The sequence below is a fragment of the Homo sapiens genome, chromosome Y (genome assembly GCF_000001405.40).
Source record: "Homo sapiens chromosome Y, GRCh38.p14 Primary Assembly".
In the NCBI taxonomy this organism is placed as follows: Eukaryota; Metazoa; Chordata; class Mammalia; order Primates; family Hominidae; genus Homo; species Homo sapiens.
In genome coordinates, this window is record NC_000024.10 from 25,854,741 (window position 1) to 25,926,829 (window position 72,089).

The following is a 72,089-nucleotide window of genomic DNA, read 5'->3' on the forward strand; positions in this document are numbered from 1 at the left end:
GCTAAGAGCACTCTGTGGAAAGAGAGCTCAGATTGCTGAGAGAATGCTGAGGAAGAAATTTTGTCTTTTTAGTGAGGTGAAATTCCTTCACATAATATAAAATTAACTGTTTCTTAATGAATTCTTTAGTAATCCTTAGTACATGCACATTTGTGTGCAACTATCACCTTTTAGTTCCAAATTATTTTCATTATCCTAAAAAGAATTACCCTACCTATTAAGGAGCTAATATCCAATCTCTCCTCTTTCTGATACCTAGCAACCAGTAATCTGCTTTTTAGCTCTATAGATTTATTTATTCTAAATATTTATATAAATAAAATCATGCAGTATGTGAGTTTTGTGTTCAGCTTCTTAAACCAAAATGATTTTGAATTTTCTTCACATTGTAGCATTAATATTGTAATCCTTTTTACAGCTGAGTATTATGCCATTGTATGGACATACGATATTTCACCGCTAATTTTTTGTTGGTGGACATTTATTTGGTTTGTTTCCAGATTTTAGTTACTGTGCATGCTGCTATGAACATATGTATGCACGTTTTTGTTTGAATATCTGTTTTACATTTTGTGTGTATAGCTTGGAGTGGATTTTGTTGGTTCTATGGTAATTACATATTTAGCCTTTGATGAACTACCAAACTATTTTCCACAGCAGCTGTAGCATTTTACTTTCATATTTTCCCTTCCATTTCAACCATTTCAATTGTTACCTTTTTGTTTGTTTGTTTTTTGCAATTATAATGGATGTGAAGTGGTATCTTCCTGTGGTTTTGACTTGCATTTCACCGAAGTTAAAATGGGCAGGAGGCATAAGAGTTGGAGGAGTAAGAAAAAGGGTCAGGACAGCCATGTGGAGAGGATAGGTCAGTGCCAGGGGACATACTGGCTGTTGCAGCCTTTGCCCGGTCTCAGCTCCAGTGGTGAAAGGAAAAGTGAGCCCATTTATGTAGTGTAAATTTTCTCACAGTCTATGTGTTTCAGGAAGGAGAGCTGATTAGTGATTTGGGGGACTGAGCCCTCTCTTGTCATAGGTCCTCTATCATTCAGTCCTCACTGGGCACCTCCCTGGAGACAACCTGGTCTCAGCTCCCAGACACAGGAGAACCTCATGGCCTGGGAGCCTGCCCCCTAATGGACAGAGGCCTGGAGGGAGGAGCACAGCTGATATGTGTTACAACAAAGAATGTAAAGTACAGAAGTGGACACAACATTTAGTGCAGTCATCCCAGGCCACAGGAACCAGGATCACCACTCATGGGACTCAGTCTCCCTCTTTGAGAAAGGAACTGCCACAACCATCAATCTCAACAGCCCTTCCAAGATTTAATAGACCAAACAAGTTGGAATTCAGCTGATTTTAAATTCTGCTGTCATTCCAGATCTCACACAACCCCTGCACCAGAGACTGGAGTCAGAGTCTGCAAGTTGCTTTCTTCTGCTGGTGCAGGAGAATGTGCCAAGTTAGTCTCCACTTGTGGCTGGTACACAGAGTGCTTGGCCACCAGCATTTAATTATTTCCACTATTACCTCTAAGGTTTACCAAAATGTTTGTGTGGTGTAAGCTGTCACTAAGTTCCCTTCCTTTGGGCCTTCCAGAGACTACTTTGAAACATTTGTCACTCTCAAAAACAAGCTACTGTGGATTTGGTCGGCTCTTGATTGACATTTAGAAAAGCTGTGGCCTCAGAAGGCAGCTTCCTTCCTGCTCCAAGTCCACTAGGCTGTACAATGAGCAATTAAGATGTCCCTGATCTCAGATCCAATAAGTTCTGGGTGCAATGTTCAGTCCTCCCTTCTGCAAACCACAGTGATGACATAATACAGTACCCAGCTGCCCAGTGCCTTTTCTAACCCTGTAATTAATCATCACATTAACTTTGACCCACCCCTCTCCCTAATCATAACCCAGAATCCCTAACACTAACAGCAGCCCTAAGCCACAAACTTGATGCCAACATCAACCCTATGCCTAACTACTCACTAAAACCAAAACCCCAAGTGAAATCCCAACTCAAAATCCCACTCTAACTGCTAAACCTGAATTTGACCCTGACCTTGATAATAACCCTAACACAAAGGTACCCCAACCATTACATAAACCTGAACTTAAACACTGTCTAAAACCCTAATCCCAAAACCCTAACCCTAAGACAAAAACACTTACCATAAACAAAAAACCATATCTCCAAACTTTAAAAGCCCCTAACAACTAACCACAACCCCTATCACATAATCCTGACTTCTACCTCTGAAACCTGCCTTCTGAACATGAACATAACACTCACATTAAGTCTGATACTAATTTCTAACCTAAAACCTAAAATTCTTATTACAACCCTAAGCCTACATCTACCCCAAACCTAAACCTAGCTGTTACATAAAACCCAAACCCTAATCCTAACATTAATCTTTAGCCCAAACCTAACCCTACACCTAACCCTAACCCTTAACCCTAAGCCTAAGTACTAACATAAACTGTAGCCCTATTGTTTAACCCCAATCTGTACCCTAATGCCAACCCTAACACTAATTCTAACCAATAATTGTGATGCTGACTGTAATCATAATACTAAACATAACCTTAACTGCTTAATATAAATTTAAACACTAACCATAACTATAACCTAAAGCATAAACTATACCTACCCTAACCATAACAATAACATTAAACAATAATTCTAAACTTAATCCTAATTCAAACACTGTGCCCTATCTATAACACCAACAGACCCACAACCAAATGCCCAGTGAAAACACAAACACTAACACTAAACTCGAACTCTAACACTAACACTGACACTAACCCTTAATGCTAATTCTATATCCTGAAGCTAACCCTAACCCTGAATTTTAACCCATACCCTCTAATCCTAAACCTAAAACTTACTCTGATAATCTAAATTTAATCCTTAACCTAAATACTAACTCTAACACTTAACCCTAAAACTAACCTTGAAACCTTAACCCAAAGCCAATCTCTTATTTTTATAAGTAATCCTAGTGCTAACAATGAAACACTGAAGAAGTGAACCTAACCATAAGCTCAATACATAACCCTACTAATAACACCAATCCTAACTGTAAAGCATAAAACTCAAACTTTAACACTAAAACTAACCTAACACTAAACCTATCACTAAAAATAAGTCTAAATGATAACTGTAAACCTAAAGCCTAAAACCTAAACATAATCCTAATCCTAAACTATAAACTCTAATCATAACCCATAAACCTAACCATAAACCAAGAGCCTAATCCTAAATGCTAAACTAAACCTTAGACCCTAACTGTAACACTAACACTGATGCTAATCCCTAACATTAATCCTAAATCCTAACACTAACTGAAACCCTATTCCTAATCCTTACCCCAAATTCTAACCCTAACTTCAACCCTAACACCAAAACCAAATGTATGCCCTACCAGTAAGCCTAACCCTAACCCTAACACTAAACATAACCCTTACCACTAATCCTAACCATTTTACCCTTAACTTAACTCTGCCCCTACATGAACACCAACACCAAACGTAAACATAAACCTTACCTTACACTAAGGAGATAATTCTAAGCCCAAATCCTAACCCTAATTATAACACTAACCCTAAACAATATCCCAAACATTAGCCAAACCGTAAACCCTAACTCTAACACTAACACCTAATCCCAAGCCCTACTCTAACCCTAACACTAACCCTAATCCTAATCTTTAAATGAACAATTTAACCATCATCTTAACCCTAACTGAACCACAAGCAGGTACCCAGTGTTAAACCATAAATGAACACTAAACCCTAACCCTAAATTTTAACTCTAAACCAAACCTTTTAATCATAACCCTAACACTGAACATAACACTTACCCTAGTTTTCATCCTCATCCTGAATCCTAAACCTTACCTTAAACCAAACCCTAATGCAAACCCTTACACTACCACCTACAACTAAACCTAATTCTAACTATAAAACCCTAAATCCCAAAAACACTGAAGGTAATTTTAACTACATTCCATAACTCTAACACTCACACTAAACACTACACCTAATGCCCTTATCCTAACAGTAAAGCTAACATAATTCTAATATAATCTTAACCTTGGCACTAAACCTAAAAATAACTCTTACACTAAACACTGAACCTAATCATAACCTTAACCCTAAGTCATAAACCCTAAATCTTAACAGTAGCCCCAGCCCTAAACAAAGCCTTGTAACTCTAATTAAACCTAAACCCTAAACCTAAACCTAATCTTTGCCCCTAACTCTTGAAAAATCTTAATACTAATACTAACAACCTTAATCGTGACCACCAACCTCAACCTCAATACAAACCCAGCCCTAACAGTCATGCTAAACCTAAATACAAAGCCCTAACTGTATGCCCAACACTAACACTAACATCTAACCATAAATGTTGAACACTAACCTTAACAGTAACCCTAAACCCTAACCCTGAATCCTGAATCCTAACCCTAAACATAACCCTAGCCCTATCCTAATGCTAAACACTAACCCAAACACGGAAACCCAACACTAATGCTCTAAACTTTACCCTCAAGCTAACCCTTAAAACTAACCCTAACCCTGGTCAAGACCATAATTCCTAACTTTTAAATGTAAGCCTATTTTTTTTACCCTAAACCTAAGCATAACACAACCCCAAACCTAAACTCTAACCCTGATTATGAACCCTAACCCTAAACTCAACCGTAAACCTAACCCATAAACCTAATGGTAACTGTAACTCCAACCCTAATCCTCCGGTAGCACTAAATCTTATCTCAGGTCCAGCCCTAACTCTTAATCTAATCCTGAACTTTTCTGCAATTGTAAACCGTATCATAATCCTCCATTTCTATCCTATCCTTAAGGTTACCCCATTATGCTTAAAAAACTGTAAATACGTCCTCTATGACACTAATCTCTAACCCTTAATACCCATAAGAGTACAAGAAGTTATCATACCCCTTTCTAACCCTAAATCAGTATTGAATTAAACTTACGATATCACTAGGAGAAAAAACTAAATGTTACTAAATCTGATAATTATAGACATCATAATGTTTAATCAAATAACAGTACATGGAATTTGTTACATTGAGAAGACATTATACACCACAATGTTTAAGATCTTTTCTCAGAAAAGCAATTGTTTTTTTACCATTCTAATGCCATCCCTTTTCAATATATTATGTAAATCAAATGATGGAATACACCACGTTTGTCTCAACTTTTACCAAAAGTACTTAAAGACAGTCAACATATTTAACATATTTAACAATTAAAACATATTTAACAATTAAAAATCCAATAAAATGTGGTTCACATTTTTTTCACATGATAAAATGTCTTTATGAAAAACTCATAACAATCATCATCTAAATTTTTGGGAACCAAAGCTTTCAGATGAGGAACACATCACTGATGCTCAACCGTATTAAACCCTGTACTAGAAGTTTCAGTGGAACAAGTATATATATGTACACACACACACACACACACACACACACACACAGCTATTCATATGTAAAAGAGAAAAGTAAAACTACTGACAGATCTCATACACAGAAAACCGTGAGGAACCAACCAGAAATTATGAAATCTAGCAAACAAATTAAGCAAAATAACAGCACAAAATATCAACACAAAAAATATTTTCTTTTTGATGGCGTTTTGCTCTCATTACCTACGCTGGAGTCCAAGAGCACTATCTCGCTCACCACGAATTCCATCTCCTGGGTTCTAGCGGTTCTCTCACATCAGCCTCCTGAGTATCTGGGATTCAGACAGGCCCTACCAAGCCCGGCTAATTTTGTATTTCTACTAGAGACTGGATTTCTCCATGCTGTCAGGCTGGTCTCCAACTCCTGACCTCAGGTGATGTGCCCACCTTGGCTTCCTTAAGTGCTGAGATTACAGGCATAAGCCATTGCACCTGGCCACAAAATCTATTTCTATTCACTAGCATTAAACCACATAAAAGTGAAATTAAGACAACAATTTCATTTCTCAAAAAAACAGAAAGGTGAAACCTTTCCCACTGCCCTGGAAGCCACAGATGCAGGCAGCTGGGGGAGGGACAGCCTTGGAGTTGAGGCTGTGCTGCTACATTGGGACCTGGCTGCAGTGGCTGTGGGTCTAACAAGAAACTGTTCAAGTTTCTGAGAAATCAAAGTAGAATTACTTTAAAACGTAACAGATGAAGAAGAGAAAACTTCCAGTGCTTTTCAAAGCCCTAACCCCATGATGTCATATAAATATCTTTTGAGTCATAATTTTTTTATAAAAGAACATGCACAAATATCAGCAATAATGAAACCCTTGTTGAGTGGCCCAAGTAATTTTGCTGAGAAGAAAATCATTGAGGTCAATGTGAGAGACATCCCTTCAAAAGTACTGCAAGGAGAGTGCACATATTTTACCTACACATATTAGTACATCCACAGCTCCACAGGGATTTTTAAATTCCCATTTCACCTGAAACTACACTAGAACTTCTGATGGCTTTGAACTTTCTTGATTGTATGTAAATACAATTGATTGTTTATAAATACAATAGACTGATATAATAAAATAAATTATAATCAACTGGTAACTCTTTTAAGTGTTTAAGACCTGTAGTTGAGTTTGTATTTTTTAGCAGATAGCACATTCCCTGTATGCAATGTAACTATAAAATTAATTGCTAACAAGGTTGTCTTCTGTACTTTTCATAACAGAGTTGAAATTTGTTTGCAATGTCAACAAATTAAGGACATTTTCACAAACTGAGAAATAAACATGGTAGTTCATAGGTGGTTTTCTTTACCTATGGATAAGACTTTTAAAATTAACAATGATCTAGAAAATGCTGAAAACTAGAAAAAATAAACATGTCCTACAGTTAAACAATTGGGCTAAGTGTTTTTATGTATTTAGTTGTTTGTTAATGAAACTATTTTGATGTTGTAGCTGTCAATAGCATTACTGGAGTTATGCAAATAATTGCATTATATGTATGTTCAAAACTTTGCCAAAACATTGGCTTACTCTTACTGACCCTAACATAATAAATGTTTTATTAATGCCTATAAGTCAAGGCAGGCACATGACTTGAGCCCAGAGGTTTGAGGTGAACCCAGGCAACATGGCAAAACATTGTCTCCAAAAAAAAAAAAAAAAATTAGCCAGGTATTCTGGTTGAGGCTAAGGCAGAAAGATCAAAGGAGCCCAGGATTGAGAGGCTGCAGACTGCAGTGAGCCATGATGGAACAATTGCAGTCCATCTTTGACAAAAAAATGAGACACTGTCAAGAAAGAAAGAAAGGAAGAAAGAGAGAAAGAGAGAAAGAGAAAGAGTGAAAGAGAGAAAGAAAGAAAGAAAGAAAGAAAGAAAGAAAGAAAGAAAGAAAGAAAGAAAGAAAAAATATGCGTTGAAATTTCTTAAGCCCTTTGATAAACTTCAGTATTGTTTAAATGTGTCCTGCCATTATTTTATTGTTACAATTTAAGAAGTTTATTTAAAGACGATTTTGGAAGATTACCAGGTACACTTTCTTAAGAAGTAATTAAACTTTACCAAGATGGTCAATAAGTCAACTATGCAACTTAGAGTTCTTGTGCATTAGGCCTTCTGGGAAACTCAAAGTACTATATTTTCACTGATTATAAAGCAAATCATCTTTTTCAACTTTCAAAACATAAAGAAAAACAACAACAACAAAAAAAAAAACAACAGGCTGAGAGTGGTGGCTTACAACTGTAATTCCAGTACTTTGGGAGGCCAAGGTGGGGTGATTGCTCAAGCCAAACTGTTTGAAGCTGCAGTGAGCTATGACTGCACAACCACCTTGCCACCTGGGCAACAGGAAAGCAACAACAAAAAATCAATGATCATATTGTTTTCAAGACTAAATTTAACCAAGGTGGAAAAATTAGATATGAAAAATTACAAAATACTGCTGAAATAAATTCCAGAAACCCTAAATAAATGTAAAGATGCTCAATGTTTCTGGATTAGAAGATGATTTTTTATGTGACAATACTGCACAAAGCAATCTATAAATTTACTGGGATTCCTGTGAAAACACCAAAATCCTTTTGGTAGAAATGGGCAAGACAATTGTAACATTCATATAAATTTCAAGGGATCCTGAATAGCCAAATTGTTCTTGAAAACAAAAACCAACTTGGAGGCTCACATTTCTCAATTTCAAATACTACCAATAAGCAGCAGTAATCAAAACAGCATAATAGTGGCATAAGTACACACACAGAGATCAATGGAACGGAATTTTAAATCCAACAATACCTCTATGGTCAATTGATTTTTGACATGTAGCCAAAATCAGTAAATAGAACAAATTGTGTGATACAACTGACTACCGCAAACAAAGAAATTGTTCTATTTTCTCACAATACAAATAAAATTAACTCAAAATAGTTCAAAGCCTATATATTAGAGGTAAAAACATAAACTGTAGAAGAAAACATAGGGATTAATCTTCATAACCTTGGATTTAGCAGTGGGTTCTTAGATCTGATACCAAAAGCACAGGCAACTAAAGAATTTTCTGAAAATTAACATTTTTGTGCATCAAAAGATACTATCAAGAAAGTGAAAAGACATGTTACAGAAAGGAAGATTTGTATGTTATGTATGTGACAACAGACTGTTATCCACAATATATGAAGAACTCACATACTTACACAACACAAATGACAAACAATCCAATTACAAAATTGAGAAATAGTTGAACACACACTTCAGCAGAAAGACATGCCTATGGAAAACAAGCACATAAAAAGATGAACAGTAAAATATATAAGTTTTATTCCATCAAGTGTTTCATAGATTAGCTTTTCTCATAGCCATGTGATTCTGTGTGGTAAAATTAGTCCTGTCCATCTCCACCTGAGGAGCAGCTAAGGTAACAATACTCCTGAAGTTTCCTTAGATGAGAAAAGAAACTATCTGCCAGGAAATAATATTCTGAAATGAAAACTTTCCTGCTGGACTAGAGTTTCCAATAAAGGTAACAGTTTGTCCTTCAGCCTCCATGGGCCCAAAAGTTATCATCCAGCAGGAAGTAATAAGGGAAGTCATTAAGTTAATGGGGTACATGGATAAACAAATGCCCCAAGTCCCATACCAAAACTGTGACATAATTACATACCTTCACAGCATTTCAATATTTAAATATTAATAAATCATCTGCTTAAATATCTAAGCTTACTTTATTTCCTTTACACTGTACCGCTAAGGAGATTTACAAATATTTATATGAATTGTCATGATGTGTGCTAGCATTTTTTTGTCATTTAAAAAATTGACAGATAGTCGTTTTTAATGTCATTTAAAAAATGATAGTCCATATACTGACGGACTACATAACATGTAAGTATTTAAACCTAACAAAACCTGGAACTAATAACACACAGTTAGGGAAGATATCAAAGTAATAGTCTGTCTAATAAATTCTTCTGTAATTTCAAAAATTAATTGTGTCATTTGTCTTCAGGACTGAGATTTTTTCTTTCCTTATGATTGCAAACACAGGCTTTCATTTCATTAACTATTATTTCCTTGATGTATCAATTGAGAGTGATCTCATCAATTATCTAACAAATAATGAATTTCTTTTTATCTTTAGAAACATCACATTATTAACTTTTCTACAGTTAGATAGCACAAGCTCTGACTTTAAAGTCTTAGCTGGACAAAGCCTTGGAAAATTAGATAAGGATGGGCACTGGGTGAACAGACTGAGAGATTACACATAAAATTCCTGAGACACCCAAGAGTCTGTGTCCCCACAATTGAAAGCAGACAAAAGTGCATCAGTTATTCTTTTACTTTATGATGATAGCCATTCCGACAGGTATGAGATGGTATCTCATTTTTCTTTCGATTTGCATTTCCTTAATTATCAATAATATTGAGTTTTTAAAAATAAGTTTGTTGGCCACCTGTGTGTCTTTCAAAAAGTGTCTGTTCACACTTCTCAAAATAAGTCATTTGTGCAGCCCACAGACATATGAATAAATGCTCATCATCACTGATCACTAGAGAAATGCAAACAACCAAGGCATGGTGGTTTGCCGCACCCATCAACTCATCACCTAAATTTCCCCTAATGTTATCTCTACACTATCCCACCACCTGCCACCAGGTGATGTTTTTCTCCCTGTGTCCATATGTTCTCATTGTTCAACTCCCACTTAAAAATGAGAACACGTGGTGTTTGATTTTCTATGTCTGTGATAGTTTGCTGAGAATGATGGTTTCCAGCTTCATTCATGTCCCTGCAAAAGACATGAACTCATCCATTTTTATGGCTGCATACTATTCCATGGTGTATATGTGCCACATTTTCTTTATCCAGTCTATCACTGATGCACATTTGGGTTGGTCCCAAGTCCTTGCTTCTGTGAATAGAGCTGTGATAAACATATGTGTGTGTGTGCCTTTATAGTAGAATGATTTATAGTACTTTGGTTATATGCCCAGCAATGGCACTGCTGGGTCCAGTGGTTTTTCTAGTCCTAGCTCCTTGAAAAATCGCCACACTGTCTTCTACAACAGTTAAATAATTAACATTCCCACCCACACTGTGAAAGCATTCTATTTCTCTACGTCCTCTTCAGCATCTGCTGTTTTCTGAATTTGTACTGATCGCCATTCTAACTGGTATGAGGTGGTATCTCACTTTGGTTTTGATTTATATTTCTCTAATAATGAGGGATGATGAGCATTTGTTCATATGTTTGTTGCCTGCATCAAAGTCTTCTTTTGAGAAGTGTCTGTTCATATCCTTTGCCCACTGTTTGATGAGGTTTTTTGCTTTTTTCTTGTAAACTTGTTTAATTTCCTTATAGATTCTGAATGTTAGCCTTTTTTCAGATAGACAGATTACAAGACTTTTCACCCATTCTGTAGGTTGTCTGTTCACACTGATGATAGTTTATTTTGCTGTGCAGAAGCTCTTTTGTTTAATTAGGTCCTATTAGTCAATTTTGGCTTTTATTGCCATGGCTTTTGGTGTTTAAACATGAAGACTTTGCACATGCCTGTGTCCTGAATGGTATTGCCTGGGTTTTCTTCTAGGAATTTTATGATTTTAATTCTTACATTTAAGTCTTTATTCCATCTTTAGTTGACTTTGCATAAGGTGAAAGGATGGGGTCCAGTTTCTGTTATCTGCATATGGCTAGCCTGTTTTCCCAACACCATTTATTAAAGGGAAAATCTTTTCCCCATTGCCTGCTTGTTTCAAGATTGTCAAATATCACATGGTAGTAGATGTCACATGGTAGTAGATGTGTGGTATTATTTCTGAGGCCACTGTTCTGTTCTATTGGTCTATATATCTGTTTCGGTACAAGTACCATGCTGTTTTGCTTACTGTGGCCTTGTAATGTAGTTTGAAGTCAGGTAGCGTGATGCCTCCAGATTCATTCTTTTTGCTTAAGATTGTCTTGTCTATGCAGGCTCTTTTTTGGTTTCATTTGAACTTCAAAGTAGCTTTCTTTTTCCAATTATGTGAAGAAAATTAATGATAGCTTGATGATGATAGCATTGAATCTATAAATTACTTTGGGCAGTATGGCCATTTTTCCAATATTGATTCTTCTATCCATGAGCATGGAAGCTTTTTATTTTTCATCTCTTTTTATCTCTCTTATTTCCTTCAGCTGTGGTTTGAAGTTCTCCTTGAATAGGTTCTTCACATCCCTTGTTAGTTGTATTCCGAGGTATTTTATTCTCTTAGTAGCAATTGTGAATGGGAGTTTACTCATGATTTGTCTTTCTGTTCTCTCTTATTGTGTGTAGGAAAGCTTGTGATTTTTGCACATTGATTTTGAATCCTGAGGCTTAGCTGAAGTTGCTTACCAGCTTAAGGAGATTTTATGCTGAGATGATGGGTTTTCTAAGTGTACAATCATGTCATCTGCAAACAGAGACAATTTGACTTCCTCGCTTGTGATTTGAATGTCCCTTATTTCTTTTTCTTCCCTGATTACCCTGGCCAGAAGCTTCAAATACTAGGTTGAATAAGAGTGGAGAGAGAGTGCATCCTTGTCTTGTACCAGTTTTCAAAGGGAATTCTTCCAGTTTTTGCCCATCAGTATATTGGCAGTGGGTTTGGCATAAGTAGCTCTTATTGTTTTGAGATATATTCTGTACATTTCTACTTTATTGAGAGTTTTTATCAAAAGCGGTGTTGAATTTTGATGAATGCCTTTTCTGCATCTATTGACATAATCATGTGGTTTTTGTCACTGGTTCTGTTTATTTGGTGCATTAGGTTTATTGATTTGCATATGTTGAACCATCTTTGCATTTCAGGGATAAAGCTGACATGATCGTGGTGGATAAGCTTTATGATGTGCTGATGGATTCAGTTTGTCAGTATTTTATTGAGGATTTTCACATCAATGTTCATCAGGGATACTGGCCTGAAATTTTCTTTTTTGGTGTGTCTCTGCAGGGTTTTAGTATCAGGATGATGCTGGCCTCATAAAATGATTTATGGAGGATTTCCTCTTTTTGTATGGTTTGTAAAAATATCAGAAGGAATGCTACCTCTTTGTATCTCTGGTAGAATTCAGCTGTGAATCTGTCTGGTCCTGGATTTTCCTTGTTGGTAGGCTATCAGTTACTGCCTCAATTTCAGAACTTGTTAATGGTCTATTCATGGATTTAACTTCTTCTTGGTTTACACTTGGGAGGGTGTATGTGTCCAGGAATTTATCCATTTCTTTTTGATGTTCAAGTTTATTTGCATAGAGCTGTTTATAGTATTATCTGACAGTAGTTTGTATTTCTATGGGATCATTGGTGATATTCCCTATATCTTCTTTACTATTCTGGCTGGTGGTATATGTATTTTGTTGATATTTTCAAAACACCAGCTCATGGATTTATTGATTGTTGAAAGGATTTTCCGTCTCTGTCTCCTTCAGTTCTCCTCTGATCTTAGTTATTTCTTGTTTTCTGCTAGGTTTTGAATTCATTTACTGTTGCTTCATTTGTTCTTTTAAATTTGACGTTAAGGAGTCAGTTTTAGATCTTTCCTGCTTTCTCTTGTGGGCATTTAGTGCTATCAATTTTTCTCTACACACTGCTTTAAATGTGTGCCAGTGATTGTGATATGTTGTGTCTTCATTCTCATTGGTTTCAAAGAACATCTTTATTTCTGCCTATTTCGTTATTTATCCAGTAGGGATTTAGCAGCAGGCTGTTCAATTTATATGTAGTTTTGTGATTTTGAATGAGTTTCTTAATCCTGGGTTCTAATTTGATTGCACTGTGGTCTAGGAGGCTCTTTTTTATAATTTCCTTTTTTTTTGTATTTGCTAAGGAGTGTTTTAATTCTAATTATGTGGTCATATTTTGAATACATGTTATGTGGCCCCTAGAAGAATGTAGATTCTGTTTATTTTTGGTGGATAGTTCTGTAGATATCTATCAGGTTTACTCAGTCCACAGCTGAGTTCAAGTCCTGAATATCCTTGTTAATTTTCTGTCTCATTATTTGCTGCTTGTTCTTTTCTCTGGAAGCTTCATCGCCAAGGGGCCCCTGTAAGATGCCAGCCAGTGCTCTGCTGTATGAGGTGTCTGTCAGCCCTTACTGGGAGGTGTCTCCAAGTCATAATACACAGAGGTCAGTGATCCACTTGAGAAGACAGTCTGACCATTAGCAGAGCTGGAACGCTGTGATGGGAGGTCTGCTGCTTTCTTCAGAGTCATCAGACAGGGATGTTGAAGTCTGCTGAAGCTGCATCCATAGCTACCCCTTCCCCCAGATGCTCTGTCCCAGGGAGAGGGGGGATTTATTTATAAGCCCCTGACTGGGGCTACTGCCATTTTTACAAAAATGCCCTAGCCAGAGAGGAAAAATCTGGCAATCTGAACACATGAGCCTTGCTGGGCTGCAGTTGGCTTCACTAGTTCAAACTTCCCTGCAGCTTTGTTTACACTATGAGGGTATAAGGGCCTACTCAAGTCTCAGCAATAGCGGATGCCCCTCCCCCACCAAGTTGGAGTATCCCAGGTTGATCTCAGACTGTTGCTTTGCTCACAGTGAGAATTTCAAGCCGGTGAACCTTAGTTTGCTTGCCTTCGTTGCGGGTGGCACCTAGTGAGCCAGACCACTTGGTTGCTTGGCCTCAGCACCCCTTTCCAGGGGAGTGAACAGTTCAGTATCCTTAGCATTCCAGGCACCACTGCGGTATGGAAAACAAACAAGGAAACCAAAAGACAAAAACAAACAAACAAAAAAAAACACTCCTGCATCTAGCTCAGTGTTTGTTCTAACAGCCTCCCCATTTTGTGCTTGAAACGCACAGCCCTTATGGAGTAGGCACCAAAGGGAGTCTCCTGTCTGCAGGTTGTGAAGACCATAAGAGAGGCACATATGTGGAACGGGGCACGTGGCTAAGTCCCTCACAGCTTCCCTTGGGTAAATCAGAAAATTTCCCAACCCCTTTAGCTTCCCGGGTAAGGTGATGCCCCACCCTGCTTCAGCTCATGCTGCATGGGCTGCACCCACTGTCCAACCAGTCCCAATAAGAGGAACAGTGTACCTCAGCTGGTAGTGCAGGAATCACTCAACTTCTGCATCGATCTCTCTGGGAGCTGAAGTCTTGAGCTCTTTTTATTCAGCCATCTTGCCAGCAATCCCCCCCATTTTTTTAAAATTTTAATGGTGAAGGAGGCATTAACTGGAAATGTAAAACTATGCAAATTCTAGAAGAAAGCACAAAAAGAAATTTATGTGATCTTGGGTTTGGTCAAAAGTTTTAACAAATGATACCAAAGCCGACCAGTAATGGTAAAAAATAATTAATAATTTGTTTTCTTATATTAAATGTTTATACTCTGAGCAAGATCTTGTTCAGGAAATAGAAAGATAAGCAACAGACTGAAAAAAAAATCTGCAAAATACAGATCTAAGCGAGAATTTGCACTGAAAATACACAAATCTTGAAACTTAAAAATAAGATTGATTACCCAATTAATAAGGTGTAAAGAGCTGAACTCACCAATGAAAATACACAGATGGCAAGCAAACAATAAGATGCTCAAACTCATATATCTATAAGGGACTGAAAATTACAACAATGAGTTAGCATGGCCCAACTGTATTTGCTGGAACTGATAAACCATTTTTAAAACATGACAAATGATTTGCTGGAGGAAAAACAGGAATTCATTCATTGCTTGTGGAATGTATGATGGTATCGAAAAAAATAACTCTTTCTAATTCTCAAATTAATCTGAAAGCCTGTTTCTCTCTTTTACCATGCACAGAAGGAGTTATCTGGTCTACCTTTTGATGACAGACCCAAGATCTAATATAATCTGTGCATCTGGCAGCAGCCACTGGGATCCAGGCAGAAAGAAGATGGGCCCCACAGTCAAAATCATCTAAGATCTTTTTAATAGAGAGTGACTTATGCAGGTTACCCACAAAGGATGGCAGAGTTCCCGGGGATAGTAACAGGAACACACTCTCAGCAGTCCTTGGGAATGGAGACATTAACTCAACCTGAAATTTAAAAGGAAAATTTACATTTGAATGTTGACTTTATAGTGCTGCAAAAGTAAAATATGGCAGGCTCCTTTAAGTATAGTGCCACAATTTAACTAAGGTCACCAAACAGATGTCTGAACCTCTGCAAAAAGACCCAAACTACAGTAGCAGAAATTGCCTTCTGCACTACAGTTGGGACAGAGGAAGTTTTATGGACCACATCTCATGAAGCAAGTGCTTCTAAGATTATCACCCCATTTTTGAGAGGCAACGAAGGACCTAACAACAAGCTCTCATCATAGCAATATAAATTTGATTCAAATATGAAAAGGTAAGGTAAAACTGGCCAGTCATGGTAGCTCCTGCCTGTAACTCCAGCAATTTGGGAGGCAAAGATAATAGGAATATTTGATTTCAGAAGTTCCAGACCACCTTGGGCAACATGGAAAAACCCCATCTCTACTAAAAATACAGCAGGGCACTGTGGCTCAGGCCTGTAATCCCAGAACACTGGAAAATCATTATGGGCAAATCGCTTGAGGTCAAAAATTCGAGACCAGCCCAGCCAACATGGTGAAACCACACCTCTACTAAAACTACAAATATTAGCTGGGCATGGTACTGGGGTGTCTGTATTCCCAGCTACCCAGGAGGTTGAAGCAGGAGAATCATTTGAACTCGAGCACAGTGGTTGCAGTGAGCCCAGTTCGCGTCATTACACTCAATCCTGGACAACAGAATGAGACTCCATCTTAAAAAATAAAAAAGAAAGAGAGTAAAAAAAAAAGAAATAGATAATTTGCTTCATGTGGTGGGGCATGGCTATTATCCCAGGTTCTTGGGAGGTGGAAACACAAGAATTGCTTGAACCTAGGAGGTGATGATTATAGTGAGCCGAGAGCACACTAGTGCACTCCAGGCTGAATGACAGAATGAGATTCAGTCTCAAAAAAAAAAAAAAAACCACAAACAAAACATAACGTTTTGTGTAGTGCTTTTCTAGTATATCTCATATTTGAGTATGAAGGCAGAGAAAGTTCTCACATTAAGTTAAACTTGCAAAAATAAACTTTATATTTAAAATATTTTAAGTGCCTCAAGTTCCAGCATCATCTTCAGATAGCAAGCACAAGAATAAACAGAAAAATAGAGAAGCAATGGCATGTGATAAGTGCAACTCATTTTGTTTTAATCTGTGAGATAACACTGTAATGACAGAAATTTTTAGCTGCTGCTGATGCAAGAGAGAACAGGTTTATGTAGAAATAAACTAATAATATTGGTCACCTGCTATGATCTAGGCACATAAGTTAGCTCACTGAATTCCCTCATCAACCATATACTGTGGAAAATATCCTAGAGTTTATTACTGAGGAATATGGAGTCAAAGGGCCTGCCCAAAGGCACACAAGCCATTGGACAAACAGATAGGATTCAAGAAGGACTCTAAGACTCAAAGCACTATCTACACTTTCCTATATGATGTTGATTGAAATTAAGAACTATTGAGTTAACTTTAGTCATCCCCCTCTTTGCCATAGAAATGGCAGTTTATACATCTATAGAGGAAGATTTTGGATAAATTATGTATGACTAAAATTTTATATATTGCTTAAAATCTATTTCAAAAAATACGCTAAATTATTATATCAACTTATTACAGAAAAATTACAGATTGATTGAGTTCCTCCTTTTTTGGATTAATAACTATGAGCTCCTCTTGCAAGTAAACAGCTTTTCCTGAAAGAAAGAGCCTTTTAAACACTATAATGTTTTCCTAGTGAATACAAAAGCTATTTAGTATTTATGGCCAGTATGTCAGACTTAATGACCATTATTTTATAATATGAAATAGCCTGTGTAGGGGACAAAACTTTCACAGGCACGTAAGAAATAAGCCCTGCTACCTAACAGGTGATGTGAAGCTATAACTGTCATCTATGTGGTGAAATTCCACCATCTACACCTGCTAACCAGAGAGGTTTTAACTTCCTTGAAGAAGATCTCTCTGTTACTATATTGTAAAAGACAACATTGTTATTTTATTGTAGGTATTACTTTGTTATTTTCATTTTATTTAACTTGAATCTATGTAGATATATTATTAAAGCATAATTTGTTATATAGATGATGGTAGTAATTTATAAAAGAAGGGTTAGTCTCCACAAGATAGTAGTAAAAGGGGAAGCCACACACTGGGTGTCTGGACAACATCAAATAACCACTCTTGGTGTACTCCCAATAGTCTAATTGAAAATTCCAACAAAACGTCACCTCTCCTTACAGGCAATTTCCTAGAAATATATTGAAATGTAAATTATCTGAAGATTGGGAAATTACTCACCTTCCAGTCTCAAGGGCAATATATACAAGAATTCGGAAGGTTATATATAAAGTAAAAATATTATAAATAAAAAATATATTAGAAGCCAATGAAATAAGAAGCTATGTCACAGGAGACAGAGAAGTTAGAAAATTTTTCATAAGTGAAATACAAGGTATCTCATGGTGAAAAGTAATATGTGCCAGAGGCAATAAGTTACTGCCAAATTCTTGATAATTACTGATTTATCAAAATATATTGAAATAAACTTTAGGAAAATATACAGAAAAAATAACTGGCCTTTCTGATTATATAAAATATTAAAAATAATGGTTTGTCGAAAGGCAGTGAAGACAATTTTTTTTAATTTTACATAATTAAAATTAAAAAAAGTGAACTATCAAAGAGACAATTAAGCATAAGCTATGTTTTTTAAAATATAAAACAGACTCAAATTGGGAAGATAATAACCTGTATCAAAACTGAAAACTACGGCTTCTTACCCCACCCAAACCTCACCTTTATTCTTCCTTTGCTCTTCAATCAGTCAGTTAGTTCTAATGATGTAGTCATCCATTAATTCAAGTTGATACCTGAGAATAAGAACAATTAAATACAAGTTTCACAGTTACCTTTCCAAAAAGACGTTTATCAATGCAGAAGCTTATCTATGGTACAGGTGCACCTGAGGGCACTGAACACGACATTGTGTGAACTTCAAAGTCCCTAAGTACTAAAGCCTGGGATATGACTTTCAAACATAAAATGTACAGTAAAACCCTGCCTTCATGTTATAAATCACAATCATACAAAATGGAGGGCTATGTTGTCATAAGGCTACTGAAACCATCGTTTTCCTCTTGGTCTCAACTGACCCAAAGAGCATGGAAGAAAATTAAATTTACACAGCACACAACAGACTCAATATCAAATGATAATTAGACAGTCACTTTCAACCCACCTGTACTATCTGCCCAGCACAAACAAATGTAAGGACTTCTGTGCCCAGGGACCAAGCATGGTCCGGGGAAGCAGGTGCTAAGAGTATTATATCTGAATTAGTGATACCCAAAGGTACATTTTCACGGTTTTACTTTTCTATCCCAGACTTTAGAAGCTGCCTTTTGATTCCAAAAGTATAAAGAAACACTCCTGTGGTGAACAGTCCCCAAACTCCAACACTTGCCAAAGTCATACGAGAACTCCCAAAGCCAGAAAGACACCATGCAGGCCATGGAAGCTGTCACAATGATACCAAATAGTTGACTAGCTCCATAACTATATAAAATTAACAAACATATTTTAATACATGTTTTCCTAAAAATTCAGTAACTACAAAAACTTCATATTAGCTACTTTAATATAGAAACTGACAAAAAATTGGGTGAAATGCATCAATTTCATAAGTAAAAAATAATGTTTGTCATGGTTAGGAGTAATATGTACCAGAGGCAATAAGCTGCTGCCAACTTCTTGACAACTACAGATAAATCAAAATGTATTGAGAAGATATTGGAAATTCAGAATCTATTAAAAACACTTTTTTAAAATAGACTTTTTATATAGAATAATCTCAAGAAATCTTTGCAAGTTCTGTGTAATGGAATATTGATGATAAATTATGAAGTAGGCAATAAAAAGAGGCCAAATAAATGACCAGAGCACCTGAGTTGAGTCATTTCCTCCTGATACATTAACAGCAAATATTAACTGTGTACCTTTTATGTGTCAGATGCTTTCGAACCCATTGAAAAGTTATGACATGGGCATAATGTCTTAGCACTGAGGTATTACTCACTGATACGCAAGATCAGAGAAAAGAAAAGCCAAGGTAACCATAGTTGTCCATATTTTCCTTTTCCTATATCAATATTTGCCTCACATAGTTAATTTTAGCTCTTTTCCTTTGATTATGGCTTTGCAGAATCATGAAGCAATACAAGGCACATGTTCACTGACAAACAATCTGACCACTAAGTGTAATTTATACATTGTTAGATAGCCCCATCTTTGTGGCAGTATGAGGGGGGTAGGGGAAAAGTTAACTGAAAGTGATTACAATTCAAACTTTACAACTTATCAACTATGCAACCTCAGCAAGTCACAACGTGCCATTAAATTTAAAGCAAATCACCACCGTCGATAAATATTTGAGAAGCCATGAGTAAGAAGAACAGAGGATGTGCTTTTCCATACCTTATCTTTTAAAAGCTACCCTAACTCAAACGCAGGAAAGTATTGGTTATTAATAAACATATGCATTTTTTAAACACTAAAGTTTCCATAAAATGTTAATCATAGACTACTTCCTTAGTGTTTATTGTGTTTCTACCAATGTAATTTAAACCTTTTACTTCTTTAAATGTGCCAAACAATTACTTTAGAAGTTTGTTTTTTAGCTTTCGGTCATAGGTCTCATCAAGACACTTTGTATTCTGCTCCCATCTCCTAAGTCCTCAGTCATGCTTTTAGGTTTTTCTTGCTGGAGTTTCTGGGTTCTGAAATTAGCGAGAAACATAAAGTAAATAAACTATAATAGCTGAGTTAACAAATTTAGGAAAAACATCACGTGACATGGTTTTAGTTCAACAGACTAAAACTGCTACATGACAATTACTACTGGGAAGTAGAAGAAAAGAGCCAGAAGTCCTCAGTGTATTTTATGAACTGACCTAATTACAGTGTGTTGAAACTAGCAGAAGCAGTGGGCTGCGGCATATAACTGAGAAGAGTGAGAGGATCTCTGACTGAGGGGAGTCGGAGAGTCTCAAGAAAGAAGTGGTTTCTCATAGACCATAATTAATACTTAAACAATAGTTAAAGGTGATAAATTGTCCAAATCAATTCTGAGATGAAAGAATAATACTATTAGTTACAAAGTAATAAAAGTGCACTTACGGCCTGGGAGCTGTGGCTTATGCCTGTAATCCCAGCACTTCAGGAGGCCAAGGCATGTGGATCACCTCAGGATGAGTTCAAGACCAGCCTGGCCAAAATGGAGAAAGCCTATCTCTACTAAAAATACAAAATTAGCCAGGCATAGTGTCACATGCCTGTAATCCCAGCTAGTCAAGAGGCTGAGGAAGAAGAATCCCTTGAATCCAAGAGGCAGATTTCACAGTGAACTGAGATTGCACCATTGTACTCCAGCCTGGGCAACAAGAGCAAAACTCCACCTCTAAAAAAAAAAAAAAAAAGTGTACCTATGTATTTGAATCGTCTATAACGCTGTCTGTAACTCTGGAATTTAATTAATTATCTCATAGATATTTAAGGTACAATGTTTGTTTTTCTCACTTAATAGTCTATCAGCTTTAGTCAAGTGTGGTGGCCTTCCACTATAATCCCAGTTTTGCAGAATGCTGAGGCAGGAGAATCACATGAACCCAAGAATTTCAGACGAGCCTGGACAACATAGAACATCGTGTCTCTTAAAACCAAAACATCACCAACAAAAAAACCCTACAAAACAAAAAACTGTTGATGGAATACTGATCAAGTGCCAAAAGAGACAGAAACAGAAAGACGGGTCACTCAGGGCTTCCAAATACTGAAGAATAAAATGATCTTCATAGTAAGACTTCAAATCACCCATTGCAGCAATTCCCAAACCCAGGGAGATGGATTCACAAATGATGAGATCCAGCCATCCTGAGAAGTACTGCAAAATACTGACTAGTCTGAGATTTGACCCCGCCATCCCATTACTGGGTATATACCCAAAGGACTATAAATCATGCTGCTATAAAGACACATGCACATGTATGTTTATTGCGGCATTATTCACAATAGCAAAGACTTGCAACCAACCCAAATGTCCAACAATGATAGACTGGATTAAGAAAATGTGGCACATATACACCATGGAATACTATGTAGCCATAAAAAATGATGAGTTCATGTCCTTTGTAGGGACATGGATGAAACTGGAAATCATCATTCTCAGTAAACTATCAGAAGAACAAAAAACCAAACACCGCATATTCTCACTCATAGGTGGGAATTGAACAATGAGAACACATGGACACAGGAAAGGGAACATCACACTCTGGGAACAGTTTTGGGGTGGGGGGAGGGGGGAGGCATAGCACTGGGAGATATACCTAATGCTAGATGACGAGTTAGTGGGTGCAGCGCACCAGCATGGCACATTAATACATATGTAACTAACCTGCACATTGTGCACATGTACCCTAAAACTTAAAGTATAATAATAATAAAGAAAAAGAAAAAAAAAAAGAAAAAAAAAAGGATCCAGGTATTAGCTCCCTCTGCTGGTAATGTGGAAAGCAATGGAGAGGTAAACTACATTGATTTAATATATATGCTGAGAGAAGGGAAATGGAGTAGAGAAAATGTGGGTTAAAAAAAGTGATGTACTCTCTCTGCCCAAATGTTGATTCTCTTTTTTTCTCTCTCTCGATTAATTTACCTTTTCATTATTGCCAAAAAGAGAGTAAAGTACACAGTGAGTTGAAATAAAAAAAATCAAACCTATAGAAGTGAGAAAACAACATTAAATAAGATGGAGACAAATTTTTTAATGAGTTAAAATCCCTAAAGTATCTATCAGTGTCAATTAACAGCACATTCCCAGTGGAAAAGAAGGCTTCTTGTGCAAACTATAGACAGGTGAGCCTACTGTCAATCCCAGGTAATATACAGATGAAACATTTCTGGGCACTTAGAAAAAGTGAATAGCATTGAGAAATAGTTTCAGCAGTACAAGTCAAGTCAAACCACAATACTTCCTTTTTTTGAGCACAGAGCTGGTAAAAACCACAGGCCTGGATATTTGAAATTCAGTTACAATAAATAAACACACAAAACTATCAGACCTGAAGGAATGAAGTTAACTTTAAAATATATGATCTGTTGAAGTACTAACAGCGTCTCCAAATTTTCTGTATGATGTTACTGTGGCCTGGTGATAGCATCTCATTCTGCCTTTCATCTTAATGTTTAATATTTCAAAAGCACAGCCCTAGTGTTTGTTTCCTTAACATGTAACTTCTAATGCTGGGTGATATCACCTTTATAAAAAGGAATTCTATTTGTCAACAAATGTTATAATATTGAGACATATATTGAGTAATTATTTTTAATCTCATCATTCTGAATATCCAGAATAAACATGCATACCTACAGTTCAAAATCTTCAACTCTCTGCTTCAGCTCTGCTTTTCTTTCTCTTAACAAATCCATATCTTTTAGTAAAAGAAGCCTTGAGCATCAATTTTCTTGTTTCAATCTCTAAAAAAGCATTTATTTTTGCTGGTTTGTAGTGGCTCATGCTTGTGATCCTAGCCTTTTGGGAGGCCGAGGCAGGTAGGTCACGAGGTCAGGAGTTCAAGATCAGCCCAGCCAAGATGGTAAAACCTCATTTCTACTAAAATACAAAAGTTAACTGGCCTAGTGGCAGGAACCTGTAATCTCAGCTACTCAGGAGGTTGAGGCATGGAACTGCTTGAACTTGACAGGTGGAATTTGCAGTGAGCCAAGATCATGCCACTGCACTCCAGCCTGGGTAACAACACAAGACTCTGTCTCAAAAAAAAGGCATTAAGTTTTAGCAAGCAAGTTAATGAAAGCATAACAAATTTAAATGAATATGCTGCTTCGTAAATTCCAAAAACCGAAGTACAGAAATTGAGAATAACTATTTCACCTTCAAATAATTCCAACTCAGCTGGACATGGTGATCCACTCATGTAATCCTAGCCCTTTGGGAGGCCAGAACAGGCTGATAACTTGAGGTTAAAAGTTTGAGACCAGCCAGGCCAATATCATGAAACCACATCTCTACAAAAATTACAAAAATTAACTGGGCATGGTGGTGGGCAGGCATCTCTAATCCCAGCTACTTGGGAGGCTGAGGCAGGAGAATCACTTGAACCTGGGAGACAGAGGTTGCAGTGAGCTGAAGTAGTGCCATTGCACTCTAGCCTGGCAAAAGATTAAAACTGCATCTCAAAAAAAAATTCACTTCAATGTATTCCTCAACTACCTATTCCAGCTGCATAAGTATTTACTCTCTCAGTTTCTGTTAAACTGTGTTTCCATATATTTTTAACATGCCTTGTGTAATTTATACTACATAATTAACATCTCTCAGTCCCTTATGTATTTTTTTGAGACTGGGATCTGCTCTGTTGCCCAGCCTTGAGTGCAGTGTTTTGATTTTGGATAACTGCAACCTGTGCCCCCCAGACTCAAGTGATTCTCCTACCTCAGCTTTCTGAGTAGCTGAGACTACAAACACGCACCACCAAGTTCAGCTAATATTTTTGTAGAGATGGGGTTGTGCCGCTGCCCAGGCTGGTGTTGAATCTCTGGGCTCAAATGAGATCACCATGTCAGCTTCTCAATGTGCTAAAACTACAGGCATGAGCCACCACACCTGGTCCCCTTAACTATAATTTTGTAAGTTCTTCAGGAAAAAAAAAAATAAATGTACATTCAGAAATAAAACTCCAAAAGAATAAAATCTCCTTGGTTTTTAATGGTGGTGCTGTCTGAATGTTTCAGTTCATGAGTCATTGAGTTCATGGGTTATGAGTCATAATTCAGAGTTAGAAAGCTCATATGAACTTGTAAATGAAGGAGCCAACCTTCCACTTATGTCCTCACAGAGCAATAAATTACTAACTACCTATCAAGAAGCACGCTGGGACTGGATACAAAAGTGTAATCAGGTATAGTCCTTATCTCTGAAGATCTCACAGTATAGTCAGGGAGAACCAATCACACTAAGACAGGATAATTTTATAACTCAGGTAAATAAAGACCACATTCAGGAATGAGCCCTCAAATGAGTTTCTAAGTGGGAATCATGGAAGGCATTGCAGGGGTGACATCCAAGCTGGGCCTTGAATGACACTGTGGTTTAATCCGGGAGAGAAGGGGATTGATATTCCAGGTGACGAAATACAGGCATGGTGGTTTTTATGGGAATGACAATCTTCCTCAAAGACTTCAGATACTCACAGTTGAATAAACAGAAATCTAGTTAGTCACCTATCCTGAAGATGAAGTTATTAGTCTAAACACAATAGAATCATCTCAAAGATCTGTGCACCCAACATTCAATTTTATAGCTGAGGTAAGCCCTATTTCCAGAAATGAGATAGAAAATTTTAGAGCATGTGCCCTTAGCATTAAACAACCTATGTCTCATTGAGAAGCTCCAAGCAAGGGGGAAGACTTCCTACTTTTAACATCCGGCAGCAGCAGTTTTAGATGTATGTTTGAAATACTGCTGTATTTCTTAGACTGTTTGGTCTAAGACACACACTTGGAAAAGAAATAAGATTTCTTAAAGGAATAGTTAGATTCCCACTTACCAACACAAACTCCCTGTCACTCCTCATCCTCTTCATATCCTTCCCAATTGCTTTACCAGTAATGAGATCAAATGGCCACATGGATGACCCTAGGGTCCCTAGTGACTCCTTCACCCCAGGGATATTTACTCTTGCTCATTTCCATGGCTCCATCCAATGGCAGCACACTGCCTTTGATTTCCAGTCTCCACTTGAAATCTCATCCTGTAGTTCTGCACTCCTGGACCATCTTTATTCTTCCACATGCCAGTCTCTCCAGATCTAGTTCTTGATCGCTGAGACTACCACTCAACACTCCCTTTCCACCTAGGTCACCCGCCCCCTGCCCTCTCCTCTGCTTACCTTCACTACACAGGAGAACCACAGATTCTTCAGTTAAATAGGCTGTCTTTCTCAAGGAAAATGAATTATGCTATGCAAAGCTCCACTTCCAGAGCATCTCCATATTTCCAACCTCAGTGAAAGGGGCAGCAGAGACAGACCCTTGCAATTCCTCCCCAGAGCTAGAACAGAAACACGTGGTTTTGTCTCTCTCAACTCCAGGTTACCCCAACCATAGCTGGGCCTTCAGTACAGGTAATCAGTCAGCTCTCCTTTAAAGAGCTGTTCTTACCTTACCCACAGGAACTACTCTGCACCTCCAAGCTGCTCCTGAAACCCTTAATCTATCTCCTTAATTTGTCTAAGAAGATGAAGCTTTTCAGCGAGTGTTTCTCATAATTCCAACTTGTCGGGTCACCTATGCAATTCTTCCCTTTCCACCAGTCTCAAAGGATGAAAATCCGTGTATCCGTTTCAAGGCCCACCGTTCTTTTATTTGCAATCTTGGCCGCAGTCCCTACTGCTCTTCTGGGGCCTTTTTCCATCAATTGTAACATCTCATTCCTGGATCCTGAGTCAATCCAATAATAGCTGTAGGAAATATCCACCCAGTAAAATATTTGTAAATACCACCTCTTGGTGCTTTTGGTTTCTCTCAAAGATACTCTTTCTATAAAGAATGAGGCTTTCAGATTCTGCTTGACAAATCTTCTCCAAATCACTTCAGAACATAGCTAATTCATTTGCATACTCTCTTACCACTTCCATTAAAAAACTTCAACTGCAAATTGATTACAAAAAAATAAAAGTTCCAATCATTATACCATAAGAACAGCAACAAATTCTCCCTCCACAGCTAGGCTCCACATTAATGCTCTGTCCAAATATGTTATATTTATTTAATCTATAGTTTTATATCATTTACTGTATTTGTAGAACTCAATCAAAGGTATAAACAAATCTCATCAGAAAAAAATTGATATGCACAGCACTGAAGTATTCCATTTTTTATTAAAATTTCCAGGTATTTTTTTTTTATTATACTCTAAGTTTATACATAAGATTAAACCTTTAGATGACAAACAAAAACATGACTCTTGTTAACTGTAACAAGATAAACATTACCTTTTGACACATTCCTGTCAGAAGTTGCTTTTCTATTTCTCCGTATCTTCATTTAGCTTTATTTCTAGAGACTCAAACTTTATATGCTGAGGATAAGCATCTGCAATTGATCATCAATAAGCTGAAGATTGCCAGCTATTAAAAAGTAACAGGTCAAATTAGGACACAGAGACATGGTGAGGTGTGCAAGAGGCCAGTCTTCTGGTTCAAAAATAAAGAGTATACTTTGGGGAAAGCATGGGTGTCTGCAATTTACTCTGAAAAAAAAACAAAAAAAGATGTAAGATAGATGAATAGATGAACAGAAAAAAATGATGAAGCATATATAATGCAAATGTAATAGTGAAATCTAGATGATAGGTATGTAAGTGTTGACTAGAATTGTTTCAACTTTTCTCTATGTTGAAGATGCTTAGGCATTTACCAGCAACCACTGTGCTCACTAATTTAATTTAATTTAATTTTTTTTTTTTTTTTTAGAGACAAGGTCTTGCTATGTGGCTTGCCCAAGTTGATCTCAAACTCATGGCCTCAAGTGATCCTCCTGCCTGGGCCTCCCGAAGTGCTGAAAGCACAAGAATTAGTCACTTTGTCTGGTTATAGCTTTTAAGAATACATCTGAAGAAAGTCCTTCCTAAGCATGATACAAAACCTGGAGGCAATAGGGAGATATCTTTATGAACCTCACTACATAAACATTAAAAATTTACATATGGCATAGAATAAACAAAAATAATACACTGGAAAAATAGTTACAATAATATGCAGGCATAACCAGGACTAAAGTTATTACATTTTAATATTGTTAAACAGCTCTTACAAATCAGTTAAGACAAAAGAAAACAAAACTGAAAAATGGGAGAAAACATGGACAGATTATAGAAAAAATAAAATGTCAAACAAAGATGAGAAATATTATCACATGTTGAATAAACATGAACAAAATCACAAATGCAAGTTAATAAAGCAAAGAAACCATTATTTTCCCTGTAACACCATTAAGATTAATACTTTGATAACGCTAATGTTGGCAATGGAGTGGAAGTGTAGCTATCCTCATTCCCTTGGGAGAGGTATGTGTCAGTGCTTATATATATTCAAAATGCAAGTGTCTTTCCATCTACTCATTCTAATTCTATGAATTCACACAGCTGTACTTTTACAGGTGCACAGAGTGTGCACATTGCATATTGGTTGCCTCTATTGGAAAAGGGCAAACAATAAGACAACTAAATTTCCATCAATGGGGGTTAAATATTTACTTTAAAAACAATTAACTCAATATACTGCTACAGATAGATATATTGGTGGATAGAAAAAGCAAATTGCCTACAGGATCTATAATATAATTTTATTTGATTGTATGTTTAAATTAGAAATACATAGACTTTTAACCTCAATTCTAGAAAAATAAGAAAGAAACAAAATTATTAAAATTCGAGTTATCAGTGGAGAGTGAGATTAGACAACACAGGCAGAAATTGCTAGTTTATTTTCACTTTATATCCTTCTGAATAATCTGAAACTTTGTTTTAAACCAGAAGCATAAATTATTTAAGAAATTTTTAGTTTCTTGAAACTAAAAGTATTAGTCAGCTCAGCACTTTATCCCCATCCCCATCGTCTTCACTGAGGGGATTACAGTTAGATTGCTTTGACAGTCTGCATTCTATCCAGGGATCAGAAGAACAAAATTTGCAAATATTAATGTTTCTTCATGGTGATGTAAATTATGGGCTTTCATATTGTTCTTTTCATTCTCCTAACAGTGTCTTTCACAGAGATGATTTTAATTTCAGTTAAGTCTAACATCTATTTTTTTCTTTCATATATCTTGCTTTTGGTGTCATATCACATCGTGAAACTCAGGATCACATAGACTTTCTCTTGTTTTTATTTGGAAATATTATAGTTTTGCAATTTACATTTAGGTCTACGGTTCATTTCCATACATATGAATATTCAATTATTTCAGAGTCACATGTTGAAAAGACCATATTTACTCTATTGGATTGCCTTTGCACCATTGTTAAAAAAATCAATTGACAATATTTGTGTGAATCTATCTCTGAATTCTCTATATCTATTCCCATTGATGTATGTGTCTATTCTTTTGACAATCATAGATAAGAATTTTAACTTTCTAAAAGCAAAGGGCCAATGTCCACATTTTCTTTCCTCGTCCAAATTTTGTGTGTATCATTATCTGCATATCTTTATCTCTCAAAGGAAATATTAACAGTGGGAAGACTGGGTGACTAGAAGCTAGGAGGAAAGTACTGTGACTATTCAACAGTTTGGCATCCCCTGAGAGTAGGTATACTAAAATAGGATAGGATGACATGTCTCTGAATCAGGGAACAGAAAACTGTTCAGTACAGTATATCTTCCTATAAGTTTTCTGTTGTCAAATTGGAAGCCACAAATTTTTAAAATAATTTTTCTTTTACCAGAAACTATTTTATTGTTAGCTAAGAATTCTATCCAAATTTTGACACTAGGATGACTGACATGTTTTCTACTCATCATTTTTCTGACTTCTGGAAATTTTACGGGGATGCTAGGTAAAGCTTGTAATGGTTGTCAGCCAGATAGATTTCTGAACCAGATGGATTTAAAGAGACTGTGTAAAGATGGAAAAACTGTTTTTAAAGATAATGTATTATAGTAAATATATAGATTATTTCATGTTGGGGGCCCAGTCAGGCTGGTGGAAAAAATATTAAAGACTGTTATAGTAATAGCCACAAACCATCTTGGAATGTCAGAGAGTTTGCATAACTTCGGTAACAGATATGGTTGAATATGGTTGAAGGCGACCTGCTTTACCTTTAGTTAAATAGATTAAAGTACTAACAAAGGAATGTGGGGAAGTTATGTAGCTAGCTTTTTTACTCATGTGGTCTTAAGACTAATCTTTGAGGTACCATGGGTGCTTAAGTGCTTTCCACTCGGGAATACCACAATGTCAATTACGCCCCAGTGGTGTTGACTAAAGTCTTTCTCAATTAATCTTTACTGATAAATGCGAGTCTCACTAGCTGGTCAGGGCCAAAGTTGCAACTGTTTTACAGCACTCTACTGGAGTCTGTAAGTGGCTCAGACACCCAGCTTCAGCTGGACTGGGAAAGCAGAACATCTGTGTATCAGTGCTGGTGCCACAGTGTGAGAAGTGTGAGAAGTGCTACCACAGTTTTTTTTATTTTCTTTCTTTCTTTCTTTCTTTCTTTCTTTCTTTCTTTCTTTCTTTCTTTCTTTCTTCCTTCCTTCCTTCCTTCCTTCCTTCCTTCCTTCCTTCCTTTCTTTCTTCCTTTCTTTCTTCCTTCCTTCCTTCCTACCTTTCTTTCTTTTTTTCTCTTTCTTCTTCTTCTTTTTTTCTTGTTAGGGGTAAAATGGAATCTAGCTCTGTCACCCAGGCTGGAGTGCAGTCATATGATCTCAGCTCACTGCAAACTTCACCGCCCGGGTTCAAGTCATTATCGTGCCTCAGCCTCCAGAGTAAATGGGATAAAATGCACTTACCACCACGACTCAAACATTTTTGAATTTTTAGAAGGAGTGGAGTTTCACTGTGTTGGTCAGGCTGATTTCAAACTCCAGAACTTTAGTGATCCTCCTGCTTTAGCCTCCCAATATCCTGGGATTACAAGCATAAGGCACTGTTCCTGGCCCGTAGATTATTCCTTAATATCTCTTCAAGCCATTCATTTTATTTTGAAGTAACAATTAAGCAATAGATAGCTGCTATATACCTTAGAATCATGCTGTTCATTATGATAGTCACTTTGCACATGTAGCTAATTAAATATAAATTAAAAATTTAGTTATTCAGTTACACTAGCTACATTTAAATTGCTCAATAGCCACAAGAGACTGGCAACTACCACATTAAACAGTATAGGTAAAGACGTTTCCAACATCACATTGAGTTATTCTGAATGGTGCCTAGAGCACAGACTATAGAATCATTTACCTACTGAATTTCAGTAGGGATGGTCTAGTGTGCAGGCAGCCTAGAAAGTCTTGTTCTTCAATTTATTTATCTTCTACTAACATTACTACAATGAAGCCTGGCAATTAAGTCACAGACTCAGTGGCTGGCAGAAAGTATGTACTCAAATGATTAAGTTCTGAATGAATGAATGAATGAATAAATGTCTCTGTCAGGATGATAGAAATGCATGCAACAGACAAAATCCCAAGGGCGTAGGAACACAAAAGGACCATTACTAATTCACATATTATTTTAAATGTCCTAAGGTATAACTAAGCATAAAAGGCAAGTTGCCAGCTTATGTTCATGCTACAAAGTCCATTATGAAGTCTAACCAATGGTCCAGAACTCACAGTAGTTACAAACTATAAAAGTTTTGTATGAAGGCCAAAATTAAGGCAATTAATCAGGTCTGTGTATACACTTAAGAGCAAAAGTTATATTACACATTACTAAACACATACTTTATTCATTAATGGCATATTAATGCATTTAATACTCTTATCAATTGCACTGGAGAGGCATACCTAGTATACAAAGATACTTGGCCTAAAAGACAGTTTTTTGAAGGTTTTTTTTTTCTTGGAAATGTTCCCAACAATGGATATTTTTACAGGCAGTATCTTTCAGTGTGTCTGTAGGACCCTTGATATTGTCTGAAGTTTTCTCATTTGACTATCTAAAAGTTATTATGAAAATGAAAATATGGGAATAATGACCTGCAGAACAGGTGAAATATTGCTTACAAAGTAAGATATGGTCAGCAAGGAAAAACATGTAATTTAAATCAAATTAAATTTCTTACTCTTCTCACTCAAAATTAGCTTCATTCTTTTAGAAGGAAAAGTACGTAGAAAAATCTTGCTACAGTTTAAAAAGATATAGGCTCCTACCTTTATGGGTTTCTTTATCAAACTCTGACACATGTTAAAAAATATTTTACTTTTATAAAGCTATTTGTTTATAATTAACAAACCAAAATAGATTATAGAAACTAAATAAACTTACCAGTGAGTTCTAGGAACTGGAAGTAGGGTGAATTTTTACTGAGTGCAATCAATCCTGCATAGTAAATACCTTAAGAAAATAAAAGGTTACCAATTAGACATGGTTTTATAGCAGTGTTTAAATCACACATTATAATGTTTATGAATATGAGATTGAGAAACATCCTTCAGAAAAAAAAACTAAGATTACAAAGGAAAATTGAAGCTCTTTCTTACAATGTTAGATAAAATACAAAAACACATTGAAATACCTTTCTTGATTTTGCAATCAACCTCTAAGTATTTTACATCAAAGGTCATTCAATTACAATTTTTTAAAAGTAGTGTTTAAAATATAAATAAGCTAAATTTTCATTGTCTTTGCAATCATGATGAAAGTGCACTTAAAATACTGTTAAACAGACATTTTGGGCAGCTATTTATATATATTCTACAAAAGTATATATCAATTATTATGTCTACCCTGAGAACACTGATATGTTTTCAACTGGATTTCCTTTAAAGAAAACATTTTGAATTGGCATTTTATATTTGTAGAAACAATTAAGTTGTTTCAGTGGGATGAATTCCTGTTATAAGAATCATACAATTGGTAATTACACTTACCAAAAAAAAAAAAAAAAAGCAGAATATGGTGGTGTGTGCCTGTAATCCCAGCTGTTTGAAAGGCTGCAGTAGTATAATTGCTTGAACTCAGAGGGCAGTTGTAGTAAACTCAGATTATGCCACTGCCCTTCAGACTTGGTGACAAAGTGAGACCCTACTACTAAAAAATGAATATGTAAATAAATACATTCATAAAATGGTTAAGTACAATTTGGTTGCTTATGAAGAAACAACACATTTAAAATTTTCATTTCAATACTGTACTAAGGCCAGGCATTTTGGTTCACATCTGTAATCCCAGGACTTTTGGAGGCTGAGGCAAATGGATCACTTGAGATCAGGTGTTCGAGACAAACCTGGCCAACAAGGTGAAACCCTGCCTATACTAGAAATACAAAAATTAGCCAGGTGCTTGGGTGAGCACCTGTAATCCCAGATGCCTGGGAGGCTAAGGTGAGAGAATCGCTTGAAACAAAGAGGTGAAGCTTGAAGCCCAAGATCATACTACCGCACTCCAGCCTGAGCAACAGAGTGATACTCCATTTCAAAGAAAATAATTACAATATGAAGCTTCTTGTGTCCTTAAAACTTTGAAATATGAAAGTTTTACATAACTATACAGAAAATAAAGAAAGTAAAAACATATACACAACACTAAGAGTGAAATTTAATGTAAACGATAGACTTTGGCAATAATGACTTTTCGGGGAAGGTTTATCAATTGCAGCAAATGTACCACCTTGATGAAAGATATTGACAGTGGGAGAGACTGTGCATGTGTAGGAGCAGTGGGTGTATAGGAATTCTTTGTACTTCTCCATCAACATGGCTGTGAACTAAAACCTGCTCTAAAAAACAAAGTCTACAAACAAACACCCCCACCCCCACCACACACATATTCACAGGGAAAGTTTTCTCTATATACATTTAAAATAATAAATTGGGATGAATGTTCAATAATAATGGTGAAGAAATGCAGTTAAAATAATTAGAAATGTACTAAAAATGATATGAATGTCTCTTTATTATTTGGAAACTTTACAGAGTTTTAAGAAATATGTCACATAATTTACTTGATTCACCTCTCCACATTCTGGTTCCTCATATGTAACACACAAAATATCTGTTGTGTGTCTATTGCAGTGCCAAGCTCAGAGCAGACATTTAGCAGATTAGCAGAGTTTTATAAACAGCAAAGAAAATAGATAAATCAATTTTAGCTCTTAAACATTTAGAGATTGTAGATCACAATCTTACAAAAGACTAAATGTGATACCAAGAAATTAATTTCAAATTTAGTAACCACTTGTTATATAAAAAATGTATGCAAATTCAAAGAGGAATGAGAAATGCACCTACTTTAAAAGCAGTTACCTATAATGCGCATGTTACAGTCAGCCAAGAAAAAAATCTTAATAAAAAGTACAAGGATACAGTTTCAAGATGGCCGAATAGGAACAGCTCCAGTCTACAGCTCCCAACGTGAATGATGGAGAAGACGAGTGATGTCTGCATTTCCAACTGAGGTACTGAGTTCATCTCACTGGGGCTTGTTCGACAGTGGGTGCAGCCCACCAAGCATCAGCTGAAGCAGGGTGAGTCATCACCTCACCCAGGAATCACAAGGTGTTAGGGAATTCCGTTTCCTAGCCAAGGGAAGTTGTGACAGATAGCACCTGGAAAATTGGGTCACTCTCACCCTAATACTGTGCTTTTCCATTGGTCTTAGCAAAGAGCACACCAGGAGATTACATCTTGTGCCTGGCTTGGAGGGTCCCACACCTATGGAGCCTCACTCATTGCTAGCACAGCAGTCTGAAATCAAACTGCAAGGCAGCAGCGAGGCTGGGGGAAGGACACCCGCCATTACTGAGGCTTGAGTATGTAAACAAAGCAGCTGGGAAGCTCGAACTGTGTGGAAACCACCACAGCTCAAGGAGGCCTGCCTGCTTCTGTATACATCACCTCTGAGGGCAGGGAATAGCTGAAAAAAAGGCAGCAGAAACTTAAATGTCCCTAACCGACAGCTTTGAGGAGAGTAGTGGTTCTCCCGGCACAGAGTTTGAGATCTGAGAATGGACAGACTGCCTCCTCAAGTGAATCCCTGACCCCTGAGTAGCCTCACAGGGAGGCATCCCCCAGTAGGGGGCAGATTGACACCTCACACGGCCAGGTACCCCTCTGAGATGAAACTTCCAGAGGAACGATCAGGCAGCAACATTTGCTGTTCAGCAATATTCACTGTACTGCAGCCTCCACTGCTGATAACCAGGAAAACAGAGTCTGGAGTGGGCCTCCAGCAAACTCCAACAGACCTGTAGCTGAGGATCCTGACTGTTAGAAGGAAAACTAACAGAGAAAGGACATCTACACCAAAACCCCATTAGTATGTCACCATCAGCAAAGGCCAAAGGTAGATAAAAACCAAAAAGATGGGGAAAAAACAGAGCAGAGAAGCTGAAAATTTGAAAAATCGAGTGCCTCTCCCACTCCAAAGGAATGCAGCTCCTCATCAGCAATGGAACAAAGCTGGACGCAGAATGACTTTGATAAGATGAAAGAAGAAGGCTTCAGATGATCAAACTTCTCTGAGTTAAAGCAGGAAGCTTGAACCCATCGCAAAGAAGTTAAAAACCTTGAAAAAGTTTAGACAAAGAGCTAAGTAGAATAACAAGCATAGAGAATTCCTTAAATGATCTGATGGAGCTGAAAACCATGGCATGAGAACTACATGATGAATGCACAAGCTTCAGTAGCTGATTCGATCAACTGGAAGAAAAGCTATCAGTGATTGAAGATAAAATGAGTGAAATGAAGTGAGAAGAGAAGTTTAGAGGAAAAAGAGAAAAAGAAATGAACAAAGCCTCCAAGAAATATGGGACTATGTGAAAAGAATAAATCTACATTTGATTGGTGTACATGAAAGTGGCGAGGAGAATGGAACCAAGTTGGAAAACACTTTGCAGGATATTATCCAGCAGAACTTCCCCAACCTAGCAAGGCACGCCAACATTCAAATTCGGGAAACACAGAGAACACCACAAAGATAATCCTCAAGAAGAGCAACTCCAAGATTCATAATTGTGAGATTCACCAAAGTTGAAATGAAGGAAAAAATGTTAAGGGCAGCCAGAGAGAAGGTGGGGTTACCCACAAAGGGGGGCCCATCAGACTAACAGCAGATCTCTTGGCAGAAACTCTACAAGCCAGAAGAGAGTGGGGGTCAACATTCAACATTCTTAAAGAAAAGAATTTTCAACCCAGAATTTCATATCCAGCCAAATTAATCTTCATAAGTGAAGGAGAAATACAATCCTTTACAGACAAGCAAATACTGAGAGATTTTGTCACCACAAGGCCTGCCCTACAAGAGCTCCTGAAGGAAGCATTAAACATGGAAAGGAACAACCAGTACCAGCCACTGTAAAAACATGACAAATTGTAAAGACCATCGAGGCTAGGAAGAAACCACATCAACTAATGCGCAAAATAACCAGCTAACATCATAATGACAAGATCAAATTCACATGTAACAATATTAACCTTAAATGTAAATGGGCTAAATACTCCAATTAAAAGACACAGACTGGCAAATTGGATAAAGAGTCAAGACCCATCAGTGTTCTGTATTCATGAAACCCATCTCACATGCAGAGACACACGGATGTAGGAAGATCTACCAAGCAAATGGAAAACAAACAAACAAACACAGGGTATGGGTTGCAACCTTAGTCTCTGATAAAACAGACTTTAAACCAACAAAGATCAAAAGAGACAAAGAAGGCCATTACATAATCGTAAAGTGATCAATTCAACAAGAAGAGCTAACTACACTAAATATAAATGCATCCAATACAAGAGCAGCCAGATTCATAAAGCAAGTCCTTAGAGACATACACAGAGACTTAGACTCCCACACAATAATAATGGGAGAATTTGAGACCCCACTGTCAACATTAGACAGATCAATGAGACAGAAAGTTAACAAGCATATCAAGGAATTGAACTCAGCTCTGTACCAAGCAGACCTAATAGACACCTACAGAAGTCTCCACCCCACATCAACATAATATACATTCTTCTCAGCACCACATCACACTTATTCCAAAATGGACCACATATTTGGAAGTAAAGCACTCCTCAGCAAATGTAAAAGAACGGATATTTTTACAAACTGTCTCTCAGACAACAGTGCAATCAATCTAGAACTCAGGATTAAGAAACTCACTCAAAACCACTCAACTGCATGGAAACTGAACAAACAGCTCCTGAATGACTATGGGGTACATAATAAAATGACGGCAGAAATAAAGATGTTCTTTGAAACTGATGAGAACAAAGACACAACATACCAGAATCTCTGGGACACATTTAAAGCAGTGTGTAAAGGGAAATTTACAGCACTAAATGCCCACAAAGAAAGCAGAAAAGATCTACAATTGACACCCTAACATCACAATTAAAAGAAATAGAGAAGTGGAGTGGTTCCAAGATGGCAGAATAGGAAGAGCTCCAGTCTACAGCTCCAAGTGTGAGCGAATCAGAAGATGGGTGATTTCTGCATTTCCAACTGAGCTTTCAAGAGAGTAGTGGTTCTCCCAGCACAGAATTTGAGATCTGAGAACGGACACACTGCCTCCTGAAGTGGGTCCCTGACCCCGAGTAGCCTAACTGGGCGGCATCCCCCATAGGGGCAGACTGACACTTCACATGGTGGGGTACCCCTCTGAGACAAAACTTACAGAGGAATGATCAGGCAGCAACATTTGCTATTCAGCAGCATTCGCTGTTCTACAGCCTCTGCTGCTGATACGCAGGCAAACAGGGAATGGAGTGGACCTCCAGCAAACTCCAACAGACCTGCAGCCGAGGATCCTGACTGTTAGCAGGAAAACTAACAAACAGGAGGGATATCCATACCAAAACCCAAATGTACATCACCATCATCAAAGAACAAAGGTAGATAAAACCAAAAAGATGGGGAAAAAACAGAGCAGAAAAACTGAAAATTCTAAAAATCAGAGCATCTCTCCTCCTCCAAAGGAATGCAGCTTGTCACCAGCAACGGAACAAAGCTGGATGGAGAATGACTCTGACAAGCTGAGAGAAGAAGGCTACAGACGATCAATTTCTCTGAGCTAAAGGAGGAAGTTCCAACCCATCGCAAAGAAGTTAAAAACCCTGAAAAACGATTAGACAAATGGCTAACTAGAATAACCAATGCAGAGAAGTCCTTAAAGGACCTGATGGAGCGGAAAACCATGGCACAAGAACTACGTGACAAATGCACTAGCCTCAGTAGCCAATTCAATCATCTGGAAGAAAGGGTACCAGTGGTTGAAGATAAAATGAATGAAATGAAGCAAGAAGAGAAATTAGAGAAATTCTTTTTATTAAGAAATGAAAAAAGCCTCCAAGAAATATGGCACTATGTGAAAAGACCAAATCTATGTCTGATTGGTGTACCTGAAAGTGACAAGGAGAATGGAACCAAGTTAGAAAACACTGCAGGATATAATCCAGCAGAACTTCCCCAACCTAGCAAGGCAGTACAACATTCAAATTCAGGAAATACAGAGAATGCCACAAAGATAATCCTCGAGAAGAGCAACTCCAACACACATAACTGTCACATTCACCAAAGTTGAAATGAAGGAAAACATGTTAAGGGAATCCAGAGAGAAGGGTCAGGTTACACACAAAGTGAAGCCCATCAGACTAACAGCAGATTTCTTGGCAGAAACTCTACAAGCCAGAAGAGAATGGGGAACAATATTCAACATTCTTAAAGAAAATAATTTTCAACCCAGAATTTCGTATCCAAACCAAACTAAGCTTCATAAGTGAAGGAGAAATAAAATCCTTTACAGACAAGCAAATGCTGAGAGATTTTGTCACCACCAGGTTCGTCCTACAAGAACTCCTGAAGGAAGCACTAAACATGGAAAGGAACAACCAGTACTAGCCATTGCAAAAACCTACCAAATTCTAAAGACCACTGATGCTAGGAATAAACTGCATCAACTAACGCGCAAAATAACCAGCTAACATCATAATGACAGGATCAAATTCACACATAACAATATTAATGTTAAATGTAAATGGGCTAAATTCTCCCATTAAAAGATAGAGACTGGCAAATTGGATAAAGAGTCAAGAGCCATCAGTGTTCTGTATCCATGAAACCCATCTCATGTGCAGAGACACACATAGGCTCAAAATAAAGGGATGGAGGAAGATATAACATGAAAATGGAAAACAAAAAAAGAAAAGCACAGGAGTTGCAATCCTAGCTTCTGATAAAACACATTTTAAACCAACAAAGATCAAAAGAGACAAAGAAGGCCATTACATAACGGTAAAGGGATCAATTCAACAAGAAGAGCTAACTATCCTAAATATATACATACCCAATACAGGAGCACTCACATTCATAAATCAAGTTCTCAGAGACATACAAAGAGACCTAGACTCCCACACAATAATAAATGAGAGACTTTAACACCCCATTGTCTACATTAGACAGATCAACGAGACAGAAAATCAACAAGGATATCCAGGAATTGAACTCAGCTCTGCACCAAGTGGACCTAATAGACATCTACAGAACTCTCCACACCAAATCAACAGAATATATGTTCTTCTCAGCACCACATTGCACTTATTCCAAAACTGACCACATATTTGGAAGTAAAACACTACTCAGCAAATGTGAAAGAACAGAATTATAACAAACTGTCTCTCAGACCATAGTACAATCAAACTAGGACTCAGGATTAAGAAACTCACTTAAAGCCTCTCAACAACATGGAAACTGAACAACCTGCTCTTGAATGACTGCTTGGGTACATAACGAAATGAAGGGAGAAATAACGATGGCTTTGAAACCAACGAGAAAAACGACACAACATACCAAAATCTCTGGGACGCATTCAAAGCAGTGTGTAGAGGGAAATGTATAGCACTGAATTTCCACAAGAGAAAGCAGGAAACATCTACAATTGACACCCTAACATCACAATTAAAAGAACTAGAGAAGCAAGAGCAAACACATTCAAAAGCTAGCAGAAGGCAAGAAATAACTAAGATCAGAGTACAACTGAAAGAGATAGAAACACAAAAAACCCTTCAAAGAATCAATGAATCCGGGAGCTGGTTTTTTGAAAAGATCAACAAAATTGATAGACTACTAGCAAGACTAATAAAGAAGAAAAGAGAGAAGAATCAAATATACACAATAAAATATGATAAAGGGGATATCACCACCAATCCCACGGAAGTACAAACTACCATCAGAGAATACTATGAATACCTCTACACAAATAAATTAGAAAATCTGGAAGAAATGGATAAATTCTTTGACACATACACCCTCCCAAGACTAAACCAGGAAGAAATTGAATCTCTGAATAGACCAACAACAGGTTCTGATATTGAGGCAACAATTAATAGCTTACCAACCAAAAAAAGTACAGGACCAGACGGATTCACAGCCAAATTCTACCGGAGGTACAAAAAGGAGCTAGTACCATTCCTTCTGAAATTGTTCCAATCAATAGAAAAAGAGGGAATCCTCTCTAACTCATTTTATGAGGCCAGCATCATACTGATACCAATGCCTGGCAAAGACACCACAAAAAAAGAGAATTGTAGACCAATATCCCCGATGAACATCGAGGCAAAAATCCTCAATAAAATACTGACAAACTGAATCCAGCAGCACATCAAAAAGCTTATCCACCATGATCAAGTGGGCTTCATCCCTGGGATGCAAGGCTGGTTGAACATATGCAAATGAATAAATATAATCCAGCATATAAACAGAACCAAAGACAAAAACCACATGATTATCTCAATAGATGCAGAAAAGGCCTTTGACAAAATTCAACAGCTCTTCATGCTAAAAACTTTCAATAAATTAGGTATTGATGGGATGGATCTCAAAATAATAAGAGCTATTTATGACAAACCCACAGCCAATATCATACTGAATGGGCAAAAACTGGAAGCATTCCCTTTGAAAACCGGCACAAGACAGGCAAGCCTTCTCTCCCCACTCCTATTCAACATAGTGTTGGAAGTTCTGGCCAGGGCAATCAGGCAGGAGAAGGAAATAAAGGGTATTCAATTAGGAAAAGAGGAAGTCAAATTGTCCCAGTTTGCAGATGACATGATTGTATATCTAGAAAACTACATCATCTTAGCCCAAAATCTCCTTAAGCTGATAAGCAACTTCAGCAAAGTCTCAAGATACAAAAGCAATGTGCAAAAATCACAAGCGTTCTTAGACACCAATAACAGACCGAGAGCCAAATCATGAGTGAATTCCCATTCACAATTGCTTCAAACAGAATAAAGTACCTAGGAATCCAACTTATAAGAGATGTGAAGGAACTCTTCAAGGAGAACTACAAACCACTGCTCAACAAAATAAAAGAGGATACAAGCAAATGGAAGAACATTCCATGCTCATGGATAGGAAGAATCAATATCGTGAAAATGGCCATATTGGCCAAGGTAATTTATAGATTCAATGCCATCCCCATCAGGTATCAATGACTTTCTTAACAGATTTAGAAAAAACTACTTTAAAGTTCATATGGAACCAAAAAGAAGCCTGCATTGCCAAGTCAATCCTAAGCCAAAAGAACAAAGTTGGAGGCATCATGCTACCTGACTTCAAACTACACTACAAGGCTACAGTAAACAAAACAGTATAGCACTGGTACCAAAATAGTATAGTACTGGTACCAAAACAGATATACAGACCAATGGAACAGAACAGAGTCCTCAGAAATAATACCACACACCCACAACCATCTGATCTTTGACAAACCTGACAAAAACAAAAAATGGGGAAAAGATTCCCTAGTTTATAAATGGTGCTAGGAAAACTGGCTAGCCATATGTAGAAAGCTGAAACTGGATCCCTTCCTTACACCTTATACAAAAATTAATTCAAGATGGATTAAAGACTTAAATGTTAGATCTAAAACCATAAAAACCCTAGAAGAAAACCTAGGCAATACCACTCAGGACATGGGCATGTCTAAACACCAAAAGCAATGGCAACAAACGCCATAAGTGACAAATGGGATCTAATTAAAGAGCTTCTGCACAGCAAAAGAAACTACCATCATAGTGAACAGGCAAACTACAGAAGGGGAGAAAATGTTTGCAATCTACTCATCTGACACAGGGCTAATATCCAGAATCTACAAAGAACACAAAGAAATTTACAAGAAAAAAAACAAACAACCCCATCAAAATTGGTCAAAGGATATGAACAGACATTTCTCAGAAGAAGACATTTATACAGCCAACATACACATGAAAAAATGCTCATCATCACTGGCCATCAGAAAAATGCAAAATGAAACCACAATGAGATAATATCTCACACCAGTTGGAATGGCAATCATTAAAAAGTCAGGAAACAACTGGTGCTGGAGAGGATGTGGAGATATAGGAATACTTTTACACTGCTGGTGGGACTGTAAGCTGGTCCAACCATTGTGGAAGACGGTGTGGTGATTCCTCAAGGATCTAGAACTAGAAATACCATTTGACCCAGCCATCCTATTACTAGATATACACCCAGAGGTTTGTAAATCATGCTGCTATAAAGACACATGCAACATATGTTTATTGAGGCACTATACGCAATAGCAAAGACTTGGAACCAACCTAAATGTCCATCAATGATAGACTGGAATAAGAAAATGTGGCACATATACACTATGGAATACTATTCAGCCATAAAAAAGGATGAATTCATGTCCTTTGTAGGGACATGGATGAAGCCAGAAACCATCCTTCTCAGCAAACTGTCACAAGGACAAAAAACCAAATACCACATGTTCTCACTAATAGGTGGGAATTGAACAATGAGAACACTGGGACACAGGGAAGGGAACATCACACACTGAAGCCTGTCGTGTGGTGGCGGGAGGGGGAAGGATAGCATCAGGAGATATACCTAGTGTAAATGATGAGTTAATGAGTTCAGCACACCAACATGGCATGTGTATACATATGTAACAAATCTGCACTTTGTGAACTTGTTCCCTAGAACCTAAATTATAACCAAAAAATCATAAAATAAAGTAGAAGATACATAAAAAATGTTCAAAACTGAACAGGAAGTACATTACCTTTTATTTTGCCAAACCAATTTCTGGAAAGAAAACAGAAAGCGAAGACTCATAGCCACATCTTTGTTGGTGATCGGCCACTAAAGAGTTAGAGGCTTTTAGTAAGAGGGAGTTCCCTTGCATTGAAATGGACTGAAGCTACTATTCTCCATTCAATACAAGGTGCATCAACTCATGAATTAGCTGGTTTTGAATTTGTGTCTTGCAAGGGAGGAAGGAAGAAAGAAAGGAAAAAAAAAAGAAAGAAAAGAAGGAAGGAAGAAAGAAGGGAGGAAGGGAGAAAGAGGAAAGGAGAAAGGAAGAAAGGAAGGAGAAAGAAGGAAGGAAGGAAGTCAGTCAGTCAGTTAAGGTAAAAAAAAATCAGTAGGATTTTCTCAGTAGAGATATACACAGATGTGTTACATTCATTGGAAATCTTCCTTTTATTTCCATAATGTTTCTAGATCCACATCCAGAAGTTAGGAAACTTCCCCTGCAAAACTCTTACCCCATAGACAAGAAGGCCAGTGTGTTCTAGAAAAATGTTTCTTTCCTCAGCTTCCAAGTGAAACTGATGGTTAGCCAGACCCATTTGCAGACTCTTAACTTCCCTAGAAGGTGATTTCAGAAGCTTACGCTTGAGATACAAAGTATGAGGAAAAATTCTGCCAGTTCATCACACTTCTGTGGACTGTTGGAAAATATAACCAAAATATTCGACAGCAAGGGACTGTTTGTATGTTACAAAAATATCCAAAGATAAGTCTCTTACCTCTAAAAATGAGGATTTCAAGAAAATTCTAAGGAAACAGAGAAATGCTCACACCATATAGTTTAAAATGTTTAAACACCATAAAATAGTTTAAACACCATAAGTTTAAAAATGACATATACACTGGATATATCTACATATTTTAAAAGTAAAATATGCTTTTTAAATGCATATTGCAATAAAAATACGTTGAGCTAATCCTATTTCTAGCTGTTAATCAAAATATAAAGTATATCTACAGATATTTGCTGCTCAAGTTAAATATTCAGTCACATTACATAGTTTAAAGATGAAAATGTTCATTCCTCAAACTATTAAAACAGCACACTAGTGTTTTCTACATGGTGTGAATGTCCCTCATCCAAATGTATTACTAACCCACTTGTTAGTTTAGGAATCTGTAAGCCAGATTTATAAAACAGGCCTAATTTTACTAAAATGTGTTCATTATATAAATGCTTTCGGCTATTTTATTGTTGGTTCAATTAATTATTTGAACATTCTCCTTTAGGTCGACTCAAATGCAACATTTTCTCAATAGTTTCAAAGAGACCGTAATATTTCAGGATAGACTTTTGAAACCCAAACATTGGATGAATTTAAATGTGAACTACTTTTTACAGGTTACACTTTTAAAAGTTATGGAGCAAATGAACGTACATCTGATACTTGAGTGTACCCTGTACACCCCAATCCTTCAACATTCTGTGTAGCTTTCTGTGCAGCTTATTTTGACTCAACACGTCAGACATGGGGAGAAAGGTGGACTAGAAGACAAAATGGTTACAGGTTACCTGGGGGATAGAGGAAAGGTGAACGACGGAAAAAAGATCACTGGTCTCTGGGGACACCCTGAGTGGCCTAGCAGGGAAAGGGGTATTAAGGACTATCAACAATACTTCATTTCTACTTGTCCCCGATGAGGGGCAGTTGTGTATTCCTGAGTCATCAGGCGCCAGCTTCCTCCAGTCACTAGCTGCCTCCCAAGCCGCCTCACTGGCCCCGCTATGGGCCGAGTTGACTGCCCAGTCCAGGCTGCAAGGCCAAGATGAGGGGGAATCCCTGGCCTCAGAGACATGCCTCTGTCCCAGGTGAGGAGCAAGGGTGCTTAACACTCTCAATCTCACAGTCCCAAATAGGTTTTCTATCAAGCATGTGAGCCTCCTCTCTTCGTGGTTCTGAGGCATGGATGAGGACCGTGACCTAGGCACAATTCAAAGGCGCTTGGAGGGCTGGGACCCAAAGACTAGGGATGGAAAGCAGTGAGGCAGGACCGCGAGATTACAGCCCTCACACCCCATCCTGCCCCTCCTGGAGACCTACAAAGTACAGTCTTCCCGTCTGAAGAGACATGGTGCATGCACTTTGTTGCCTAGCACCCGACAGAAGCTCCACCCATATCTCGGGAGAGCACATCCAGGGTATCCAAAGAACTGCCCCCGGGGAAATGTGGCTGAAGCAGTGGAGCGCGGGACTCCACAGCTGGACTTAGATTGTCTTTCCCTCGTCGGCCTCTCGCTGCAGGTAGGGGATGGAGTGAGTCGAAACAGGCGTTTTGAGTCCCTGTGGGACTTCACTGGCCCTGCGTGACTTCACTGGCCCTGCGTGATGGCGCAGGCTGGTGCCATATCTCCACTCCTCCCTGGGGTAGCCAGATCAGATCTGCCACGTCCTGACCGGCTCATCCATGCTCTAAGCACTTCCACCTGCAAGTGTCTGCCCTCTTTGGAGTCTGCTTTCGCGGTTGACAGTCGAACATTCACCTGACCCAGGGTTTCTTAATGAAGCCACTGTTGCCTTTTGGAGCCAGCAGATGTTTTGGGGGCTGTCCTGGGCATTGTAGATTTAGCTGTGTCCTCGGTCTCTATTTTGTCAATAGCACCTTCTCCCCCAAGCGAGACAACCAAAAATGTCTCCAGACATTGTCAGATGTCCTCTTGGAAGCAAGATGTCTCAGAATTGAGATCCACAGAGCTAATTTTTTCTGAGTAGCCACCGTTGTGTGTTGTGAGGAAAGATGAGCCTGACCTCATGACGCTTACATTAATTAAAAAGAAAAGGAACCAAACCTCTCAGAAGCAATAATGAAAATATTACAGCTAGAGAATTGAGCAAGTGCTAAGATCACATTATAAACTGAGTAAAGAGTTTAAAGGGGAGGTGGTTGAAGATGGAAGTGATCCAGATCATCTCTCAGAAAAAGTGTAAACTCATCAGGACCTTGATGCATAGGATTTGCGTGGTGCACTAAAAGAAGAGCTTTGCAGGGGAGGGAAAATGAGCAAAGGAATAAAAAACAAATAAAACAAACAAACAAAAATCCAAGACCTTCTGGGGGCAGTGAGGAATCTACCCCGAGTCCAGAGTTGTATGCTGGAAATATAAGCCTGAGAAACTATCTAAGCCCTGTGAGGACAAAATTTGATCAGTGACACCTTTGTACATGACATTGAAAAAGTGTACAATGAGTTTTGATCACTGGCTGTGAAAAACTTAAAGTCTTTAAGAAGCAGTATGAGTGACAGGACTTCTTAGCACGTGGAGAATGTGTAGGCTTTTGTTGGAAATAATTGAGGAGGAGGAGAAACTTAGTTGAATTTTAAAAAATAGGTAAAGGCTGCAGGCAGAATCAGGGAGAACATTCCAGGGATGATGACAGAAACAGTAGTAACTCTGAAGTGGATACAGTCAAGGTGGATTTGGGGGCAAAAAAAGTAAATGACAAAACTCTAGCGAAGGTGGAACAATAGGCCACTGTAACAAATTATTACAAATTTAGTGGCTTAATACAAGTGTATCATCTTACACTTCTGTAACATACGAGTCCAATAGAGGTCTTGTTCAGCTAAAATCTAAGTGTGCACAGGACTGTGTTCCTCTTGGAGGCTCTAGAGGATAATTTGTTTCCCTGTACTTTCTAGCTTCTAGGGGCCTGCTGCATTCTTTAGCCATAGCCCCTTCCTCTGTTTTCAAAGCCATCAACATCACATTGCTTTTCTCCTTCTTCTGTCACTTCCCCCTGACTTTCCTCTTTTGCTTCCATCTTCTACATTTAAGGTCGTTCCAATGGCATTGATCAAGCTGCATGATCCTCGGCAATCTTCCTATCTTAAGGTCAGCTGCTGAACAACCTTAATTTCTCTTTGCCATGAGCCCTCACATACTCACAAGTTTTAGAGATTTGGATGAGGGCATCTTAGAAGAGAGGTCACAATCTGTTTGTTCCTCTCAGCTAGACATTTGAAAACTATCTTAGATTCTCCTCTTGTCCTCCATTTCCCAATTTAATCTATTATCTAATTCTATGTAGCTACGTCCTCAGGGCCTCTGGGACAAGTGTTCCTTGGAGATTCTTCAAAGGCCCTTATTTAAAGCAACAGAAAAATCGAGAAGACCATGAATACACATTCATGCCAATGCAGGTATGTCAGTCATGGCTGTTGCTTTATTTGCATTATGTGTTGGAATTCTAAGTAACACTTGTTTTGTTGGTGAAGGAAATATGGAGATATCACAGAAATTTTATTTTAAAAAGTTGAAATTGGGCTGAGCATGGTGGCTCATGACTGTAATCTCAGCACTTTGGGAGGCTGAGGTCTGGAGATCTCTTGAGGCCAGGAGTTCAAGACCAGCTTGGGCAGTATGGCAAAACCCTGTCTCTACTAGAATTACAAAATTTACCCTGGCATGATGGTGCATGCCATTAATCCCAGCTACTCAGGAGGGCGGAGGCAGGAGAATCTCCTGAACTTGGGAGGTGGAATTTGCAGTAAGCCAAGATCATGCCACTGTCTTGGAATCTTCTATCTAAACCTGTGCTTTCTATTACATAGCCACTATCCTCATGTGGCTCTTCTTCTTTAATTAAAATTCAGTTCTACAGTTACAGTAGCCACATTTCTAATACTTGCTGGCTTTCATATTGGACAACACAGGTGTACATTTGCATCCTTGGAGAAAGTTCCACAGATTGGACAGTGCAGAATCCTAATGTGTGTCTCACCTTTGTCCCATACCCTCAAGTATTTGCTAAGTGTTGCAGCTATTCCCTTCCCTTTCTGTGACAACGGTGTCATTTTCTCCCAGGGTTTCAAATTCTCCCACTTCACCTGACAGTTTTTCTTTGCAAAATTGACTGAAAAACTATAGCCTTCTTGCTTCTTCAGCTGTTTACAAAAGGAAAACCAAACTGACAACTTACGATAAACATGGAATGTATATAAAGTAAACTCCGTCTGATCTTCTGCCCATCTGTGTAGTTGATAACAGCACCATCATGCAATTGTTCTTTGAGTTCCCTTCTGTCTGTCCTCCTGCTGATTTAGCACCATGCTGCTCACCCATTTGTGGCTTTTCATATAGGGCTGAGTGTGGGGATGCATGTTATCTCCCTTACACACACACTGACACTTCTACATCCACACCCACACACACATGCAAACCACCCACACACAAACACACACATTTGCCCCCCTTCTTTTTAGCACTGCTGCTTCAATGCTTGTGCAGAAGAAGGTAACAAGCACTTCTTTTGGCAAACTTCAGCTCTAAAATTTAGCCCAGTAATAATTCATGATATCATTATTTACTTTATTCAATTTTCCACTGCCCATCCTTTCTCCCATAACCTTCCCTGGAGAATTATTGCCAATTCCTCTAGTTTTTCACGGCTTTTGTATCATTCTTGCTTGTCTTTGTTACCCAATTTTTCTTCCTCAATCTGTTTTTCATCTGTTTTCTAAAGCAGGGGCAAAGGTTTTCCTTGGAAGACCAGATAGTGAATATTGTTGGCTCTGTGGGATAACCTGATTGCAGGTACTTAACTCTGCCTTTGAAGGGTGAGAGCACCTTAGATGGTAGTGAGAAAGTGAACAAGGCTATAGTCCCCCATCTCACATGATATTTTAAATCCTACTTCATCATGCCCAGAGTCTTCTATTTGCCTTTCCTTCTACAGTCATAACCCTCCAATTCTAAAGTTAAAGCTGCCAGCTGTGCCTTGATTTTATTTATGAAATGCATCATTCATTAGCACATGCATATCATGTTTCTTCTGATTCCGTTTTGTGTACGTGAATCAGGAGAAGATCCAGTGAGGCTTGATGAGCCTTGGTTTCTAACCCACCTCAGATGTATCTTCCAGGAGTTTGACTAACTCCTCGCTTACTTGATATCCACCCCATGTTGAGAATTTTACCAGTCACCACTTCTCAGTTTGCATTTGGCCTTCCATGTTATTCTAGAAAATATTAATTGAGCATGTCCTGTGAGTCAGACACTGTGCTGGGTACTTTACTGTAAGGTGCTACAAAGTTACTACTATTCCATAAAGAAGAAAGCCAACAATAGGTTAAGTGCTCCCTGTGGTAACATTGCAAGTAAGTAGCAGAGCTACATAGAACCTAACTTTTTTTTATTTCAATCCTCTTGAGTTAAAAATACACACAGTGGGGTTACCATTGAGTATATCCATCCATGTTCCCTCCCATCCGTCTTTCATCTATATTTTCATTATCTGTGCTAGAAGCCAAGGAATCACTTGTAATTTTTCCAGCGTTTCTCATGAGTTTATTTCTTTTGCGAATCTGTTTGTTGTTGTTGTTGTTGTTCTTGTTTGAGGCAGGATAGTTCAGCTTACTGTTGTGTCATGTAATTCTCTCCTGTCAGGCTCCAGAGTAGCTGGGACTACAGGCAGACACCACAATGCCCAGAAATTTTAGTATTTCTGTAGAGATGTATTTTTTTGTAGAGAAGTGTTTCTTCTTTCATGCTGTTGCCTTGGCTGGTCTCAAATTCCTGGACTCCAACAGACTGTCTGCCTCAGCCTTCTGAAATGCTGGGATTACAGGCATGAGCCATTACACCTGTCCCAATCTGTTAAACTTCTTTGTAAGATCTCTCAGTACCTCAGAATATTTTCCTTTATCTATCATTTCTTTCATCCTTTATAGAATAGAAAACTTCCTTTCTTATAAATTGGTGTATCAAGAGGCATATCATAGTCTCTTTTATTAGCACGGACATGTATTTATAACACACATAGTTCAGTTAGAAAGAAAAAAATAGAGCACAAAGTGCTGCATTGCCTCACTTTTCTAGGTAAGTCACATGAGAGAAAGCTGATTTTAGCTTCCCCCAACAGATGCCTTATGGAAATTTCTAAGGCAAGCTAATTAGTTTCATCTTCTCACCACTCTTTATGATCCTTAACTTACCATCTACCTCTGTTAAATCTTCTAAGTGTCAGTGCTGGTGCTAACTGCTCCAGTCCAAGTGAAGCCTAGCTTACTCCACCAGACACTCAGGGTCCTTTCAGTTGAATGTGCCATACATTCAGATCGTGAGAATATTGTCTGTGATGTTATGTTAGAGGTCTTCTGGTTTTCTTATGGAAATACATAGGATTCTATAAGAAATATCACAATTATATCATTTGTTTATTCCAGAAGTCATGCATCTTCACTAGTATGTGGGGAATGGTGACAAGCTTACTGGCGTATTTCAGGTTTAAGTTAGAAAGCAAAACAAAAGAAGAATTTTACATTTCCCATTGGTCATCTTTGAATTTCAATATTGACTGCTAAAAATATGCACTATTTTTTGCTTCATTAGGAGCCATATATTGAAGACCATGTCTAGGAGCTTCTACTTTGTAATTGTTGGCCACCATGATAATCCACTTTTTGAAATGGAGTTTTTGCGAGCTGGGAAGGCAGAATCCAAAGTGCATGTGGAAGCTTAGTTTTCATAGGAATTTTTATTCCATTGTAACGATATAGTGTAATATGATTTTAGAACTGGAAGATCTGGACAGAGGAGGTAAATGAAATCCAGCACAATTAAATGAGGCTTGCACTGGAGTCCCAGAGACTGATAGCAGTCAACCAGGGCATATCCTGGGAGTTGTTTATTTATACTTTAATTCAGCACAGACTAGCATGACCTCTGACTTTCCCATGATGTTCAGTTCATTATGTCATCCATCATGAATTGCTGCCACTTGAACACTTAAAACCCTAGTCCACCTGTAGCAAGTTGTGGCTTTGAAATGTCATCCATCAGTGTTCAGGCAGTTTTCATGAATCATATTTTTCATCAGGACCTATTGTGTTCCATCCATTAAAATTCAGGCAGTTTTCATGAATCATGTTTTTCATCAGGACCTTCGGGGTTAAAAAAGACCCTCAGTGACCCTCAGCAGCACTTCCTGACTGGGTGATTCATGTATGCTTACATCCCCAGTGACTACCTTGGCAATGCACAGGAAGCGCAAAAGCAGTACCAGAGATGATGACACCTTTTTTTGTCAAGAATGTTTCCAGAAACCAGGCTTGGCTCGAGAACATGTTATTATTCAGAGTAAACCAGCCCATAGATTTTTGACGTGAGAAGAGCCCAGTCCTTTCCAATTTATGTTTCTAATACATTGCTGGCATGTTTGCACTGTTTCTCTCAAGCACACAAGTCAGCTTTAATGACATTTGAGGAAGTGATATTGTAAGTTACTTGCAATGTATAATGTTTAAGTGGGTGATACTTTTTAACTATTCAGGACTTGTCACCAAAATATGGTAGACAGGATTATGTGCCAGGTATTATTGTGGCATTACTTTCTCATATTATGAGAACACTGCTCATTAAAACTTGTTTTGAGTACTTGTAGCAGTATTGCTTTCTAGGATGCAGCTACTTGTATATAATTTCTGTGCATTCCACTGGCCCTGTTGTGGAGAAAGGAGCAGACATAAAAATAATTTGTTGCATATATTGATTTTAATTCTTTCTCCTGCTACCATTCACCTTGTTAAAGCATTTTCACAATTTGCTTCTAATCTTTCAGAATTGATCATCATTGTAAAAGAAACCACTGCTTGATCGAGACACGAAGAGATCCATTTATCTAAAGATTCACTTAGGTTTGTCATGACAATGTGAGTGAAGTGAAGCATGCTTTAGATGTCCGAGGGATTTTGGGAAAATGGGCTACCCTCCTCCAGCCCAAGATTGGGAACAGCTTCTTTGGCAAGGAGGCTGTCTCTGTTTCCTGTGGCTGTTGTAACAAAGTACCAAAAGTGTAGTGGCTTTGGACATCAGAAATGTATTTCCTCATTTCTGAGGGCCACTGTCTAAAATCAAGATATCAGTGGTGACAAGATTCCTATGCAGGTCTTAAGGTAAGAATCTGTTCAGTTTCTCTCCCAGTTTCTGGAAGTTCCCTGGCTTGTAGCAGTGTAACTCCAGTCTTTCTGTGTCATTTTTCTCCCTTTGTGCATATCCAAATGTTCCTTTTTTTACTAAGTACATGAGTGGTTTTATTAGAGGCTCACCCTACCCTAAAATGACCTAATCTAAAATAACCATATATACATGTAACCTATCCTTCCAAATGAGGCCACACTCTGCGGTACTGTCACTTAGGACATCAACAAAAGAATTTTGAAGAGAATACACTTCCACCCGTAACTGAGGTGTTATTTTAAAACTATATTTTTTAAAAAATAATTCCATATAATGTGAAAACAGATCTCTTTTATGTCTCTTGAAAATAACAAACAAAGCAAAATCAAACTTTTTTTTTCTGCGCAAGAAAACCATCTATAGAATTTACAGAATGAAATGTCGGCATTCTTCATTCCATAAGGATACATTAATCTGTTATTGCTCACACTGTCATTTATGACAACCGTCACTGTCTGCACCAGTTCATAGCTCATGCTGCTCTTGACCTCATAGACGAGAACATGTGGCTTTTGAACAACATGTACTTGAAAAGTGTGGACAAGTCCAATAACTGGTTTGTGCCAGCACTCATTACTGCAGAGCATACCTTTTTCCCTTTTTAGTAAAGATAATTAACTAAAGTTTGGGTTTACAAACTAGAGGAACATGGAACACAGATGCCTGGCTCTGAGTCTGTGTGCTTCAAAATTTGTATGAATGTAAAAGTTTCCATTTATGGGACTACTTTGTTTTATTAGGGGAGAAAATATTTTGTTGAACAGCTAATGATTAAACTAAGTCTCATACCCCCAAAGAGTTTATCTGATTCATATCAAGGTTGATGTTACATTACTTTTAGCTTTTTTCTTTTTTTACTTAGAATGCTTATATTCTTTTTCTGGTAAAACTAAGCTAATTTTGAACCCAGTTAATGTATTCAAGTCTTCCATCAGAAATACATGGAGTGTGACTAATTTGAAGAATATTGTATCAATGAACTGGTTGCTTTTTGTTTTTTACTTCTAAGAAAAATATTGCCTTAATTATGTCACATATGAGATTTATTATGCTTCATGGCATAAGGCAAGAAGATGGAATAAATCACTTCCTTACTGATGTTCATGATTAACATATAAAAGTAAGTCATGTTCTATAATTTTAAAAATCTGATGATGGAAAAAAAGATTTGATCTTTGTCAGGAAACTGGCCTTTTCAAGTAACCCACTTAGGCTGCACAGCTTACGTTTCAGACTGCGTTTTCTCATAAGAACTGTGTCTGTCAACTCCCTTGGCAGGCAAGTCTTCACAGCGAGTTGAATGGGTATTTAGGAACACAACTTACAATAGTTATTTGTAGAATATTGTGAAGGCAAATTGTTTTCATGTTTTCCCTCTTAGTGTTCATAGTTGATTTCATCAGGGAACCATAAAGATAGCAAAGAAGCAGCCTACATAAGGGAAAACTAATTAAAATTTAATCTGAAATGTTTCCATCTATATTCTTTTTGTTTAATTATATTTTAAGTTTTAAGGTACATGTGCACAACGTGCAGGTTAGTTACATATGTATACATGTGCCATGTTGGTGTGCTGCACCCAGTAACTGGTCATTTAACATTAGATATATCTCCAAATGCTATCTCTCCGCCTCCCCCACCCCATAACACGCCCCGGTGTGTGATGTTCCCCTTCCTGTGTCCAGGTGTTCTCATTGTTCAATTCCCACCTATGAGTGAGAACATGCGCTATTTGGATTTTTGTCCTTGTTATAATGTGCTGAAAATGATGGTTTCCAGCTTCATCTATGTCCCTACAAAGGAAATAATCTCATCATTTCTTATGGCTGCATAATATTCCATGCTGTATATGTTCCACATTTTCTTAATCCAGTCTATCATTGTTGGACATTTGGGTTGGTTCCAAGTCTTTGCTATTGTGAATAGTGCTGCAATAAACATACGTGTGCATGTGTCTTTATAGCAGCATGATTTATAATCCTTTGGGTATATACCCAGTAATGGGATGGCTGGGTCAAACGGTATTTCTAGTTCTAGATCCCTGAGGAATTGCCACACTGACTTCCACAATGGTTGAACGCGTTTACCGTCCCACCAACAGAGTAAAAGTGTTCCTATTTCTCCACATCCTCTCCAGCACCTGTTGTTTCCTGACTTCTTAATGATCACCATTCTAACTGGTGTGAGATGGTATCTCACTGTGGTTTTGATTTGCATTTCTCTGATGGCCAGTGATGGTGAGCATTTTTTCATGTGCTTTTTGGCTGTATAAATGTCTTCTTTTGAGAAGTGTCTGTTCATGTCCTTCACCCACTTTTTGATGGGGTTGTTGGTTTTCTTCTTGTAAATTTGTTTGAGTTCATTGTAGATTCTGGATATTAGCCCTTTGTCAGATGAGTAGATGGCAAAAATTTTCTCCCATTCTGTAGGTTGCCTGTTCACTCTGATGGAAGTTTCTTTTGCTGTGCAGAAGCTCTTTTGTTTAATTAGATCCCTTTTGTCAATTTTGACTTTTGTTACCATTGCTTTTGTTGTTTTAGACATGAAGTCCTTGCCCATGCCAATGTCCTGAATGTTATTGCCTAGGTTTTCTTCTAGGGTTTTTTATGGTTTTAGGTCTATAATTTAAGTATTTAATCCATATTGAATTAATTTTTGTATAAGATGTAACGAAGGGATCCAGTCTCAGCTTTCTACATATTGCTGGCCAGTTTTCCCAGCACCACTTCTTAAAAAGGGAATCATTTCCCCATTTCTTGTTTTTGTTAAAAAAACAAAACAAGGTTTTGGTTGTTTTGTTTTTGTTAAAAAAGCAAAACAGGTTTGTCAAATTTCAGATGGTTGTAGACATGCAGCATTATTTCTGAGGTCTGTGTTCTGTTCCATTGGTCTATATCTCTGTTTTGGTACCAGTACCATGCTGTTTTGGTTACTGTAGCCTTATAGAATAGTTTGAAGTCAGGTAGCGTGATGCCTCCAGCTTTGTTCTTTGGGTTTAGGATTGACTTGGCAATGCGGGCTATTTTTGGTTCCATATGACCTTTAAAGTAGTTTTTTCCAATTTTGTGAAAAAAGTCATAGGTAGCTTGATGTGGATGGCATTGAATCTACAAATTACTTTAGGCAGTATGGCCATTTTCACGATGTTGATTCTTCCTACCCATGAGCAAGGGATGGTCTTCCATTTGGTTGTATTCTCTTTTATTTCATTATGCAGTGGTTTGTAGTTCTCCTTGAAGAGGCCCTTCACATCCCTTGTAAGTTGGATTCCTAGGTATTTTATTCTCTTTGAAGTAATTGTGAATGGGAGTTCACTCATCATTTGGCTCTCTGTTTGTCTGTTATTGGTGTATAAGAATGCTTGTGATTTTTGCACACTGATTTTGTATCCTGAGACTTTGCCGAAGTTGCCTATCATCTTAAGAAGATTTTTGGCTGAGACGATGGGGTTTTCTAGATGTACAATCATGTCATCTGCAAACAGGGACAATTTGACTTCCTCTTTTCCTAATTGAATACCCTTTATTTCCTTCTCCTGCCTAATTGCCCTGGCCAGAACTTCCAACACTATGTTGAATAGGAGTGGTGAAAGAGGGCATGCCTGTCTTGTGCCAGTTTTCAAAGGGAATGCTTCCAGTTTTTGCCCACTCACTATGATATTGCCTGTGGGTTTGTCATAAATAGTTCTTATTATTTTGAGATCTGTCCCATCAATACCTAATTTATTGAGAGTTTTTAGCATTAAGCATTGCTGAATTTTGTCAAAGGCCTTTTCTGCATCTATTGTGATAATCATATGTTTTTTGTCTTTGGTTCTGTTTATATGCTGGATTATGTCTATTGTTTTGCGTATGTTGAAGCAGCCTTGCATTCCAGGGATGATGCCCACTTGATCATGGTAGATAAGCTTTTTGATGTGCTGCTGGAATTGGTTTGCCAGTATTTTATTGAGGACTTTTGCATCAATATTCATCAAGGATACTGGTCTAAAATTCTCTTTTTTTGTTGTGTCTCTGCCAGGCTTTGGTATCAGGATGATGCTGACCTCATAAAATGAATTGGGGAGGATTCCCTCTTTTTCTATTGATTGGAATAATTTCAGAAGGAATGGTATCAGCTCTTCCTTGTACGTCTGGTAGAATTACACTGTGAATCCATCTGGTCCTGTACTTTTCTTGGTTGGTAAGCTGTTAATTATTGCCTCAATTTCAGAGCCTGTTTTTGGTCTATTCAGAGATTCAGCTTCTCCCTGGTTTAGTCTTGGGAGGGTGTATGTGTCAAGGAATTTATCCATTTCTTCTAGATTTTCTAGTTTATTTGCGTAGACATGTTTATAGTATTCTCTAATGGTAGTTCATATTTCTGTGGGATCAGTGGTGATATCCCCTTTATCATTTTTTATTGTGTCTATTTGGTTCTTCTCTCTTTTCTTCTTTATTAATCTTGCTAGCAGTCTATCGATTTTGTTGATCTTTTCAAAAAACCAGCTCCTGTATTCATTGATTTTTCGAAGGGTTTTCTCTGTCTCTATTTCCTTCAGTTCTGCTCCGATCTTAGTTATTTCTTGCCTTCTGCTGGCTTTTGAATGTGTTTGCTCTTGTTTCTCTAGTTCTTTTAATTGTGATGTTAGGGTGTCAATTGTAGATGTTTCCTGCTTTCTCTTTTGGGCATTCAGTGCTATAAATTTCCCTCTACACACTGCTATGAATGTGTCCCAGAGATTCTGGTATGTTGTGTCTTTTTTCTCATCAGTTTCAAAGAACATCTTTATTTCTGCCTTCATTTTGTTATGTACCCAGTAGTCATTCAGGAGCAGGTTTTTCAGTTTCCATGTAGTTGAGCAGTTCTGAGTGAGTTTCTTAATCCTGAGTTCTAGTTTGATTGCACTGTGGTCTGAGAGAAAGTTTGTTATAATTTCTGTTGTTTCACATTTGCTGAGGGGTGCTTTACTTCCAACTATGTGGTCAATTTTTGAATAAGTGCAATGTGGTGCTGAGAAGAATGTATACTCTGTTGATTTGGTGTGGAGAGTTCTGTAGAGGTCTATTAGGTCTGCTTGGTGCAGAGCTGAGTTCAATTCCTAGATATTCTTGTTAACTTTCTGACTTTTTGATCTGTCTTGTGTTGACAGTGGGGTGTTAAAGTCTCCCATTATTATTGTTTGGGAATCTAAGTCTCTTTGTAGGTCAGTAAGGACTTGCTTTGTGAATCTGGGTGCTCCTGTATTGGGTGCATATATATTTAGGAGAGTTAGCTCTTTTTGTTGAATTGATCCCTTTACCATTATGTAATGGCCTTCTTTTTATCTTTTGATCTTTGTTGGTTTAAAGTCTGTTTTATCAGAGACTAGGATTGCAACATCTGCCTTTTTTTGTTTCTCATTTGCTTGGTGGATATTCCTCCATCCATTTATTTTGAGCCCATATGTGTTTCTGCATGTGAGATGGGTTTCCTGAATACAGCATACTGATGGGACTTGACTCTATCCAATTTGCCAGTCTGTGCCTTTGAATTGGAGAATTTAGCCCTTTTACATTTAAGGTTAATATAGTTATGTGTGAATTTGCTCTTGTCATTATGATGTTAGCTGGTTATTTTGTGCATTAGTTGATGCAGTTTCGTCCTATCCTCAATGGTCTTTACAATTTGGCATGTTTTTTCAGTGGCTGGTACCAGTTGTTCCTTTCCATGTTTAGTGCCTCCTTGAGGAGCTCTTTTAGGCAGGGCTGGTGGTGACAAAATATCTCAGCATTTGTTTGTCTGTAAAGGATTTTATTTCTCCTTTACTTATGAAGCTTAGCTTGGCTGGATATGAAATTCTGGGTTGAAAATTCTTTTATTTAAGAGTGTTGAATATTGGCCACCACTCTCTTCTGGCTTGTAGAGTTTCTGCTGAGAGATCAGCTGTTAATCTGATGGGCTTCCCTTTGTGGGTAACCCAACCTTTCTCTCTGGCTGACCTTAACATTTTTTCTTTCATTTCCACTTTGGTGAATACGACAATTATGTGCCTTTGAGTTGTTCTTCTTGAGGAGTATGTCTGTGGCGTTCTCTGTATTTTCTGAATTTGAATGTTGGCCTGCCTTGCTAGATAGGGGAAGTTCTCCTGGATAATATCCTGCAGAGTATTTTCCAATTTAGTTCCATTCTCCCCATCACTTTCAGGTACACCAGTCAGATGTAGATTTGGTCTTTTCACATAGTCCCACATTTCTTGGAGGCTTTTTTTCATTTCTTTTCATTCTTTTTTTTTTCTAAGCTTCTCTTCTCGCTTCATTTCACTCATTTGATCTTCCATCACTGATACCCTTTCTTCTAGTTGATTGAATAAGCTACTGAGGCTAGTGCATTCTTCTCGTAGTTCTCATGCATGGTTTTCAGCTCCATCAGGTCCTTTAAGGACTTCTCTGCTTTGGTTATTCTAGTTAGCCATTCATCTAATTTTTTTCTCAGCACTTTTGATTTCTTTGCCATGGGTCTGAACTTCCTCCTTTAGCTTAGATCATCTGAAGCCCTCTTCTCTCAACTCGTCAAAGTCATTCTCTGTCCAGCTTTGTCCCATTGCTGGTGAGGAGCTGTGTTCCTTTGGAGGAGGAGAGGCACTCTGATTTTTAGAGTTTCCAATTTTTCTGCTCTGTTTTTTCCCCATCTCTGTAGTTTTATTTACCTTTGGTCTTTGATGATGGTGATGTACTGATGGGGTTTTGGTATCGATGTCCTTTCTGTTTGTTATTTTTCCTTCTAACAGTCAGGACCCTCAGCTGCAGGTATGTTGGAGTTTGTTGGAGGTCCAATCCAGACCCTGTTTGCCTGGGTATCAGCAGCGGAGGCTGCAGAACAGTGGATATTGGTGAACAGCAAATGTTGCTGCCTGATCATTCCTCTGGAAGTTTTGTCTCAGAGGAGTACCTGGCCTTGCGAGGTGTCAGTCTGCACCTACTGGGGGGTGCCTCCCAGTTAGGCTACCCAAGGTTCAGGGAGCCACTTGAGGAGGCTGTCTGTCCTTTCTCAGATTTCACGCTGTGTGCTGGGAGAACCGCTACTCTCTTCAAAGCTGTCAGACCGGGACATTTAAGTCTGCAGAGGATTCTGCTGCTTTTTGTTTGGCAATGCCCTGCCCCTAGAGGTGGAGTCTACGGAGGCAGGCAGGCCTCCTTGATCTGCGGTGGGCTCCCCCCAATTCAAGCTTCCTGGCCGCTTTGTTTACCTACTCAAGCCTCACAATGGTAGGCGCCCCTCCTCCAGCCTTGCTGCCGCCTTGCAGTTTGATCTCAGACTGCTGTGCTAGCCATGAGTGAGTCTCCAAGGGTGTAGGACCCTCCGAGCCAGGTGCAGGATATAATCTCCTGGTGTATTGTTTGGTAAGACCATTGGAAAAGCACAGTATTAGGGTGGGAGTGACACAATTTTCCAGGTGCCGTCTGTCACCCCTTTCTTTGACTAGGAAAGGGAATTTCCTGACCCTTTGCACTTCCTGGGTGAGGTAATGCCTTGCCCTGCTGCGGCTTATACTCACTGCACTGCATCCACTGTCCTGCACCCACTTTATGACACTCCCCAGTGAGATGAACCCGGTACGTCACTTGGAAATGCAGAAATCACCTGTCTTCTGCGTCACTCACGCTGGGAGCTGTAGACTGGAGCTGTTCCTATTCAGCCATCTTGGCTCCACCCCCTCCATCTACTTTCAAATAAGTTGCTGTGCTATTAATAAAGACCATGAACTGGCAGGAATTGAGTTTTCTATGATCAAATAGTCATTCAAGAAGAATGGTGCCACTTGTTTGTTTGGTTTGTTCGTTAATTTGTGATTTTGTTGTTGCTGTGATTAAGTCTTGCTTTGTTGTCCAGGCCGGGGTGCAATGGCATGATCTTGATTCATTGCAAAGTTTGCCTCCTGGGCTCAAGTGACTCTCCTGCCTCAGTCTCTGGAGTAGCTGAGACTACAGGCCCCAACACCATGCGTGCTTAATTTTTGTATTTTTAGTAGAGACGTGGTTTCACCATGTTAGCTAGACAGATCTTGAACTCCTGAACTTAGGTGATTTATCCGCCTCTGCTTTCCAAAGCCCTGAGTGTACAGGCATGAGCCACGGTGACAGTCCCAGGTGGTTGATTTTAATGTAACAATCCAAAAACAAATGTCACAGTCAAGATTTTGTAGATAGATTTAAAACTAACATATTCTGCAGTTGGGAATGAAATGTAATAGCACATACCTTCACATTAATTCATTTATACATTTAGAGATGTTATAAAAATGTATAGGCAGTATACACAGTAGTACTCAAGAAGCCAAGGAAAGATGTGTGCAGTGCTAAGTGTTGCATATAGGCTTCTGCCAGTGGCTAGGAATAGTGGTCCTGCTGATTATTTCCTTTCCCTCATAGAGTAAATCATTGATATTCATCCTTGCAAAAAGCTGTAAGGCAGTTTTTAGGAGAGTTGTCAAAGAAAAGCCAAGATTACATTAACATTCATACTCAGCCTTTTAGATGTGTCAAAGGTCTCTATTTAAATAAGTAAAATTTGACCAGAACATGAATACACACTCACATCAATGTAGGTACTTTGGTCACAGCAGTTGCTTTATTTGTACTATATATTGGAATTCTCAGTAATGCTTGTTTTGTGGGTGAACGGAAAGTGGAGGAAGTCACAGAACTTTTATAAAATGTTTGGAATTGTCCTGGGCATGGTGAATCATGCCTGTAATCTCAGCATTTTTGGAGTCCGAGGTGATACACCAGAGGAGGCTGGGAATGGTCTCCTTGTTCCTATAATAAGATCTTACTGTAAAATAGGTAATGTCCATTGAAAATCAAGTTATACAACCTGTTCTAATGGTGAGCACTTGAACAATTTTGTTCCATTCTGAATTAACTTTAAGCAAGTAATTCTAAGTTTTGTCTTTTTACCTTGTGTGAAATAACTACCTTCATTTTTACACCATTTATTTGATTTTTAAAATAAAGATGTTTGTTCAAGGTTGTGGTAGTTTAATATTCATATTTAATGTGCTGCCCATCACATCTGTTTATGTTCTATTTCCCCTATTGGTAGTGTTCAAACTAATATGATGTCTTAACCTGTTATACAGCACTGATATTGAAACAAACTAAATCCCAGATCTATGGGTGCAGAAAAAGGTAAGACTCATATAGAAATCTAGGAGTAATTTCAGCAAGCATGTATTTTTTAATACAGTTGTTCCTGCCTTCAATGAGCATATAATCCAGAGGGATATCATCCATCCAAGAGCAGCAGGGTGAGTGACAGCAGGAAGACATGGCTCAGCTGCTGACAGTGGAACATTGAAAATAGCCTTTTCTCCATGCTAATGAAGGTGAAATAGGAATAGCAATCCATGTCCTGGGTATTTTGTAGTAAAGTTAAGTGCCAAATTTCATATGTGACAAATTCTTTGAAGGAGCTGCAAGGAAAGTGGAGCATTAAATGTGACCTCCAATGTGGGCTGCAGAGAAAAGTATTGCAGTCATGAAGGTGTGAAGAAGAGCACTGGGTCACATGGGTAGAACTGTCAGCTGATAGATAGGAGCTGATCATGGGGAAAGATAAGCTGGCAAAGCTTGGATCTGGTAGGTGATGTCCCTTTAAGGCTCTTTAACATAAGAGCAATGAAATGAAATCAGTCTTAAAATCAGTCCCCTGTTAGAATATGTATGTTACCACTAAATTGGTTATCTGCTTTAGTGCTCCAAGAGTGATCCAGAAGAAATGCGGATATGGAGTTTCATCCTCTTGTTATACCTGGAAACTTCCAGAATACATCCTTTTCCATGGACACAGATATTCTCAATCTCTCTTTTGACCATGCTGTACTTGTGATCTTTATCTTTTCAGTCACTTCAACACTTCCTAGTTGTCAGTCCAGAGTTCCAGAAAGCACTGACTGTCCAGACACCACCTTTCACTGGGTACCACACTGGTGCGTTTCTCTACTTACCACTTTGCTACTCTACCTGACACGTTTATTGTGAGAAAACTTATATGGTGGTGTCATGATACAAAAGTGAAAATTTAGGTTTTTCCAGAAACGTAAATAGTTTTCTTCTAAGATAGGAAGCAGTAGGAATGTTTTCTCTTCAACTTGGAAACTTTCCCAAAGAATGAAAATTAACAAAGTATTTATTTAATTGGAATGGAATTATAATTTTATATCCTCTACTCAGCACATTGTAATTGTTACATAAGTTATTAAATGCACATTTGTCTATTCTCCAAGTTCGGTAGTTAGCCTTTTCTATAAACTGAACTCTCTCTATGGAAAAGCTTTCTTTTTTTTTTTTTTTTGAGACGGAGTCTCGCTCTGTCACCCAGGCTGGAGTGCAGTGGCGGGATCTCGGCTCACTGCAAGCTCCGCCTCCCGGGTTCACGCCATTCTCCTGCCTCAGCCTCCCAAGTAGCTGGGACTACAGGCGCCCGCCACTACGCCCGGCTAATTTTTTTGTATTTTTAGTAGAGACGGGGTTTCACCGTTTTAGCCGAGATGGTCTCGATCTCCTGACCTCGTGATCCGCCCGCCTCGGCCTCCCAAAGTGCTGGGATTACAGGCGTGAGCCACCGCGCCCGGCCTATGGAAAAGCTTTCTATTCATAGCTTGAATCTAGCTGTATATATGACAGACTGTATGGAGCAACTTCTGTACCACTGGGAACCACCCTTCCTTCAAACTATGAAGTATCGTCTATGGTTCTTCTGTCCAGGGTGGCTCTGCAGCTGCTTCTCACTGCTCCTGCTGCCACACTCACCACCTGCTTTGTTCTCCTAGCATTTTCTATTGCATTTTTTATAAAATCTTTCCCAATGGCTACATTGGGTGGGGCCAGGAAGAGAAATGTTTTGATGTAATTTTTCAGAACTCCACCCCCTATATGACAGCCACCTCCCCTCACCCAGCATGTCCTTTGATATCCCCATCACTCCCCAGTTGCCGGTCTCATCCACATTCAGTCCAAGCTTCAGTTAACTTCTGTATAATCAGATAGTCACCAGCTGCATGGAAAATTAACATCCATAAGAGGACACAATTTGCTTTATCAAGTCTGATCTTTGCAGCAAATATTTTTTTTAAACAAACACAAAATTCCTTGAGAGAGAATCACTAAATGATGTTCAGTAATAGAGGAGACACTGAGCAAATACATGGGCTAATAAAGACATCTTTATTTACCCTCTGACAAAGTACAATCCTTCTTAGTATTTCCTCTAAGAGTGATAAAGTTAGCTTGTGTCTTGTGTTCAAAAGCAATGGCTTAACTTCAACTAGGAGACTTTCCACAAGAGTGAAGAAAGTAACACAAATATTAGCTATCCCATTAGTGGAATTGTAATTTTGTATCCTCTGAACACATATTATATTTCTTAAATCAGTTATCAAATGCAGATTTGTCTTTTCTCCAAGTTCAGTAGTTGGTCTTTATCTGAAAACTGAACGTTGTATATGGAAATGCTTTTTATTCATGGACAGCTTGAATTTAGCTGGATGTGTGACAGAGTGTATGAGGCAACTCTTGTGCCACTGTTGGCCATCCCTCCTCCTGGGGCTGTGAAACATGACCTATGGTGGTATAAGTTTATTAATGACACACAAATGAAGAGTAATTACTAGTAAGAATAATTCTAATACTATGTGGAATGGAAATAAAAAAGGTTAAGTCATTTTGAAAAGGATAAATAAGTAAATAAGAATGCATTGGAAATATGTTAGATTCTAATCTTTCATATCCAACATTATTGTCTTAGGAAATCATTTTCTTTCACCAAGAATACAATGTTAATTGCACAAAAATCATGTACATAGAAAAATTAGTTTCCCATTTTTCCAGGAAAAAATTTCAAGTATAAATTCTAGAATAGTCAAGTATCTTATCTTAATTATAATTAAAGTCTTGGTCCTCTCATTTATTAGCTCTCTAATTTGCATGTGTAAATCAAAGAGACTTTTTAGACAACCATTACAATTTATAAATGTAAGGTTTCATTATTGAGAAAATATATTCCTCCATGAGTGGATATGTCCCATCTCCCACCAACTAATGACACAGGGCTATACATTTGTTGAATCTTATTAGTAAGTAATACACTGCTACAAACACTAATTGTCTTCTCCATGTCCATGTTGATTTTGTGTATATGTGTGAATTGGTTAGCATGCATCTGCCTTATCTCTAACATTCAATAACAAGATGTGCCAGGCTTGGGCTTTTGGTGAAGGTTGACCATGCCTGTGTTCATCAAGTGATCTGACATATCCACAGTCACAAGAATTTTTTGAACCCCATCCTCAAAGGCTGCTGCCACATTTGTGGCATCTTTTGCACTTGTTGCAAAGTAAGGGTAGTCACTGTCCTTCCTGCATAATGCAGCTGTTCTTCTATAAACACCTGCCTTTCGTTTATGCCAGTCCTGGAATGCAGAACTACAAAAGGAAATCGCTCAGGTTCTTTCCAATTACTTAAGTTCTGGAAGCTTCCTAAATCATTGATTCTAAAAATAAGCAGAGAACTGTCAGAACCTCTGTAAAATGGTGTCCTCAGGCTTCAGAATCTCTCCTGACCTGCCATGTCACAAATCTGTATGGTAACAAAATGTCCACCCCTTTCAAATCTTATTTTAAAATTCCACATCTATTGCATGGAACAGCTGAGTGCCAAACTTAATAGTTACTTATCTGTTCCTAAGTGAACTCTTCCCAACCCCACCATCTCCAAAGAGAATTACTTTAAAAAGTGATGAATTTCCTGCCACTGTTAATTGCAAGAGCTTCAAGAACCCTTGAAAATAAAAAGGCACCATAACATTCCTTTTTGCCTACCTATTCATCTATATGAGTGTATGAATATCAGCTTTATTTATTTTTCTTTTTTTTTTTTTTTGAGATGGAGTCTCACTCTGTTACCCAGGCTGGAGTGCAGTGGCATTATCTGGCTCACTGCAAGCTCTGCCTCCCAGGTTCACACTATTCTCCTGCCTCAGCCTTCTGATTAGCTGGGACAACAGGAACCTGCCACCACAACTGGCTAATTTTTTTGTATTTTTATCAGAGACGGGGTTTCACAGTGTTAGCCAGGATGGTCTTGATTTCCTGACCTCGTGATCCACCCGCCTCAGCCTCCCAAAGTGCTGGGATTACAGGCGTGAGTCACCATGCCTGGCCGAATATCAGCATTTAACTGAAGTAACACACATAAACCTACAGAATAACTAAAAATAAGACTTGTTGTTTACTGAGCATACAGCCATGTGTGGGCTACTATACTACCATGATTCTCTGAAACAACTAAAAAGGGCTCACTCTTCCCCTTTATCAGGTCACAATTGACTGTGAAGCTGGTACTTTAGCTGAAATGTGACATCAAAGCTCTTGTTATGAACAGTGAATCTATGATAAGCCCCTCTCTGCTCATAGTAAGCTCCACTACTGTTGGTTAGAGATGGATAAGAGAGCAAAGATTGTATGTTTCTGATACAGCAAGATTTATACCTTAGGGAGTATGTTTATGACAAAGGTAATGGAGGTTAGTGTTGAGAGAGCAAGAAACTTTATAGTTATATCTGAGCCAAAAAGAAGAGCCATGTTTAAGCTAGGCACGTTGGTTCATGCCTGTAATCCCAGCACTTTGGGAGGCCAAGGTGGGCAGATCATGAGATCAGGAGCTTGAGACCAACATGAAAAACAGGCTGAAACCCTGTTCTACTAAAAATACAAAAATTAGCCAGGGGTGGTGGTGTGTGCCTGTAATATCAGCTACGCAGGAGGCTGAGGCAGGAGAATCCCTTGAATCCGAGAGGAGGAGGTTGCAGTGAGCTGAGATTGCACACATGCACCCCAGCTTGGATGACAGGGCAAGCAAGACTCCATCTCAAACAAACAAACAAGCAAACCAAGTAGGTTTCGTCTTTTCACATAGGCCTGTATTTCTTGGACATGTTGTTTGTTCCTTTTCATTCCTTTTCTCTGACATTTTCTTTATGCTTTATTTCAAAAAGTTGATCTTCAGTCTTTGATATCTTTCTTCCACTTGATCAATTTGGCAAGTGATAATTGTGTATCTTTCCGCAGTCTTTTTGCTGTGTTTTTGATTTATGTTTTTCTCTAAACTGGTTATTCCAGTTATCAATTTCCCTGACCTTTTTTTGAGGTTCTTAGCTTCCTGGCATTGGGTTAGAACATTCTCCTCTTCTCAGAAGAGTTTTTATTACCCACATTCTGAAGCCTACTTCTGTCTATTCCTAAAACACATTTTCTATTCAGTTTTGTTTTCTTGCTGATGAGGAGTTGTGATCCTTTGGAGGAGAAGAGACTTTCTTGTTTTTGGAATTTTCAGCCATTTTGTGCTTTTTTTTTACATCTTCGTGCATTTATGTACCTTTGTTCTTTGATGTTGGTTACTTTTGAATAGTTTTTTATGTGTGCGTGTGTGGAAATCCTTTTAGTAGATGTTGATACTGTGCCTTTCTGTTATGAGTTTTCCTTCTAACAGTCAGGCTTCTCTGCTGCAGGTGTGCTGGACTTTGCTGGAGGTCCACTTCTGACCATTTTTGCCTGTGTTTCACTATCAGAGGGTGCAGAAAAGCAAAGATTGCTGCCTATTCCTTCCTCTGAAAGTTTCCTCCCACAGGGGCACCTGCCAGGTGCCAGCCAGAGCACTCCTGTATGAAGTGTCTGTGGATCCCTGCAGGGAGGAGTCTCCCAGTCAAGAGGCATGGGCTTCATGGACCCACTTGAGGAAGTAAGTAGTCTGTTGGAAATCTGCACCTCTCTTCAGAGCCAGCAGGTAGGAAGGTTTAAGTCTGCTGAAGCTGTGCCTACAGCCACCCTATCCCCCAGGTGCTCTGTTTCAGGGAGATGGGAGTTGTATCTACAAACCCCTTACTGGGGCTGCTGCCATTCATTCAGAGATGCCCTGACCAGAGAGGAGGAATCTAGGGAGGCAATCTGGCTACAGTAGCTTTGCTGAGGTGCAGTGACTTCCCAGTGGCTTTGTTTACACTCTGAAGGGAAAACCACCTACTCAAGCCTCAGTACTATTTGACGTCCCTGTCGCCACCAATCTCAAGCACTTCAGGTTGACTTAAGACTACTGTGCTGGCAGCAAGAATTTCAAGGCAGTAGATTTTAGCTTGCTGGGCTCCATGAGGAAGGCATCCGCTGTGCTAGACCTCTTGGCTCCCTGGATTCACCTCCCTTTCAAGGGAGTGAATGGTTCTGTCTTCCTGGCATTACAGGTGTCAAGGGGGTATGAAAAAAAAATAATTTTTCAAGCTAGCTCTGTGTCTGGCCAAACCAGTTTTATACAGCTTGCATGAAAATTTATGTTTAGCACCTTCAATTATGTATTATAATGTAACTTTTAGCAATTTTTAAATTTAATGTAAAACCTGTTATTTCTTGTTTTTTTTGTTTTTCCTGTAAATGGCAGTAACATTAAACCTTTTCCATGGGTACAAGTGGATGATATATTCTTTTCCATGGGTACAAGTGAATGATATATTTGTTCATTCACATATTTAACTATTAGAATTTCTGGGAAGCTGGATTTGCTATAAAGCTACTTTGAAAAAGATCTGTTTTCTTCTAGATGTCCCCAGACAATAGACAGAAACCCTGAATCCTCTTTCTGAAAGAGGACAGTTATGCTGAGAAAGCACTGTGTGTCCCCAAGATTTCCTCTAGCTTAGTCCCAATGGTCTTTCAAGGAAATGGACAGCAGGCCAGACTTTCTCCAGTACAAGGAGAAAGCCAGGAAGAGGTAGATCTTACCAGATGGCTGAATTAGTGTTGTTTGTTGGATGTTCCAGTTGGAATTGGCAAATGGTCTCCCAGACTGGAGCCACATGAGGAAGAGAGAGTAAGATAATGAGAGAGATGGAGAGAGAGAGAGAAGAGGAAAGAGGGAGCCAGTGTTAGGAAGTGAAATAACTATTGTTGGTGCTCAAAGGTGGATTCCTGAGACTTGAGGGTTTTAGAGCCCTGAACTGAGCCTTGCAGTTCCCTTCAGGTCAGTTGTCCTTCTCACACAAATCTCTTTAAGAGTAAAATGAGAGAAAAGATGGGGCATGTGGCCAGAGACTCTCAGGATCCACGAGTTAACTTAGGGTAAACTGCCATTGCCCACAGCTTACTGGGATGCAAGGGAGCCTCTGCCCCCAACACCGGTCCCGGATTTCAGCACCCAATGTAAGAAGTAAAGAAAGAGGAGAGAAACCTGAATGGTGACTTGACAGTCAACACAGACAGGTTTATTTTGAATCAGTCTGAGAGGGGTGGCTAGCCAGGTTAAGTCAGAGCCACACACTAACGGATTAAGAATTTTTCACAATTCAGTCTCGGAGAGTTTATCAGAGGCTTGCACTGCCTCTGTGTCTCTTTGCTGTGGTTATCTGAGAGAGAGAGTTCCTTTTCTGTTTTTGTACATCTTTCTGGAGTTGCAGGCATATCCCCCATGTCTGCTTCTAGCTTCCTTATCTTAGTGCACCTGAAGGGAAAGGAATGTGCTGGTTATTTGTAGTTAGGAGAGAAGTGATTTCCTTGAAATGCATGAGGCTAAAAAGAGAGCTGGATGTTAAAGTGATGGTGTTGGTTCAGGATGAAGGTGCTCCTGCTCTATCACTTCTAGTCAGGTAATTGTACAGCTATTATTTTTGTTTTGCTTTTTGGAGTAATTAAATACTTACAAGTAAATTCTGTTGTCTGCAAATTCAAATCAGCAAACTTATATGACTCTAATTGATGTATTTTCCATACACAAATGCATGCTTACAATACATTACAACACCTGTGAGTTCTAAAAATTATTTTATGCTAATGAATACTGATTTCTGCACTCTCTGAAAAACAAGATTAAGTGATTTTGTGTATTGAATATACACAGTTACTTAGGAAATCCCTGAGGTTTATATTTTTTAAAATGTCCTTTTCTAATGGTTAAATTGAAATATATTTTAGTAAAAAAAACCTGTAACATAAAATTAAAATTAGTGACAATGTAAATAACTGCATGGCTTAAATTATTCTTTTGAAGTTGTGGAAGTGTTGTTGTTTTTGTTTTAATTATAACAGCATACAACATCTGCAATAAAATTTACCACAGCTCTTCATTTTTTCTCTCAAAGAGGAATTGTATTTAATAATTTTCTTTGTGAGATGTTTGCTGTTTATGAGAACAGGACTCATTATTCAAATAGAAGTTGTTTTTAAATCTTGATTCTATTACACCAATGAATAATTGCTTTTCAGAGAAATGTAACAACTTTAGCAAGAGTGGTCAGTTACTAAGAGCAGTATTTGATCTCCTGAGAAGAAAAGATTCAGAGCATAGGGTTTATATTTACAGAAATATATTTGTTTGTAATGTATGCAAGCTCAGGTAAGATATTTTCATAATTTTATATCAATGATGTTTTTATTTTTATATATTAAATGAGAAGCACATTTTAATCAAGTTATAACATGTAAAGTGTCCTAATGTACAAGCAATATTCCACGTACATATACACATATACACATCAAAATGCCTTGCAAATCTGTGTAACTTTAATGTATTTCATGTATTCTCAGGTAATTTATATTTATGCACTTGTTTCATTTTTCTGGTAACCTTTAAGATTAGATATTGTGCCTGATTGATGACCTCTTGATGTTATCTTTTTCTTTTGTATTTTTTTTTTTTTGAGATGGAGTCTAACTCTCTGGCCAGGCTGGAGTGCAGGGGCATGATCTCATTTCACTGCAACCTGCCTGACCAATATACATATATATATACATGTATATATATACACATTTATATATATGTATATATATACACATTTATATATATGTATATATATACACATTTATATATGTGTGTATACACACACACACACACACACACATATATATATATGTATAACTTTTTTCATACTTTGGTACAGACAGGGATTCACCATGTTAACCAAGATGGTCTCGATCTCCTGACCTTGTGATCCGCACACCTCGCCCTCCCAAAGTACTGTGATTACAGACTTGGGTCACTGTGCCGAGCCGATGTTATCTCTTAATGTTGCTTTTTGAAAAGTACTGGCTTCCAGGTCATATCCACACTATCTAAATCAGAATTTCTAGAACCTTGAAAAGGAATCCATATCCTTAAGGGATCCCAAGTGGTTGTTTTGCTTGTCAGGTTTAAAAATGACTTCTATGTGAAACTTACCATATATGTATGTTTTTGTTAAAATAAAGTAAAAGAAATTTAGTGATAATGTAAATAAATAATTCACTTAAATTTTTTGTTGATGTTAGCATAAATTAAGAAATGCGATATTCAGTAAAGCTCTCTTAGAGAAGCCTGATTTTTGTCACATCAACCTATTGCACAGTAGTACTAAAGGCATGGATAGATTGTCAGAAATGTACAACAAAAATATTTGTAGTGTTTTCAGTGTTATTTTATGTCATTTTTATGAGTGAAAAGAAGGGGAAATTTATTACAGATGCTGTTGTCCAATTTGAATATCAGCAATTCAGGTGTTAGTGCAACTTTTCAAAAATTACTAATTTATGGATATAGCTAGAATTTAATTACTAGTTAATATCTCCCTGATATTGATAAATATTAGGTCACATTTATATGATGACTCAGACAATTAGCAGATCATTTTAAGTAACTTGTTAGAATCACAAATATTTTACTATCTAAAACTAAGTTCTATGGTCACACATTCCTGTAATGAAAGTGTATTTTTATTATTAATATATACCTCCAGGAGGAAATAAATTTTACCCTTTCCTCTTCCTGCTCTGACCATCTCTGTGCTTTCTTTTTCTCAGGCTAGTCTGACTACATCTGAGATTCTGGGATACTTCTAGTAGAGTAGAAGCATACATTATAGAAACACAAATACAATATTTATTTTAAATTTAAAATTATGAAACTTAAGAACTCACAAAATTTTTGTTTTGCTCAATTTAACTTGAGATTTTAGTTTCTCATACACAACACATGGTTGGTTTATGATATAACGTAAGTTTAAATTTAATTGCCAAGGTTCAATATACATTTATACATCTTAAGGCATTTAGGTAGTATGTTTTAGGTTTTAGGAATTTTTGGATTTGAGAAAACTGAGTCATCACATTTGCATCACATTGTGTATCATTCCCTGTAAGGCTCCCAAAAGTACCCAAGAATTAAACATACTAATGCTTCTATAAAAGTAATGGATATTCCCTTTAAGGGTGAAGGGTACATGAATGAAGGCTTAAGTAGCTTCCCTCAATTAAGTCTTTTTTGCATTGGAAATTGAGTTACATATGAATCTTAGTTTTAAAAGCCTTGCTTAATTGAGCTTTTTGCATTTCAGATAAAGTATTTTGAATCTGTCTTAATTATGATTTTGAAAATACAGTACTGAATTAACAGCCCAGGTGGGCTACAAAGCACCATAATAAACAAGAGAAATACAAAGTGCTCTCCTGCCTACTATAGGGAGTATGTGACAGATTTGAAGAGTAAAAAGCATCTTGCAGTAGAAAAGGGTTACTTTGTTAAGCTTTTTTTTTAAGTAGCTAATGGGTACAGACTTAGTATTGACATAACTTGGCTTTTTAGCAATCATGTGAGATATTCAGTGTAACATGATAAACCACTAGAGGATCACAAAAGGCATATATTAGTAGCATGTCATTAGCTATAAAATAGAAAGTTCCACAATAGACCACAGTAAGGAAGTATTCAAAATTATCTGTAGAAAAAGATTGTGGGTGCTCCATAATAGAAAAACTAGCAATGTAGAACATATGTGTAGACAAATTTATGAGCTCTTTATGAGTTAGGATAGCCAGGTGTTCGTAATTGGAGATTTGAGGAAGTGGAGCAGGAAAGAGATGTTAACACCTATGTCCTGGGTGTGATTTGATAAGCTGTGGGAATAGTAATGCAATTTACTGATAGAAAAAATAGAACCTCTTTGAGTGGATTGCATTTTAGAAACATATGGGACACCAAATAAAAAATTGTAATGGGGAGTTGGATACATATGTCCACAATTTGGAATCATCTAAAAGGATACGTGTGTTACCACAGATGTAATAATGAAAAACTGTCACAGAAAGGTATGTCCTAGAATGGAATTTTTTTTAATTTAGTGTTATCATGGTAGATAATATTAACTTATCCAAAAAGCAATCCATAGCCTCTAAGTAGTTAGTTTAATTAGTATGTCAGAGAAGACTTTTATCATTATTATTATTATTATTATTATTATTACTATGATGATGTGTGTGTGTGAGAAGGAGTCTCACTCTCTCACTCAGGCTGGAGTGCAGGAGCAGAATCTCAGCTCACTGAAACCTCCACCTCCTGGGTTCAAGCAATTCTCTGCATCAGCCTCCTGAGTAGCTAGGATTACAAGCGCCCACCACCACGCCTAGGTAATTTTTTTATATTTAGAAGAGATGGGGTTTCACAATCTTGGCCAGACTGGTTTTGAGAAAAATGATAATTTTAAAGAACTGTGCTTATTCTAAAAACTGATCTTTAGCATTATTCTAGAACTCTTAGTTGTATCATCTGCAGTAAAAGAAGCCTAAGAATTGCACCAGAATTAGTTGCCCAACTCTACCAGGAGATTCAAAGTTTTATTGTTATAGGATTCTAGAAACAAATCATACTATATATCTGGAAACTCTGTACACACACCCC

The 72,089-nt window shown here is 38.0% G+C and overlaps 6 pseudogenes; 3 read left to right on the top strand and 3 right to left on the bottom strand.

Annotated features, from left to right (window-relative positions):
• Window positions 6,203–6,528, top strand: ELOCP17 (elongin C pseudogene 17; annotated as a pseudogene).
• OFD1P14Y (OFD1 pseudogene 14 Y-linked) lies at window positions 17,264–31,708 on the bottom strand (annotated as a pseudogene).
• On the bottom strand, window positions 42,467–42,841 carry OFD1P18Y (OFD1 pseudogene 18 Y-linked; annotated as a pseudogene).
• TRAPPC2P4 (trafficking protein particle complex 2 pseudogene 4) lies at window positions 49,657–60,472 on the top strand (annotated as a pseudogene).
• RAB9AP3 (RAB9A, member RAS oncogene family pseudogene 3) lies at window positions 63,583–64,203 on the bottom strand (annotated as a pseudogene).
• The window catches only part of USP9YP20 (USP9Y pseudogene 20), a 6,439-nt pseudogene continuing 2,997 nt past the window's right edge, over window positions 68,648–72,089 (top strand).